We start from the raw sequence: 63,159 nt of genomic DNA, 5'->3' as shown, positions 1-63,159 counted from the left end.
TGTTGGGATCCCCCAAGGCTCTGTCCTCGGGCCCCTTCTCTTCTCCATCTACACCTCCTCCCTTGGCCAACTGATACACTCCCACGCCTTCAACTACCACCTCTATGCCGATGACACGCAAATCTACCTCTCTACCCCTCGCCTCACCCCTTCAGTCTCCGCCCGAATCACCTGCCTACTGAACAACATATCAGACTGGATGTCACTCCACTTCTTCAAATTAAACCTTTCCAAAACCGAGCTCCAAGTTTTTCCCCCAGCCCGTTCCCCCCCCAACCTCTCCATCACGACCAATAACGCCACCATCAGTCCCACCCCGCAAACCAAAGTTCTAGGTGTCACTCTAGACTCCAACCTATCCTTCCAGCTCCATGTCCAATCGCTGGCAAATTCATGCAGGCTCCACCTCCGCAACATCTCCAAAATACATTAGTTCCTAACCCCAGACACTACTAAACAACTCATTCACTCCCTTATTATCTCAGGACTCGGCTACTGCAACTCCCTCCTCACCGGCTTACCTCATCACAGACTCTCCCCGCTTCAGTCTATCCTGAACTCAGCGGCCAGACTCATCCACCTTACCAACCCGCTCCGTATCTGCCACCCCACTCTGTCATTCCCTCCACTGGCTTCCGATTGCCCAACGCATAAAATTCAAACTACGAACATTGATGTACAAAGCTATTCATAATACTGCCCCAAACTACCTCACTGACCTGATATCCAAATACCACCCAACACGTACTCTTTGCTCCTCACAAATCCTCCTACTCTCCAGTTCCCTGGTCTCCTCCTCCCATGCCCAACTCCAGGACTTCTCCAGGTCTTCCCCCATCCTCTGGAACTCACTACCCCAATCCATCAGACTGTCATCTACCCTCCTCACCCTTAGGCGCACCCTGAAAACCCATCTCTTCGGGGAAGCCTACCCCGCCCTCACCTAACAGCCGATTTCCTCCACTCCTCCTACCACTCCATCCCCCACAGCCATTTCCTCCTGTACCACTACCCACTCCCTCCTAGATTGTAAGCTCCAAGGAGCAGGGCCCTCAAACCCCTTGTGTATTGCATTGTTACTGTATTGTCTCATGTTCTGTCCCCCACTATAATGTACAGCACTGAGCAAACTTTTTGGCGCTATATAAATACTGTATAATAATAATAATAATAAAATGGAAATGCAAATATTTTACTAAATATAAACTGCTAAGTATATATTCTCATCAGCAGTTAAAGCAGTCTTGTGACTTCTATCAGTGTCCAGCTGAGCACTAGTTAAAGCTTGTAGGAGGAGTTTTCATTCTCCTCTGACTGCCCTGTGAGGCTGCATAACCCCTGAACCTCTGCCTGAACAGCGCTGATTGGCCCTGTGCTGAACAAATCACCCTCCAATGAAAAATTAAAAAAAAACTCTAGCAGTACACACCAAACTGAGCATGTTCAAAGTGGACCCAAGGCTATTTTCTATCAGGAGATGAAATGGGGAGCATGGAAAAAAGGGAGGATCAGAGAAGACAGGATCACACATCCTTTTTACACATTGCAGAGGATTAACCTCAGAAGTTCCACAGTGAGTATAACAAGCATGATGTACTGCATATACAGACTGATTTTACTGTTGTGGGTTTAGTAACACTTTAATACTCACCATTTATGGTGGCAAGTGTGGTTTCTCCAGCCAATCCGTGTGACTATTTTGTCTTGTAGTGGCATATGGGCTGATGGCATGAACCACAACACCTAGCACGGAATATGCTATCCTACACACCCAGGAGTGTCAGCTAACAGTAGCACCCAGAGCGAAGATTCAACACACTGTCCCCAACAAATTGCAAGCATTTATTTGCTTCTTTGCATTTATTCATTAGCTTTAGTTTGCTTGATTCTGGAAAAGTTAGCAGCACAGATTAAAAATGTAATGCATAATGCCTAGAATACAAACACAAGATGGAGGCCAAAGATTTCTAAGTATATTCCTGAATATATGTACAGTATTTTTATATAGGAATTGTTTCCTTACCGTAGATAAATGAAAGGAGGAAAGACATGCTCAGCATCTCCCAGCGTAACATTTTATTGAATAAGAAGGATCAAAACTGTTTCATAGTACATGGCAGTAATACATTACATCCTCCGGATGTCTTTGTAGTTAGTGTCATTTCTTATTTTCCATGAGGTCATGCACTGAAGCTGCAGGATGGAAGTCTAATGGGAAATGTGAGGAAGTAATACTTTATTAGAAAAAGGACTTGTGTAATTGTCCACCAGATTATAATGAAAAATAGGTGTGTTTGTACTATCCATCATCTAAGAAATGTATAGAAGTTAGAACTATGATTAAGAGGGCTGTGGCACTTCAGACAATAAAACAAGCCATATATAGAGTACATGTGGTACACCTGAATGGCTCCCAATGCTACCCCCTCCTCAATCTGCTGTTATGCTGCTCTGGAGTCCCTTGCAAGCGGTCAGTATAGACAAGCTGCATTTATATTTTTGTTATGTATAATGACTACTAAGCCGCATTCATTGGTATATTTTTTTATGTGTGGCTGGAGTTCAACTCTAAATAATTTATTTTCACTTTATCTGTAGATATAACCATTCCCCTCTTGTACTTCTTGCTACTTAAAAGATCAAGGATCCAGTGGCTGCTGGCCAGTTTCTCATGCTCGCTGGACTGCTTCAGGGATGTTTATCCTGCTGGCTGGGGGCAGTTAATATATGTTACTTATTTGTTTTCTGCCACACTAACATTAATTTATATCTAGCACAAAAGTAAACAAAAAAATAAATAAGTATGTATTGCATGTGACGTTGTGGGTTAAGACTAGATTCACACTTGTGCAGCCTGCAGTCTGCGTGTAGGGGTGGTGTCCCGTACCTGACCGGAGGCTGTAATAGAGAGGGCTCCCCTTACGGCTAAGTGTAGTGCGCCCCTGGAGGTGGAAACAGGAGGTGCAGTGCCCAAAGAAGCACGGGTTGCCAGGGGTGTTGCTGCTTGGAAATACCTAATGAGATGGGTGCTCCAGTTGCAGAATGAGTTTCTCCAGAGAGCACGTGGATCCTGGAGGATGGGTAGAGTAGTCAGTAGCCAGAGCCAGGATCAATATGGAACAGCACACAGGAGCAACTTCAGGATCAAGCCAGGGTCATACACAGAGTAGTAGCAGACAGGAGCAAGGTCAGGATCAAGCCAGGGCCATACACAGAGCAGCAGACAGAAACAAGGTCAGGATCAAGCTGGGGTCATACACAGAGCAGCAGACAGGAACAAGGTCAGGATCAAGCCAGGGTCATACACAGAGTAGTAGCAGACAGGAGCAAGGTCAGGATCAAGCCAGGGCCATACACAGAGCAGCAGCAGACAGGAGCAAGGTCAGGAACAAGCCAGGGCCATACACAGAGCAGCAGCAGACAGGAGCAAGGTCAGGAACAAGCCAGGGTCATACACAGAGCAGCAGCAGACAGGAGCAAAGTCAGGAACAAGCCAGGGGCATACACAGAGCAGCAGACAGGAACAAGGTCAGGATCAAGCCAGGGTCATATACAGAGCAGCAGACAGGAACATGGTTAGGATCAAGCCGGGGTCATACACAGAGCAGCAGACAGGAACAAGGTCAGGATCAAGCAGGGTCGGTCTGACAGCTCATGGGGCCCCCGGGCAATAGGGGATCATGGGGCCCCTGTGTCCTTGCCCACACTCAAAGCACACCCAAAAAAAGCCTATAAAAGGTACCAAGGGCATTTCATGGGGTCCCCTACTGACCCTGGGCCCTCAGGCAATGCCCGAGTGCTCGAATGGTCAGTCCACCCCTGGGACCCCTGGTGTTACTGAAAGGCTCTCTTGGGTGGAGGAAATGATGGGGCAGGGGTATTGTTGGTCACTGTCAGGATCTCTCCATTGGGGGGGAGGGCGTCTGGTGTTGGTCCGTGTAAGGCTCTCTACACCAGATAGGAGGGGTGTCCGATTTTTGTGTTGCCTAGGGCAGCACAAAACCTAAATACACCACTGCGTATATGAAGCCTCACAGAAGTGGGTCTTTATCCGTGGGACCACATACACTCTCCGGCCACTTTATTAGGTACACCTTGATAGTGCCAATAAACTATCCCCCACACCATTACACCACCACCACCACCAGCCTGAGCCATTAATACAAGGCAGGATGGATTTATGCTTTCATGTGATTTACACCAAACTCTGACCCTACCATTGGAATGTTGCAGCAACCAGTGTGCCCATTCTCCTCTGACATCAACAAGGCATTTTTCTCCACAAAATTGATGCTCACTGGATATTTTATCTTTTTCGGACCATTCTCTGTAAACCCTAGAGATGGTTGTGTTTGAAAATCCCAGTAGATCAGCAGTCTTTTAAATACTCAGACCAGCCCGCCTAGCACCAACAACCATACCACATTCAAAGTCACTTAAATTCCATTTCTTCCCCATTCTGATGCTCGGTCTAAACTTCAGCAAGTCATCTTCACGACGTCTAGATGCCTAAATGCATTGCGTTGCTGCCATGTGATTGGCTTATTAGCAATTTGTGTTACCAAGCAATTGAACAGGTGTACCTAATAAAGTGGCCTATGAGTGTATATGTGTACTTGTGTTTGTGTTGGGGGTGCACTGCAGAGCACTCTCCCAGCATAGAAGCTGGGCTCTCACTGAGGTCCCATACTTACCATCAGGAACTAGAAGCCCCGGTTCCCAATCACCTGGTTGCTGTAATAGCTTATGATTGGCTATCACAGTGATCAGTAACTGTACAGCCCACACCTGTTTTTCTTCTCTTGAATGGAGAAAAAGATACATTGTATCTGTTTCTTCGTGATAGAGGAAAAAAGTGTAAATAAAACAGGATGTGTAAAAATAATAATAATAATAAAAAAAAAAAGGTTTGATCTAGGTCAGTGGTGGGCAACCTTTTTTTTCAACTGAGCCAAATCTCGCCAAAACCATGATTGAAATTTATTTTGAGAGCCACATTTTTAAAACTGAAAATACATCTCCCATATAGTAATTCATCCCCCATAGTAATTCATCCCCCATATAGTAATTCATCCCCCATAGTGTAATTCATCCCCCATAGTAATTCATCCCCCATAGTAATTCATCCCCCATATAGTAATTCATCCCCCATATAGTAATTCATCCCCCATATAGTAATTCATCCCCCATAGTAATTCATCCCCCATATAGTAATTCATCCCCCATAGCAATTCATCCCCCGTATAGTATTTCATCCCTCGTATAGTATTTCATCCCCCGTATAGTATTTCATCCCCCGTATAGTATTTCATCCCCCGTATAGTATTTCATCCCTCATATAGTATTTCATCCCTCATATAGTATTTCATCCCCCATATAGTAATTCATCCCTCATATAGTATTTCATCCCTCATATAGTATTTCATCCCCCCATATAGTATTTCATCCCTCATATAGTATTTCATCCCCCCATATAGTATTTCATCCCTCATATAGTATTTCATCCCCCCATATAGTAATTCATCCCTCATATAGTATTTCATCCCCCCATATAGTATTTCATCCCTCATATAGTAATTCATCCCTCATATAGTATTTCATCCCCCCATATAGTATTTCATCCCCCCATATAGTATTTCATCCCCCCATATAGTATTTCATCCCTCATATAGTAATTCATCCCTCATATAGTATTTCATCCCCCCATATAGTATTTCATCCCCCCATATAGTATTTCATCCCCCCATATAGTATTTCATCCCTCATATAGTAATTCATCCCTCATATAGTATTTCATCCCTCATATAGTATTTCATCCCTCATATAGTATTTCATCCCCCATATAGTATTTCATACCCCCATATAGTATTTCATCCCCTCATATAGTATTTCATCCCTCATATAGTAATTCATCCCTCATATAGTATTTCATCCCTCATATAGTATTTCATCCCCCCATATAGTATTTCATCCCTCATAAAGTAATTCATCCCTCATATAGTAATTCATCCCCCATATAGTATTTCATCCCTCATATAGTATTTCATCCCCCCATATAGTATTTCATCCCTCATATAGTAATTCATCCCTCATATAGTATTTCATCCCCCCATATAGTATTTCATCCCCCCATATAGTATTTCATCCCTCATATAGTAATTCATCCCTCATATAGTAATTCATCCCTCATATAGTATTTCATCCCTCATATAGTATTTCATCCCCCCATATAGTATTTCATCCCCCCATATAGTATTTCATCCCTCATAAAGTAATTCATCCCTCATATAGTATTTCATCCCCCACAGTACTATTCCCCCCCCCCCCCTTCTAGTAAGCCAAGTCCCCCGTGTCAATTCACTTACCTTTTGCGTTCCTCTCGCTGTCTTCCCGCGCCGTTCGGGTCTTCAGGGCGGACTGTGAGAGTAGCCTAGCTCCCCTCCCCTCACGTTCGGCACGCTGCCCCGCCTACACACATCCTGACAGCCACATCCGCAGGCCGGATTAAAAGGTCCGCGCAGACTTTTGGGGCTGCCAACCGAGAGGAGGCAGGGGAGCGGCCGACCGAGAGGAGGGAGGGGAGCAGGCGCCCGGCACACAGAAGAGCCACATTAGACTGGGTAAAGAGCCGCATGTGGCTCGCGAGCCGCGGCTTGCCGACCACTGATCTAGGTCAATGTCAGGGTTAGGGTCCAAATCATGGTTAGAGTCAAAGGTCAGGTTTTATGTAGTATAAAAAAGTAGCAAAATGTGCACTATTGTTTCTGGGCCCTACCATAGGTACATACAACAAATAAAATACACATACTGTGTGGTGTCAGGAGCATGAGAATTTACTTTAGGTTGTTTTTTGGTTGTTGGTTATAGTAATAGCAAGAGATATACAGCAAAATTTAAAACATTTTTTTTTTTACAATTTCGTGTCAGTTTTCCTTTGATATTAAAAAAGTCAGACAATATGCATTACCATTTACCCAAAAATTAAAGCCCAATTTGTCCTGAAAAAAAAAACAAGGTGTAACTCAACTGGATACACTAAGTAGTTGCGATGATATCTACAGTTTTACTAACACATGTAAAACCTGCAAAACTGAAGGAGTTAAGCTAGCCATACACAGCTAGATTTCTCTCTTTCAGCTCCATTATGTTTGAACCATGAATGGCTAACAGTAGTGGCCAGTGGAAGTAAAAAATGGCTCAGTGTCTTTGGTCAGAGGAAGGAGGAAAAATGCCACAGCTGATGTCAGTGGAAGGAATAGTGCCCCATCAATGATTGATAGGGAGCCAAGGGTGGATTAAAGGCAAGAAATCCAGCTCACTGGCTGCAGTTTGGAGATCACTGCATTACATTGTTAGGAGTTTATACAGTTGCCTAAAGATCTTTTTTCATTTGAAAAGCATTTAGATTTGTACATACCTCCCAACTTTCTTGGATGGGAAAGAGAGACACCTATTAGCAAAATATAGTCAAAGTTCACACCCCTGCCACATGCTCATTACATGGATAAGTAATGGAAATGATTGGTTAAATCCACAAATGCATTTCCACCACTACTGTTAGTCACTCCTCTCTGCTCTGCCCCTCCAGTGCCCACTGGAGTGCCGGGCTGGAGAGGGGGCAAATGCAGCTGGCTTCAGTTCTCAGTCACATGCTGTGAGCTGGAGCCATCTGTCAATCAGGCAGTTGGGTGGATCCCGACAACATGGTCGGGATCCTTCCAAAGCCTGGAGTGGCTCTGCGACATCAGCCGACAGCAGGCTTTAGCTAACTGGGTCATAGCAGTGCAAAAGTAAGTGCACTCCTACGACCCAGAAGAGAAATATGGCTAAAAAAGCTTTGACCATACTTCTCTTTTCACTGTGTTTGAAATAAGGATTTTGCTACTAAGCATTTTTTTTTGTCTTTCTTTAATCAGTCAGGTATTAGTGATAATGAAATGCCTTCTTTGCAAACTCGAAGACCCATGTCATTTTAATGACCATTCAAAGTGACCCTGTGCCAAATGATAAGCCACAGATTTGGACTTTCTTCCTTTTGATTTCTAATATTTGAATGCCAAAGTAAATGATGAGGCAGAAATTTTAGAGTTCAGCCTTGATTTTGCCAGGAGCATCGCTGATTTTCGAGCTGCCTTTAGGCCTGTTACACAAAGGAGTAAAAAATGCTGAGTTTGTTATTGATCTAAAATGAGGTGCATTGTTGTCTATGGGGCATTGCATGGGACATTGTTGTCTATGGGACATTGCATGGGACATTGTTGTCTATGGGACATTGCACACAGCTGAGTAAAGATCAGTAATACAGGGTTGAGTACAGAGCAATAAAACAAAAATAGCAGTAATTTACTCACATGTTTACTCATTTACTTCTTTACGTGAGTATATCACAATACTGGCAATGAAGAAGAATTTTACTCATCTATGCTCGTCTATACAAGCCAGATGACTAGTTTCTGAGGCACTGTAGATTGCTGGTGGTGGGTACTCATTCTACAAGGCTGCGCCCCCTCTAGAGCTGGCCTTACGCTAATAGAATTTCATTCAAAATTTTTGGTTTTAACCGCTTAAGGACCACCCTATAGCAGATATACTGCTACAGGGCAGCACCTGTAAGCAGAATCACGTATATATACGTCATTTTGCATTTCTGGGTAGAGGGCATGTGCCCTACCTGCACCGCCATTCACGGCCACAGGTGTCAATCAGCGGGTCCCGGACAGTAATTACCCGCCAGCGCCCGGTGATTATCTCCGACAGGGAGGAAGATTGTTTTGTTTACAAACAATCTTCCTCCCTGTCAGCCCTAGCGCACTTCTCGGGATGGCTGTGCACAGTACAGCCATCTGGATCACTCCCAGCACACAGTTAACCCTTTGATGGCCCCTCACATTAACCCCTTCCTGCCCAGTGCCATTAGTACAGTGTCAGTGCTTTTTTTAGCACTGATCACTGTATTGGTGTCACTGGGGTGTCAGTGACACCAAGTTAATTCCCCCCCAGTGTCAGAATATCTGTCACAGTCCCACAGGCCCGCTAAAAGTCGCTGATTGCCACCATTACTAGTAGAAAAAAAAATCCCATTATCTATACCACCATTTGTAAATGCTATAACTTGTACGTAAACCAATTAATTTACATGTTTTAGGATTTTTTTTTGTAGCAAAGACATATCGCAGAATACATTTTGGCCTAACATTATGACAAAATTAGATTTTCTAAATTTTTTTACTGGACATGTTTAATAGCAAAAAGTCCAAAATATAGATTTTTTCTCAAAATTGTCGGTCTTTTTTTGCTTATAGCACAAAAAATAAAAGGCACAGGCAATCAAATACCACCGAAAGAAAGCTTATGGGAAAAAAAAACTACGTAAATTTAATTTGGGTGCAGGATTGCATGACCGCGCAATTGTCAGTTAAAGTAATGCAGTGCCATAAAACAAAAAATGGCCTGGTCATGAAGGGGGGTAAATCCTCAGGAGGGCAACAATTTTCTAATCATTAGTGGGGTTGAATACTATTAATTTCTGACCTCAGAAAATTCAAAGAAGCAGGATGAAAATTTTTTTCTGGAAGGGACACATTTGTAACAGTGAACTGGCAAATACAAATGCTCCTGCACTTGGGGATGGACTCGACGCAGGCTACAACCACATTAAGAATGTCCTGGAACATGCACACCTTGCTGCCCTCAATAGACCGGGGAAATCCAAATATACCGAATGAGGAAAGAACAAACCAAGGGTGCACAGGCCTAGTGCATTACCATAAAAGAAATAAAGTAGGTGTTGTACTCACAAACGACAATATAGTCAAGGCACGTCATAAAAGAACAGCTGGGTCAACACCACGCTGAGTAACAGTCCACAATAGGGAGTGTAGACATCCAATAGGCTGACATATTTCAAGGGCTCTGAGGAAAAGGCAAGTCCTCGAAACGCATCAGCCTTTTGGATGTCTACATTCCCCATTACGGACTGTTACTCAGCGCGGTGTTGACCAAGCTGTTCTTTTATGACGTGCCTTGACTTTATTCTCGTTTGTGAGTACAACACCTACTTTATTTCTTATTAAACATTTTTTATGGTAAAGCACTAGGCCTGTGCGCCTTCTGGTTGTTCTTTCCTCATTCACATTTTTAACAGTGTATGTGGTTTCTGTTGAGGAAAGTCCATACATTCCAAAACTTAATATTAAAATCAAACTAAATTTTGAAGTAAGACATTTGATAAGTCATCGAATGCACTGTGAATTTTTGTACAAATTTACGTAGGAACATTCGCTTGACAATCTGCTAATGTATGGCCAGCTTTAGATGATAGTAGCCATATGAAATACTGCGCAATTGGATCAAGTGACAGATTACCGTATTTTTCGCTCCATAAGACGCACTTTTTTCCCCCCAAAAAAGGGGGGAAAATGTCAGTGCGTCTTATGGAGCGAATATAAAGCGGCCGGTCCGGTATTTCTGCCGCCACCATGTCAGAATACCGGGCCGGCCACTCAGCTGTTCTCTCCTGCAGGGCCTTACCTGTTCCTCGCTCCAGCGCTGCACAGTCTTCCCGCGCTGGCTTCTGTGACCGCCGGGTGCCCACTGCGCATGTGCGATGCCATTCACAAAGCGCAGCGCTTCTCGCGCATGCGCAGTGGGCACCCGGCTGTCACAGAAGCCGGCCCTGGAAGAAGAGGGAAGGACAACTCCGCGGAAGTGGGAGCGGGTACCTGTCAAATTCAGGTACCCGCTCCCCCTCCCTCCCCAAAGGTCAGCAGTCTCTGGTCATTCCCTGCACTGTCTGCAGTCTCTGGTCATTCCCTGCACTGTCTGCAGTCTCTGGTCATTCCCTGCACTGTGTCCGCAGTCTCTGGTCATCTCCTGCACTGTGTCTGCAGTCTCTGGTCATCTCCTGTACTGTGTCCCCAGTCTCTGGTCATCTCCTGTACTGTGTCCCCAGTCTCTGGTCATCTCCTGTACAGTGTCCGCAGTCTCTGGTCATCTCCTGTACTGTGTCCGCAGTCTCTGGTCATCTCCTGTACTGTGTCCGCAGTCTCTGGTCATCTCCTGTACTGTGTCCGCAGTCTCTGGTCATCTCCTGTACTGTGTCCGCAGTCTCTGGTCATCTCCTGTACTGTGCCCGCAGTCTCTGGTCATCTCCTGTACTGTGTCCGCAGTCTCTGGTCATCTCCTGTACTGTGTTCGCAGTCTCTGGTCATCCCCTGTACTGTGTCTGCAGTCTCTGATCATCCCCTGTACTGTGTCTGCAGTCTCTGGTCATCCCCTGTACTGTGTCTGCAGTCCATTGGTTCAGAATATTTTTTTTCTTGTTTTTCGCCTCTAAAACCTAGGTGCGTCTTATGGTCAGGTGCGTCTTATGGAGCGAAAAATACAGTAGGTTATTATGCGTATTAGTTCATAACACATCTTACTGCTACAGGCTTGTTTTAGTGTTTCTTCAATGGAAGTTTCATATTTGGTGAAATATATGGCAGTGGAGCTGTGTTATTTTCCCTACAACATTGGGACAAATCATGTAACTAAAGAAAAGTCAGAACTGCCTATCACTCATTTCATTTTGTTTTAGTAGCTGTAGAGCAAAAGCAGGTTAATATTTCTAAAAAAATTGCTAAAATTCTTGCAAGGTATACAGCAGACCTTCAGCAAAACTAATTTTGTTTTCAGATACTGCCAGTGGAAGCATGATATGCATTAAAAACATGATCGCTCAACTCTCCATGTTGTAACATGGTAATGATTAACCTTATCTGAAATACAGCATACAGATCAGTGATTGATCTTCTTAGGCTGACCTGAACTTTATCCTATACTTATTATTAAAGTCATTGATGGAAGATATCAACATGAACTCAAGGTGACAACTGAAAACCTACAAGAGCATTCAATTGTAATCACTTCATTAGTAAAGTGAAGTCCTATCATAGGTATGTGTTTAGAATGGCTCCTTACAAGTAATATCATTCACATTCAGGATTTAGTGCTTGTCTTCTGTTCAGAGATCCTTGTTAGGTGATATGTCATTTAGAAACGTTCCATTTAAAATGGCAGTTCACATGTGTGTTATATTAGACTTTAATACTCTTATTCCTGAGCTACTGCATATTTCAACAAAGTATTTATCAAAGTACACCTTGCTTCACCTAAGCAAGCTCTATTTCACAAGGAGCTATGCTAAGGTGCGAGGTGCATTCACCCACAAGCACCAGTCTGAAATATTCTAAGTACACCAAACTGAAATCTGATGTTATGGTTTACTGTAGGTTCAGACTTGTGGGTTTCAGTGCGTTTTCCAGTTTGCAGAAATGCACTACAGTCCATTTAACGTGGTTTCCTATGGATCTAGTTCACATCTGTGTGTTTTGAGCCAGTGAGTTTTTTGGAGAGGGTCCAGGATTTTTTTCCCGCAGCAGATTGCATTTTGCGTGTAATAGACATCAATAGACCCGCACCAAGAACACAAGTGTTGCGTTTTAGATGTGTGTGTTGTGTTTTTTTTTTCCATCTGGCAGCCATAAAAAGTACACTACTCAAAAAATTAAAGGAACGCTTTTTAATCGGAGTATAGCATCAAGTCAATTACACTCCTGGGATATTGATCTGGTCAGTTAAGTAGCAGAGGGGGTTGTTAGTCAGTTTCAGCTGCTTTGGTGTTAATGAAATTTACAAAAGGTGCACTAACTGGGCAACAATAAGACGACCCCCAAAACAGGAATGGTTTTACAGGTGGAGGCCAATGACATTTTTTTCTCTACTCATCCTTTTTGACCGTTTTTCACTAGTTTTGCATTTGGCTAGGGTCAGTGTCACTACTGGTAGCATGAGGTGATACCCGGACCCTACAGAGGTTGCACAGACAGTCCAACTCCTCCAGGATGGCACATCAATATGTGTCATTGCCAGAAGGTTTGCTGTGTCTCCCAGCACAGTCTCAAGAGCATGGAGGAGATTCCAAGAGACAGGAAGTACGTAGAAGGTCCTTAATACATCAGCAGGACCAGTATCTGCTCCTCTGTGCAAGGAGCAACAGGATAAGCACTATCAGAGCCCTACAAAATGACCTCCAGCTGGCCAGTGGTGTGAATGTCTCTACCAAACAATGAGAAACAGACTTCATGAGGGTGGGCCTTGTGCTCGCTGCCTGGCACCATAGAGCTTGAATGACATTTGCCATTGAACACCAGAATTGGCAGGTCCACCACTGGTGCCCTGTGCTTTTCACAGATGAGAGCAGATTCACCCTGAGCACATGTGACAGACGTGAAAGGGTCTGGAGAAGCCGCGGAGAACGTTATGCTGCCTGTAACATCATTCAGCATGACCGTTTTGGTGGTGGGCCGGTGATGGTCTGGAGAGGCATATCCATGGAGGGATGCACAGACCTCTACAGGCTAGACAATGGCACCCTGACTGCTAGTAGGTATTGGAGTGAAATCATTGGACCCGTTGTCATACCGTATGCTGGTGCAGTGGCTCCCGGTGCACGACAATACCCGGTCTCATGTGGCGAGAGTATGCAGGCAGTTCCTGGAGGATTAAGGAATTGATACCATTGAATGGCCCCCACGCTCGACTCACCTAAATCCAATAGAACACCTCTGGGATATCATGTTTCGGTCCATCTGACGTCGCCAGGTTGCACCTCAGACTGTCCAGGAGCTCAGTGATGCCCTGATCCAGATCTGGGAGGAAATACCCCAGGAAATTTCAGAAAAATGGACTAGCCTGCTGCATCATTTTTTCACTTTGATTTTAGGGGTGTCTTTGAATTCAGTCCTCTGTAGGTTGATAATTTTCATTTCCATCAAATGATGGGCATCCTTATGTTCCTAACACATTACCCAGTCCATATCAGTATAGATATCCAGCATATTTTTCCCCATTGAGATCTGATGTGCTTTCAAAGTGTTCTTTTAATTTTTTTGAGCAGTGTAGAATCCTGGCATATGTGTGGCTTTCCAAATGCTTCATTAAAGTCACTTAATGTAAAGTATGATTAGACTTCCCTATAATGACAGAGGTGTTTCCCTTAGCATCTGAAATGCAAATCAAGTACCCTATGGCAGATGTCACATGTTTCCACTTCTCCATGCCTGTCTAAGTAGGGACCCCTGCCCTCTTTGCACTACATGATGTAATAAGTGCCTTAGGACATCAATGTTCTATCTCAGAATAAGAGGCAAATACAATACAAAACAGATGTGTCATCTGACTGTTTAAATAAAGATGTACATCACTTTAATAGCAAGATCAATAAAATAGATCCTTACATTGTGCATATGCCATACACAAATAATAAAGCCTTCTTGTCTCTGGACAGAATTTTGTAGACAGCAGACTGCATGCACTAAAAATGTAGACATTTATTGATCCATGTCATCTATCAACCATAGGTTATATTTCTTTTATAGTAGTGTATGTGTAGATGTTTTTGTTGAGATAAAATTTAAAGTTAATGTAAAATGTACATCTCAGCAGCCACTAATATACTAATAATAGTACATGTTCAGTTAAGTACTATGTGCAAGGCTTTCTTTCTCAGAGAATAGGTGCAGGAACTCACCCTTCTGTGTCACCCCTTACAGAGGACTGAATTCAAAGACACCCCGAAAATCAAAGTGAAAAAATGATGCAGCAGGCTAGCCCATTTTGCTGAAAATGGCCCCCACGTGCCTGTATACATGCCTGACAATGTCGGGGCATGCTCCTAATGAGACGACGAATGGTGTTCTGGGGTATTTCCTCCCAGATCTGGACCAGGGCATCATTGAGTTCCTGGTCAGGCTGAGGTGCAACCTGGCAGTGTTGGATGGACCAAAATATGATATCCCAGAGGTGTTCTATTAGATTTAGGTCACATGAGTGTCCATTCAATGGTATCAATTCCTTCATCCTACAGGAACTGCCTGTATACTCTCTTCACATATGACCAGGCATTGTCGTGCAATAGGAGGAACCCAGGACCCACTGCACCAGCGTAGGGTCTGGCAGTGGGTCCAATGATTTCATCCCGATACCTAATGGCAGTCAGGGTGCCATTGTCTAGCATGTAGAGGTTTGTGTGTCCCTCCATGGATATGCCTCCCCAGACCATCACTGACCCACCACCAAAATGGTCATGCTGAACGATGTTACAGGCAACAAAACATTCTCCACGGCTTCTCCACACCCTTTCACGTCTGTCACATGTGCTCAGAGTGAACCTGCTCTCATCTGTGAAAAGCACAGGGTGCCAGTGGCAGTTCTGCCTATTCTGATGTGAAATGCCAGTCGAGCTCTATGATGCTGGGCAGTGAGCACAGGGCCCACTGGAGGACGTCGGGCCCTCAGGCCGCCCTCATGAAATCTGTTTCTGATTGTTTGGTCAGAGACATTCACACCAGTGGCCTGCTGGAGGTCATTTTGTAGGGCTCTGGCAGTGCTCATCCTGTTCCTCCTTGCACAGAGGAGCAGATACCGGTCCTGCTGATGGGTTAAGGACCTTCTATGGCCCTGTCCAGCTCTCCTAGAGTAACTGCCTGTCTCCTGGAATCTCCTCCTTGCTCTTGTGCTGGGAGACACAGCAAACATTCTAGCAATAGCATGTAATGATGTGCCATCCTGGAGGAGTTGGACTGCCTGTGCAACCTCTGCAAAACTTGTGAAAAACAATCAGAAAAGATGAGTAGGGAAAAAAAATGTAATTGGCCTCCACCTGTAAAACCATTCCTGTTTTGGGGGTTGTCTCATTGTTGCCCATCTAGTGCAACTGTTGTTAATTTCATTAACACCAAAGCAGCTGAAACTGATTAACAGCCTCCTCTGCTATGTACAGTAACTGACCAGATCAATATCCCAGGAGTTTAATTGACTTGATGCTATACTCTGATTAAATAGTGTTTCTTTAATTTTTTTGAGCAGTGTATATTAGAGGGCAGTATAAAGTCAACAGCATGAACTGCACTGTAGGTAGGACAGAGAACCTATTTGTTCCTAGTTCTGTATAGTACTTGCATGATAAAGATTCTGAATGACTGTTTGCATGGACAGGCTTTGGGGAAAAATATGACATGAACACATAGTTTTTTCAGAGTGAATTTACAATTCCACTGGTAACATGGTAGAGACTATTTAGGTATCTGCATGCTTGAACTCCTGGTTATAGCATAGACACGGAGTAATATTTGTGAGCCATTTATTCCAAACTGAATGCAGCTGTTTCAGGTTTGTCTGTCTATCAGCCCAGTGGATGGACAACATGGTTACTATTGAGAAGAAAATGGAAAAACTGAAACATTTTTACCAGTCTGGAGTCATGTAAATTGGTGATCGGCCCATCTTTGAGTACCCAATGTCCTGGAGAGCTAAACATACACTCCAGATCAGGGGCGGACTGACCATTCAAGCACTCGGGCACTGCCTGAGGGCCCGTGGTCAATAGGGGGCCCCATGAAATGCCCCTGGTACCTTTTTTATAGGCTTTTTTGAGTGTGAGCAAGGACACAGGGGCCCCATGATTCCCTATTGCCCGGGGGGCCCCATGAGTTATCAGTCCGCCCCTGCTCCAGATACAGATCATGCAGCATTGAATAGGAAACTAAATTAAAAATACATCCCACTGTGTTCCTATCTAAGTGACCATTCTTAGTTATCAAGATCAAACACATTTACAGTGGAGTGCTGTAGGTGCTCCAAATCAACTGCAAGTGCCTTTTTAGAAAAGAAACCAAATAAGCCAGGGAACACTGTCACCTGCATAAACCTGCATGTCACCATCCTACATTCATGATAACCTCTTCATCCGTGATGGTCCCAACCAGATGATCAGCTATTCAGTATTAAGTAGTGTCCAGTACACTTAGATGTCTTCTTCTACTACAGTAGCTTGCAAGCTAAAAATTTTAAATAAACCTCTTTTGCTCTAAAGTGCAAATTGCTATACTCTCACCGGCCACTTTATTAGGTATACCTTGCTTGTACCGGGTTGGACCCGCTTTTGCCTTCAGAACTGCCTTAATTCTTCATGGCATAGATTCAACAAGGTGTTGGAAACATTCCTCAGAGATTTTGGTCCATATTGACATAAGTTACTGTTGCCTTTCTATTATCTCAAACCAGTCAGCCTATTCTCCTCTGACCTCTGGCATCAAAAAGGCAAAGGCATTTTTGTCCACACAACTGCTGCTCGCTGGATATTTTCTCTTTTTCTGACCATTCTCTGTAAACCCTAGAGATGGCTGTGCATGAAAATCCCAGTAGATCAGCAGTTTTTAAAATCCTCAGACCAGCCCATCTGGCACCAACAACCATGCCATTTTCAAAGTCACTCAAATCCCCTTTCTTCCCCATTCTGGGGCAGCACAGTGGCTAAATGGTTAGCACTTTCGCCTGGCAGTACAAGGGTCGTTGGTTTGAATCCCAACCATGACACCACCTGCCTGGAGTTTGCATGTTCTCCCTGTGCCTGCGTGGGTTTCCTCCGGTTTCCTCCCACACTCCAAAGACATGCTGGTAGGTGAATTGGATCCTGTCTAAATTGTCGCTAGTATGTGTATGTATGAATGCTAGTTAGGGACCTTAGATTGTACGCCCCTTGAGGGTTAGGGACTGATGTGAATGTACAATATATATGTAAAGCACTGCGTATATTGATGGTGCTATATAAGTACCTGAAATAAATAAATAATTCTGATGCTCAGCTTGAACTTCAGTAAGTCGTCATCATCACGTCTAGATGCCTAAATGCATTGAGTTGTTGCCATGTGATTGGCTGATTAGCAATTTGTGTTACCAAGCAATTTGTAAAGGTGTACCTAATAAAGTGGCCAGTGAGTGGCATGCACGCGCATGCCACCCTACACGTGCCGCCACTGGGGGCTACAGCTGTCGATCACCAGGTCTCAGCCAGAGATTCCCCGCCAGCACCCGGTAATTCCCCACCAGCACCCAAGGAACACTGACAGGGGAGAGGTCTGTATGTAAACAGCACAGATCTCTCCCCTGTCAGCACCAGCATGCTGCTTTGTATTGCTCTGCATAGCAGAGCAATACAAAGCAGCATACTTACTAATAAAGCAGCACACAGCACAGTGTTAACCCACAGTGTAACCCACAGTATGAAACAGACACAGTACACAGTTAACCCTTTGATCGCCCCAGATGTTAACCCCTTCCTGCCCAGTGTCATTAGTACAGTGTCAGTGCTTTTTATTAGCACTGATAACTGTATTAGTGTCACTGGAGATGTCAGTGGCAGTTAGTCAGTTCCCCCCAGTGTCAGAATGCCCGCCGCAGTCCCGCTATAAGTCGCTGATTGCCACCATTACTAGTATAAAAAAAAAGTAGATGCTATAACTTTCACGTAAACCAATTAATTTACACTTATTGGGATTTTTTTTTTAGCAAAGACATATAGCATAAAACATTTTGGCCTAAATTTATGATGAAATTAGCTTTTTAAAATTTTTTACTGGACATGTTTTATAGCAAAAATTAAAAAAAATATTTTTTCAAAATTGTCCGTTTTTTTTGTTTACAGTGCAAAAAAATTAAAAAACACAAATACCACCAAAAAAACCTCAATTTATGGGAAAAAAGGACATAAATTCTATTTGGGTGCAATGTTGCATGACCGTGCAATTGTCAGTTAAAATAATGCAGCGCTGTATCGCAAAAAATGGTCTGGTCATGAAGGAGGGTAAATCCTCTGCAAGGCAAGTCGTTAAATAACAAAGTGGCGGACCACCCGATGATGTCACCAGATGAATCCGCCTCCCCTTGTGACGTCATCGACCCAGCATGCCCCAGTCAATGACATCACAACAGGTGGAGTCACCCGGCGATGTCATCGGATGGCCACGCCCCTTTGTTATCTAAGAACTGTCAGATGGCGGGAGCCTTCGTCAGGTGTGCAGCTCTTTTTTTTGTTCGAGATGCCGGCCAGCGTTCATCGTCATTGAGGCTGGATCTACTTCGGGGGACATTTATTTATTTATTAATAAAGGACTTTTCAAAAAGTGGTGTTGTATTTTTTCTCATTTTTTAAATTTTTTTGGTGAATGAGTAGAATTACTATACAATCCATACTCATTCACATACGGGGGTGGGCTGGAATATGTTACTATTGGTCTGGGTTACTATTGGTATTCAGAAATTTGGATACATCCGAATATCCGAATAACCAAAAAGTCAGATTCAGACCAAAACGAATAGCACACATCTACTACCAATGATTAACTTCTTTTTTTAAGCTTACTTTTCTACCTATGTTTCTCTAATCACTTTCTGTTTTTAATTTCTATACTGTAGCGCAGTCCTCTGCCGCAAATGTCCTGCTCTCTTCCTTTTCACTTCTTTAAGCAGGCCATACATGGGTTGAATTCCGAACGCTTTTTCAATCGAAAACGTTGCTCATTCTGTCATCCAATGGTGCCACCAATGATTTAAAAAATCGGTCAGTTTTTCACTGATTTTCCAACATGCCCGATAAAAGAAATGGGGAGGAACCACTAAACAGAGCGAAAATCGGTCAATTATTCTTAAGTCCGATCTTTGAACAAAAAATAGTTTGGAAATCGACCCATGTATGGCCAGCCTAACTCTTAGCATTACTTTTGACTGCACCTCCACGCACATCACCTTCTTATCAGATCACATCTGTTACCACTCAACCAGTTGAAGAGCTGTTGGTTGTCTTTTTTCCAGAAGCTCTGGAAACATCGAACTCATTCCAACCTAGTGCATGTGGTGTATACAAGGAACCCACGTCTAAAGTGACAGCTGCCCTAGGCATCCAAATGGAGGCCAGAGATTTAGAAACTAAAACGAACATGCAAGGTAATTGTTTTAAAATACAATTTCTAAGTGAAATTTACAGTAATTTTTTAGCAGGCTGTTAACATAAATATTTATACAGTTATTTCAGTTATATTCTCTGAAATTCAATAACTTGCTGCCACACTAATATATTGTATGTCTAATATATTGTATGTACACTCACAAGCCACTTTATTAGGTACACCTGTTAAATTGCTTGGTAACACAAATTGCTTTTCAGCTAATCACATGGCAGCAACTCAATGTATTTAAGCATCTAGACGTGGTGAAGACAACTTACTGAAGTTCAAGCTGAGCATCAGAATGAGGAAGAAAGGGGATTTAAGTGACTTTGAATGTGGCATGGTTGTTATTGCCAGATGGGCTGATCTGAGTATTTAAAAAACTGCTGATCTACTGCGACATCTCTAGGGTTTACAGAGAATGGTGCAAAAGAGAGAAAATATCCTGTGAGTGGCAGTTGTGTGGACACAAATGCCTTGTTGATGTCAGAGGTGAGAGGAGAATGGGTAGACTGGTTTGAGATGATAGAATGGAAACAGTAACTCATGTCAAAATGGACCAAAATCTCCGAGGAATGTTTCCAACACCTTGTTGAATCTATGCCAAGAAGAATTAGGGCAGTTCTGAAGGCAAAAGGGGGTCCAACCCGATACTAGCAAGGTGTACCCAAAAAAGTGGCTGGTGATTAACAGAATACACAATCTCGATATGACTGAACAAATCAAATGTCCATTATGCTTCTGTTAATGCCAAAGGCATTTCAGGTTAAAATTCAGAAAGATTAACTAGACAAATTGATTTTCAAAATGTTTATTTTTCTGTTTCATGTGTACAGACCTGAAGCGCCAGAGCAAATATTTTTTCTGGCATCATTCTGCTAGATTTATACATATATATATAAGAATTCTGCCATACAACCACCACCCTCAAGCTCGCAGACCGCATCAAGAGACGCACAAGTGGTAGTGTGGCACCATGAGGCTGCTATTGGCCACTTTGTTCCTGGCTCAGTCGCTCCTGTGCTCAGCACATGTAGCCCCTCCTAATAGTCCAGTTTTGAACTGTGATGATGATGAGGCCCATCAGGCAGCTTCAGAAGCAGTTCGTTACACCAATGCACATCACCATCATGGATACTTGTTCACTTTAAACCAGGTTAAAAAAATTACACCTCTTCCTTCGGTAAGTCTTGCATTTAAAGTAGTTGCTTCATTTTGTACATTTCCAGTTTTTTTTTAATATGCAAAGTGTGACTACATTGCACAAGGACAGTAGATTAGGTTCTTTTAGCTCTGTAGTTTTCAAAGAACAGTCTGTGTTGGTGTCAGTGGCGTCCCGAGGCAGGTGCGGGGGGTGCGGTCCGCACCGGGTGACACCGACTGCACGGGGTGACACTGGACCCGCTCCACAAAAAGGTAAGTTGTAAAACAAGCCGACAATCCCCGCAGGATGGATCCAATCCATCCTGCGGGGATCGTCGGCTTTCTTTACAACTTACCTTTTCTTGGAGCGGGTCCGGTGTCACCCCATATAGGTTGCATGCGGACGATCCTGCACTGTGACACCGGTGTATCGGCAAGATGTGTCTCCCATGTAGATATGTCCTCCTGAAGCAACTGCGCATGTCCCGGTTTCAGGCACGATCAATCGATGATAGAACTACTGCTATCATCGATTGATCGTGCCTGAAACCGGGACATGTGCAATTGTCCCGGACCCACTCCAAGAAAAGGTAAGTTGTAAAGAAAGCCGACGATCCCCGTAGGATGGATCGGATCTGCGGATTGAGCATAATGGATCGGAGTCTGATCCATTATGCTCAATCCGCAGATCCGATCCATTCTGCGGGGATCGTTGGAGGGGGTGTCACCAAGTGTTACCACAACGGGTGACATCAACCCTAGGGACGCCTCTGGCTGGTGTAAATCATTTTGTAAATCTTGTTTAAATCACGTTTTAAAAGCAAAAACAATCTGTGCTGTTTAATAAGACCTAGAGCAATGTGCAATGTGTATAACCCATAACACATGATCAACAATTATCTTTAAATTCTCACATTATAGTAAACTGATGAGTTGTAAAACTATATGGGCACTGTTTTTACAAACTTGTAGTAGTTATATATTTCTGATCATTTATATCCACTACTCAGCTGTTTACTGACCCACAACAAGGTGCAAGACAGAAGGTCCAACCACACGTGTTGCATACTTGTTTCTAGTCAGTAAGTCGAACAATCATTCAGTGACCACGAGAATCTAGATTGTCCAATCATGCATTTAAAGTTTAACCTTTTCCAGAAATAGCCTATGCAGTCAGTCGAATAGTAGATATTAAAAATCCATGCAGCTTTGGAAAAGAATCATTCATTTTATTGTTTCACCTGTATGCCATTTTGGGTCCCCTTAGAAACCTGGCTAAAACCTAGTTAGCAACCACCACATTGCAACAAGTCAGAACATGGGGATTGCTAACTAGGAGTTTTATTATAGTGAAAAGTATACTTTATGGCGCCACTCCAAGCTGTGGATGGAAGGAAAAAGATCACCCCACCAGCAAGTGAGAAGAGGGGAGCATGAGTCCGAGCAATCCCAGGGTCAGCCAATACAAGTGAAGGGATGGATGCTTCTCAACCGTCCCCAGGAGTCCAATGTTAAGGAATGGCCTCAGCCACATTTCTGGCCACACCCTCTGATGCGTTTCAACCTCTCAACTGGGGCTTCAACACACCTCTGTGACCAAGCCTCGGTAGGGGGCGAAACGCGTAGGAGTTTTTTCAGCCAGGTTTCTGAGGAAACGCAAATGGCCTACAGGTTAAAAAATTGAATTAATTATCATTTTACAAAGCTGTACAGACTTTTAATATATACTGAGGCCTTTTGACTATATTGGCTATTTTCTGTAAAAGGTGAACCTAGCCAAACAATAGTTATTGGGTTAAAAATCCAAAGCAGTCAGTCACCTTTGAATACCAACCAATCGTTCCTCCCAAGACCTCCTGCTGTCTAGCTCCCTTGTTACTTCCTCCCATGCTCTCCTCCAGGACTTCTCCAGAGTCACTCCCATCCTCTGGAACTACCTTCCCCAATGTGTCAGGCTATCTCCATCTCTGTCTACTTTTAGACGATCCCTGAAAACTCATCTCTTCAGAGAGGCCTATCCTGCCCCACCTAACAACTGTACATGTATTTTTTCCATCAGCCCATCCCCCCACAGTTGTTACCTTTTGTATCTCTCAACCCTCCCTCTTAGATTGTAAGCTCTATTGAGCAGGGCCCTCTGAATCCTCCTGTATTTTCATTTGTATTGTAAATGTACTGTCTGCCCTTATGTTGTAAAGCGCTGCGTAAACTGTTGGCGCTATATAAATCCTGTATACTAACAATAGTAATAATCTGGTTATTAAAGACAGAACAATTATCCCCTGATCCAGACAAAATCAAGGGCAATTATCTAAAGCTGGTGGTCTATGTTATTCCTATTTGTAGGATAAGGCCAGCCATATATGGGTTGATTTTCGTATGATTTTTCATTCGAAAATCAAACCTAAGAATAATCAGCTGATTTTTGCTCTGTTAGTGGGGCAATGGCTTCAGACGATTTTCATGGTTCCTCCCCATTTTGTTTATCGGGCATGCTGGAAAATTAGTGAAAAACGACCGATTTTCGAAATCATTGGTGGCACCGTCGGATTACAGAATGAACAATGTTTTCGATCGAAAAATCATTCGGAATTCGACCCATGGCCTGCTTAAGTCTGTAAACACTTCAAGTGTTATTATAAAAACTGGTCATAGCCATTAGTATATTGATTTAATTTCTGCTTGTTTCTTTTATTGTAACAATGACAAACTTGTGTTTATTTTCTTTACTCTTTTAAGCATGGGACCGAACAAATATATCTTTTTGAGATAGATATGTTGGAGACTGTATGTCCACATGTGAGTTCAACACCAATAGAACAATGTCCTGTGAGACAGAAGATTGAACAGGTATGTTTTCATCAATCTGAAATGGATGCCATGCAGAGCTCCACGGTATTGAGATTATTTTAGAAGCTAAACATGATATCCATCAACACCAATTTATTGGTCTGTTGCTGTAAGCGAGTGAACAATGATCTACGAATTAAAAGCAGAACTCCAATGTTAACTTCAGTCTTGCACATCTACACAGTCTCCTCTCCTGCACTAAAAATGTTTACTTACAGTGAACATCTAGTATGCATTTTCAGAATAAAATTTGGTGACACCCTATTTACTATGCCTACTACTAATGAGGTTAGGACGGGAGAAGTAGCGGACAGGACTAATAACACTGTATCGAATGGTGGACATGGCCAAATTGTTTTTAAAACTGGGAGCTTGAGCCTACATATTGAGTACAGGGGTCAGATGTATGTAATATACATTGTGCAGGTATCAAGAGTATGTAACACAGAGTGTGTGTAATTTATAGTGCAGGGGTCAGGCGTATGTAATGTACACAGGACAGAAGTCAGGATTATGTAACGTACATAGTAAAAGGGTCAGATGTAAGCATTGTAGAGAGTGTAGGGGTTGGGAATGGGTATTACACAGAGTGCAGGGGTCAGGTGTATGTAACATACACAGTGCAGGGGTTCGAAGTATATAGAGCACAGTGCACAGCACCTCCAATGATTTATTTCACAACCACCGCCTCCTGCATAAGACAGTAGTACTTTCTATGCACACACAGTGTATACACATATACACAATGTTTGCATATACCACACTGTATATATTACCCTAGTTATTCATCCTCACCTTTGATTATTCCTTTTTAGTAAATTATTATACTGTATATTAGATATTTCCAGAAGCCAGGAGTTTCCATGTACAGGGCACGATTCTGTGGCAGCCACCATCACACATAACCAGACTGAAAATATTCTGACCAGCACAAAACTCTTTATAGTTTGTGTCCCCTCAGCTAAGTTACAGTCTCCAACTTCTTGAGTGAGCTCTCCTTGTTTGACATAGTGTATGCTAGATGATCTCCCATGCATGTTTATGCGCATCTTCTACCTCTTCTGAGCCCCAGGTTTGGGCTGCATAGTTGGGTTTCAGTGGAAACTGAAATCCAGGTTGTTGCCTTTGTACATATTAGCCAGCAGCTGAGAGAAATTAAAACAGGGAAAACAGCAGAGATTTCAGTTGGGGCGGGGCTTGGATGCAGAATCCTTGGAGATGGCCTCTGCTTTCAGGACCTGGATCACCTGCTGGTGGCACTGTGGTTCCCAGTGCTGAAGGCGTAATTCTGGTGGCTACCAGTGGGTGTCTCCCATTAGGACCTGATGGTGTCTGCAGAGAAGGTATATAACCTCTCCTTTGATTTCAATCTTTGCTTCAGTGGTATGTAAGAGATACCAAGTGCAGGTATTCACCAACAGCAGAGATGACCAGACCGGTGAGCTACTCTCAAAGAAACAGTAATCAGACCAAGCATGATCTACGTAAGATTTATTAATAGTGAAACAAAACCCCATCCAAAAATAGCGAACAATATATAAGGCACATGTGAAAATATAAGTGAACAGTAACCAAGTGACAGAAAACCTAACTAACAAACTTAACTATCATATAATATATACAAACAAAAAGGAATCTCTGAATAACAGGATAAAAATGGAGGTGCAAGAAACAGTCAGGAGAGAGGAACTAGGACTGGGATCAGGAACAAGGGGAGTAAATGAGAGGTTGCAGGGTAGAGGATCCGGGCAGGAATAACGGTCAGGAAAAATCAGCAAACAGGCATCTGGCTAACAGGCAAAACAATGAAGCAATGGTGCAAATGGGGAGGGGTTATATGCATTCCCAGCAGTCAGCATCAGGTGGAGCCTAATTACTGGGATCTGTTAGTTGCTGGAAGACACCTACTGGCCATGGGAACTGTGCCCTTCAGATCAGGAAACCTCAGTGCCACCAGCAGGTGATCCAGGTCCTAACATGTGTGCTGACTCTGTAGGGTCCTAGATGCTAGACAAGAGGAATATAGAGCACAGACAAACAAACACTACAGTTGCAAGGGACTCACTTTAATAAATAGCGACACATTTGGGGAACCTTTTTTCTGGGGAGAGCCTTTTGAAACCAGGGCCTGTCCCTGGAAATCTGGGGTGTCTGGTCAACTTACATTAACTAGATCTCTCATCATTTCTTTGCTGGATGCACAGCCTTATTTAGCCCTTTCCCCCAAAATCTTGGGGACACTCCTTTCACAAGCCTTCCTTGAGCACAGTGTGGGTGACACGTTTGCATGTGTTTACTACTTCTCATTGTCATTTGAATGATATTCATCCACACAGTTCAAGATTTTCACATGGAGATGGGACTTTTCAATATGGACTTTTTTAATGTACTTGTTAATTCATATGTATGATACGTTCACTTTGCAAAGTTTTTAATTGAGTTTATTTATACTTTTTGTGGATACATTCACTTATTTTTGACCTAACAGATGCATTTTTAGTTTGATGGGGTAATACCTGGGTTTGCCCCATAGTTTTATTTTAAGCATTTGATATATTTTAATGTTTGATTAATCCCTGTACTAGGATTTTGTGTTAGCTGCTTAGTCACGTTAGGTTTTGGAACTAGCACACATTTTGTACACATTTTACATATACACATTAGGCAGCAAACTGCTATTTTTCAGGAGGAACTCAAGACAAAAATATATTTTTTCATCAAGATGAATCTTAGGTATAATGAAAATTTCTAGATGTTCCCAATAACATAGCAAATCTTCACTTTTTGAGTTCAGGTGTAATGATGGGCTGAATAACCCCTGTTCGATTTGCAGTTGAACATTCGAACCTAACGAAAGTTCAATCACGAATTTCGAACAGGGACAATTTACTAACACAGGGACACTATTAATCTGAGTATGTGGTAAGATACCACACAGCTACTAAAATACCGCATGAGTTATATCATTAAGTCATGCGGTATTTTAGTAGTGAAAACATTCTGTAATGTTTCAGCTGTCAGAGGGGTACCCTGCTGACAGCTGAATGTAAATAGAATTGGCAGCATTGCCCGGCAATTAAAAAAATGTTTAAAAAAACAGTGTGGGGTTCCCCCTCCCAACCATACCATACTTCAGGTCTAGTATGGATTTTGAGGGTAACCTCCACACCAATATTTTTTAAAGCATGCAGCCCGGCAGGTCAGGAAAGGGGGGGGGTGAGCGAGCCCCCTCCTCCTGAACCATACCAGGCCACAACCCGTCAACATGGGGGGGGGTGCTTTGGGGCACCCTCCCCAAAAATCACTTTTTTTCCTTGTTGATCGGGACAAGGGCCTCTTCTTCACAACAGTGGCCAGTGGTTGTGGGGGTCTTCAGGCAGGGGGCTTATGAGAATCTGGAATCCCCTTTAACAAGGTGGCCCCCAGATCCCAGATCCCAGCCCCCATCTCATTCACAAAAAAAAGGGAAAAAAAAGTGTAGTGTAAAAAATGACAGAAGACAGTCTTTGACAAGTCCTTTATTAAAAACAAAAATAAAAAAACTGTCCCACGAAGTAGATCCAACATCAATCACAATGCCCGCCGCCACCCCAAAAAAAAAAACTGCTCCGTTCTTGATGCTGGCTCCCGCCGTCTGACAGCTGTGCTGGCCTAACAGTTCCTAAATACTGTGATCACGTCACAAGGGAATGGGGTCAACCCGCCCCTTGTGATGTCATCATGCACTGTGATTGGCCAAAGCATTCCACTTGACCTGTGGTCAGGTGCATTGCTTTGGCTAATCACGATGCACTGTCAGGGCACAGTGCATTGTGGGGCACGGCAGGCAAACTGCCTGCCGAACGCCCTTACCATTTGTGTGTTCACCGGACACACAAACGGCCAATGCTTGAGTCGAACTTATGTTTGACTCTAACATCTAACCCAAACCTATTCAGGTGCACATTAATATCAGGGGTGCTGATAAAGAAAAGGAAGTGATTTTAGTGAAGAACAAACTCCCCTCAATTGGTTTATAAACAAATCTGTTTATATTATACAGACAAGAAAATTTGGCAAAGGAAGCATGTAAAAATTTACATCAAGATCTATTTTATTGTAAATATTATTTTATTTCTTATTAATGTAGCACTACCCTTTTAGGAGTCGCTAAAGATTTGGGTCCACCTATTGTCCTGCATAACCAGGCAATATGATTTCCTTCCAGCCTTGCACTTCAGAGACAGTAAACAGTCTTTGAAATAGTTTTTTTGGATTTTATTAAGGGATTTAAGCTTGGATGGGGATGAGGGATACATGGGATTCCCAAGGAACTGTTGAACTGAGGACAACTTCTTAGGACTATGTAGAAGTGCTCGGAAGGGTTTTTTCTTCTTGGAGAACTATCCAGCCTCTTCTGGTACCACCTGAGACTCCAGATTAAATCTCTTCACCTAGCTGCCTAAGGGAATCCCTGGGCAAGAGGACCCAGAATCTACCTCAGCTCAGCAGTCCCAGATGGTAGTCTCAGGTTTCCCATCTTAATGCCCTTTCCTCTTGTCTGGCCCAGGGGCTGTGGGATTACTCACTAAGTCTCTCCTGCAAGTTTGTGGGTTGGTGTCTGCCTTCAGGCCTTATGCTGGGCTGGCTCCTTTCTCTGCTTCCCAGGCTGTCCTCTCTCAGGGGACGATGGGGCAGAGAGATCCTCCTTTCCAGCTCCTCCACCTGTGGGTAGGCACCTCTCCTGGACCCCCTCCCAGGCTCCACACTCCATCCTGCTCACTCCATCTTCCACCCAAACTCTCCTGCTACTGAGCAGACTCAGTCACTCTTAATGGCTGTCCTTATCCCATGCCAAGCCTCCTGCTTGGGGATTGGCCAAGATCCCTTGAGAATGCAGACCAGCTCCTCCTCACCTCTTCCCACTTAATTCTGGAGACTTCACAAAGTCTCTAGATCAGTGGGAGGTTTCAAGGAACTGATCTGCAGAACTCTAACTAAAAAATAATTAACTAGCTCCTCCTAACTTTCCTAAGAGGGTGCTACATTAAAAGAGAAGTATGGTCAAAGCTCTTTTGGCCATACTTCACGTGGGTCACAGGGGTGCACTTAGTTCTGCTCTCCCGTGAATCACAGGACTGCTGCAGATTCTGAAAAGATCCCAACTATAATGTCTGGATCCACAAATGCCTGGACCGGCAGATGCGCCAGCCACTTCTGCCCCCTCTTCTGCCCGGCATTCCAGTGAGTGCTATAGAGACAGAGCACAGAGTGGCGACTGACAGTCACTGCTCTGTACTTATAGCGGATCTGAAAACTGAGTGATCAGCGATCATGTGATCACTCAGTTCTTGGGCTTACAGCTGGCTGGGGGCAGCTTGCAGCATTGGATCAATGCTGCAGCAGGTAAGTATGTATTTTTATTCTTCTTTGTATTCCCACACTTCTCCTTTAAGGTGTGCTTTGCATTTTAAGACTTTCTGACAACTATTCTTCAACTATCTTTTAATTCTCAGGCAGTCGAGGCAGACTGTGAATTCAAAATGAGGAAACATAATAACATTTATGAGGTCCTTCTAGCGAAATGCAAGTCTGAACTAAGTAATTTGTCTTCATTATTACTATTATTATTTGTAGTAATAATAATAAGTTTGTTGTCATGCTATATTACATTAGTAAGATAGTAGAGAGGCGTTGCCAACCGTCAGTGGATTTACAGACAGTTTGTAAAAATCAGTGATTTTTACAACTGTCTGTAAATATCAGGGGCTGATTATTTGTCATGCTGTGTTGACTTTTGTAAGTGTAAATCAGTGAAATTACTTGTTAGGCCCTTTTCACACGGGTGGACCGTTTGTTCATTTTTCATCCATCTGTTGACAGATGAAAAACAGCAATGTATTTTTATGGACCAGGAGATGTGAGTGGATGTGAGCTGATGATCATCCATTTACCATCTGTTATGGCCTGTTTTGGTCTGTACAAGGGTACGTCCAGATCCATTGAAACGGGATAGAATGGATGTAAACTGGTGCCTTACATTTATATCAGTTCCGTTTATGTCTGTTTTTAGACAATCATTTTTTTTAATTAAAATCCTGTCACCTCTGATTGGTCTCTGCAACAACTAAGTAAAAACGTGCAAAAATGTATGTAAACTGAACTGAAATAAACAGAAGTGAAAACTGAAGTAAACTCATATAAACTGAACTGAAAACTGATGTAAAGTGAGCACGTTTTTCCTTTGAAAAAAAAAAAAACGTGACTGATCTGATAATGCCCGTGTGAAAGGGGCCTTATGGTATTGTCAGTTTTTTCCATATTGTGTATTGTGTTTATACTGTTTAAATGTTGATTGTCTTAGTTTTTAATGTTATTTTTCAGGTGTTCAGTAACAAATGTGCTCTGTCAGTAAAGTTTCCATGTTTTGTCAGGAAAAGATGCTGTAGGAGGTTGGCAACACTGTCGTAGATGCGTTGCCTTGCACGTAGATGTTTCCTATTTTCTAAACTGAAGTACAAAAGTTACATTTGCAGAACATTTTTAAGCTTAGCTCTATATTTTAATTAAACACTTGCCCTCTAGAGAATTTATCCCCCTTCCTGACCAGGCCAGTTTGTGCGATACAGCACTGTGTTACTTTAACTGACAATTGCACGGTCATGTAACGCCGTACATAAATTAAATTTGTCCTTTTTTTCCCCACAAACAGAGCTTCCTTTCAGTGGTATTTGATCACCTCTACGTTTTTCATTTTTTGCGCTATAAACAAAAAAAGACTGAAAATTTTGAAAATAAAACAACATTTTTGACTTTTTGCTATAAAACATATCCAATAAAAAATAATTTAAAGTAACATTTCTTCATAAATGTATGCCAGAATATATTTTGCTACATGTCTTTGCTAAAAAAAAAATATGAACAAGTGTATATTAATTGGCTTACATGAAAGGTATAGCATCTACAAATGGCGGTATATATACTGCAATTTTTAGTTATTTATTTTCTTATTTACTCTAGTAATGGTGGCGATCAGCAACTTATAGCGGGACTGCGGCGAGAAATCTGACACTAGGTGGAAACTAATTGCCACTGACATCTCCAGTGACACCAATACAGTGATCAGTGCTAATAAAAAGCAATGACAATGTACTAATGACACTGGGCAGGAAGGGGTTAACATCTGGGGCAATCAAGGGGTTAACTGTGTGTTAGGGAGTGTTTTTATTGTGTGCTGTGTTGTGTTATACTAAGTAGACCTGCTGCTTTCTATCTCTCTGCTGTGCAGAGTGATAGAAAGCAGCATGTTTATGCTGAAAAGAGAGAGATCTGTGTTGTTTACACACAGGTCTCTCCCCCCTCAGCTTTGCCAACAATCACTGAGACCCAGCCAAAAATCGCCATCCGGGACCCGGTGATTGACATCCTCAGGAGCCAATAGCAGTGTGGGTCCCCTACCCAGAACTGCAAAATCACGTATTTTACTGTTACAGGTTTTCAGGCAAGCAGTTAAATATTAACACAAGACTGACTTTGCTTCAATATGAAAATGTATGTTTTTTGGTGATATTAGGTTTATACCAAACATAACAAGTAAGCACCCCTTGAAGGACAACTATCATAGTGAAAAGCACCCAAATGTGATATTTTAGTCATTGGTGGAGCTTGGTCAATCCTTGCTTTTTTAATGTCTTGGATACTCCAACAACATCACCCTGCCATGATTCTTAACTGTTTAGTTGCCCACCTGGGAGTATATCTGCTCACCTGTTTGTGTTTCAGTGTCTCATGTTTTTCATCCTTTTTTCAGTCAAGGCACCTTTTAAAATTTTGCATGATCTCTAGGCACCCTTTAAAATTCTGGATAATCCATTCTAAAATGTAAAGAACTAACTGGATAGTTTTGCATAATACAGCAACATCCACACACATAGCATACCCAACATTGTAGGTGATTTATATTAACAAAGGAATATATCTTTGCACACTGGTACTTACTAGTATCCCAATGTTTCTCTCCATCACTCAGCTAGCATGACCCCAGTGCTGACAGAGATGGACAGGGGAGGGGCAAACAAGGATGCAGTGCAGGTACCCAATGTCCTCCTTACCAACCATTGACATCCTTGGTTGTTAGGATGGCAAAGGCTGGCCTGCACGGTGCCCAAGGCTGTAATGCTGCACAATGAAAACCTATGGTTTTACATAACAAAAAGGATGCTTGATCCACTCGCTGGTTTGCACACAATTTTTGAGCAATTTGAGGCAGTTTTTAGGCACTTTGCCAAGGCACCCCTGAAGAACCTAGCAGGCAACCCAGCATGCCAAGGCACCTTGGTTGAAAAAGGCTGCTCCATAGTATACAAATAATTAAAAATTCAGCAGGAAGAGTCTCTGAGAGACATAAAAAGTGTCATGTAGGTAAACTCTCTAACATCTAACAAAGGCTTTGCTCCAACATTCAAGCCCAACCTATAGTGAAGTAACTCAGTTACGGCTCCAAGGTCCTGTGTAGATGAGCAAATACACCATGTATTCGGCTTGTTTTTGAGTTGCTTCTCAGCAGCTGCAAATGCTAGCTGCCTGGTTGTTATAAGAATCCTCTGGCATTAATAGGCTCTGAATAATTAACCTACAATGCATAGGTAGTAACTGAAGTCAGAACTCCTGTTCTACATACTTGATCTTGGTCAGAGATGTAGGCTAGGTTCACACTTGCCTACATTCTGTGAGCTGGTTTCGGGTGCAGGAATCGCACCTGTTCCCGCATCCACAAACACCTGCAGCCAAATAGCGAGACGCACAGGGCTGCCATTCATTTTGAATGGCATCCCCAAGCATCTCAGCCTCCAGAATCTCAAGGTGAAAAAGACCATGCAGTTTCCCTGCAGCCATGCTTTTTAAAAAGGTGCATGCACCCTTTTCCTGCTGGAAACGTCGGCACAGCAGCCATTTGAATGGGCTGCAGTGCCTGAGTAAGCGTAAGTCACAAGGCCCCCATTAATGTGAACCCAGGCTTCTAACCCATACAGTATATGTCAGACAATCATGTTTATAGGTATCTCAAATTTTCAGAAAGTCAGCAGTGATAGCCTATATATTTACCTTGTTTGTTGTTTGTTTTCATTCATATCGTATGAACTGAATTATTTTATTTTCCTCAATATTTTTTTGGAAATAATATATTTATTATTTAAGAGAAGATTTGGAATGTATTTCTGTCTGTCCCTGAAACGCTCACTACATCTGCGATACAATATTTTAATCTACAATATTATTCTTCATTGCTTTCTTTCAGAATCAGCGGAGAAGTTACTTCGGCTGTGCCCAAACTGCCCCCGTATTGCACCTATGAATGACACACGCGTTGTGCATGCAGTTGATCTTGCACTTCATAAATTCAACAGTGGAAACAATACAAACTTTTATAACCTCCAAGAGATTGGCCGTGGGAGGATTCAGGTATTGCCTTTTAGGGTCCATGCACGCTAGGGGCAGGAAAAAATGCCAGAATCTCTGGCAGAAAAAAAACAGCAGAAAAATTTATCTTAAGCACTTGCCCTCCAGATTATTTACCCCCCTTCCTGACCGGGCCATTTTTACAGCTGCATTACTTTAACTGACAATTGCGTGGTCATGCAATGCTGCACCCAAATTAAATTTATGTCCTTTTTCCCTCAAATAGAGCTATCTTTCAGTGGTATTTGATCTCCTCTTATTTTTTGTGCTATAAAAAAAAAAAAGACCGCCAATTTTGAGAAACACTTTTGACTTTTTGCTTTTAAACATGTCCAGTAAAAAAATTTTAAAAATCTAATTTCGTCATAAAGTTAGGCCAAAATGTATTCTGCTACATGTCTTTGCTACAAAAAAATCCCAATAAATGTAGATTAATTGGTTTATGTGAAAGTTATAGCATTTACAAATGGCTGTATAGATACTGGAATTTTTTTTTTATAATATTAGTAATGGCGACAATCAGTGACTTATAGCAGGACTGCGGGACTTTGGCGGGCATTCTGACACTGGGGGGAGGGGGGACTGATTAACTGTCACTGACATCCCCAGTGACACCAATACAGCGATCTGTGCTAATAAAAATCACTGACACTGTACTAATGACACTGAACAGGAAGGGGTTAACATCTGGGGAGATCAAAGGGTTAACTGTGTGCTGTTTTACTGTGTGCTGTGTGTGTGCTTTACACTGTAAGCACACTGCTTTGTATGGCTCTGCTATGCAGAGCCATACAAAGTAGTGTGCAGGAGCTGACAAGGGAGAGATCTATATTGTTTACATACAGGTCTCTTTTTTTTTCAAATTTTTTGCACACTTTTTGTTTATAGCGCAAAAAGTAAAGCACCCAGTGGCGATTAAATACCACCAAAAGAAAGCTCTATTTGTGAGAAAAAAAATATTCATATGGGTATAATCTTGCATGACTGCGCAATTGTCAATCAAAATGCGACAGTCCTCAAAGCTGAAAATTGGCCTGGTAAGGAAGGGGGTATAAGTTCCCGGTAGGCAAGCGGTTAAATGCCACCAAAAGAAAGCTCTGTTTATCTAAAAAAAAAAGATAAAAATGTAGTTTGTGTACAGTGTTGCATGACCGTGCAATTGTCATTCAAAGTATGAGAACGCTGAAAGCAGATAATTGGTCTGGGCAGAAATGGGGTAAAAGTCCTGGTAGGCAAGTAGTTAATGCTAGTGACAAACTGCACAGACAGTATACAGTATATCATTTTGATTTTGCACAGTTCCACTTTAAATAAATATAATTTTAAAAATGCTAGGAAGGGCCCAGAAACACCCAATTTACTAGGAACACTTGACATGTTATTATGCAAATATCTACAACTATCTATAGATTGATTTTAATGAAGAACAAACATTTGTATTCACAGCAAGGCATAAGCGATACAACCATTGTTGAGTTTATTGCAGCAGCAACTAACTGCACTAAAGAAGATGCAGCAGCTGGTTTGAATGAGTGCGTGAAAGAACATGGTCCAAAGGCTGTAAGTATCATGAAAAATAAGTAGAGATGCCATTTAATCTAACTGTTGTAGAATTATTTCGGATGCAGATATGTGCATGAAAAAACAAATTCCTTTTGATTCAGATTCATTCATTAAGGTAATAATTTTGTTTCGTCATATTTTTTATGTTAGAATATGTTCAGAACTCTTTCAAACATTCAAATTTGTTTTTGAATATTTTGATTCGTTTCATCTATTTGGATTCTTTTTGAATATTTGGATTCATTTTGTATGTTTCGGAACATTGCTTATATTTGCTTTAATGTATTAATTTGGTATTTCAGGAGATTACTTAAAGAGGAGCTCCAGTCTCCTCCCAAAAAATTAACAGTCAGCAGCTACAAATACTGACACTTACTGTACCTGTCCAGGGATCCAGGACACTTACCTGTTCAGGGATACAGTGATGTACTCACCCGTGCCAATGCTTCAATCCGTTTTGGGTGCAGGCACCTGTATCTTAGGTAAGGCAAACCAGTATTGAAGCCCTTTGGCTTCACATCCTGTTTCCTACTGCGCATGCATGAACTGCGCTGCACTTTGTAAATGGTCTCGTAATCTTCTGGGACCTGTGTGTGTTTCAGAAGGCTGCAGGGGAAAGGAGGGGGGCCAAACTTGATCACAAATCCTAGCAGTGATCTGACCTGAAAGTGGAAGCAAGTACCTGTCAAAATCAAATCCCCCCAAAAAAGTGCCAAATGTGACAGTAAAGGGGGGAGGATGCAAACAAGCGAAACTTCCCCTTTTCTGAGAAGTTCCACTTTAAGCACTCGGAGTCATCCCTGCTAGTCCAACCCACAAAGAGAAATGGAATGAGTTGATTTTTTTAATCATGAAAAATGTTAATGCAAAATAAAAATGAAATGGACTCGAAAGAACAAATGGAACTAAATTAATTTTGGATTCATTCATTATGTTATGATTCAGAGATTCTCAGGGAGCTACCTCCATCCAACCCAAACACAATAAGTAGGGATCATCATCATATTTCACTTTTATACCTTACTGTATTTATTGTTAATGCAAAATAAAAACAAAACAAAATGGATCCGAAAGACTGAATGGAATGAGATTTATTTTGGATTCATTTGTTATGTTGTTACATCATTTCAGATGCTTTAAACATTAACAAAAGGTCCAAACTATCACATCATGTCATCCGAATAAAACAAATGAATATGAATGAATTTGTTGTTTCACTATAATTTATTTTGGATTCATTGAAATTTGTTACTATTGTAACCCGGAGATTCTTATACAACCGAATCTCCAAATAAGGAACATTGCATCCAAATTTTGATAATGAAACAAATTGCACGCATCTGTTTTGGAGTTCGAAGCACAAAATCTGCACTAATGCCTCTCAGAAATGTTTAAGACACCACTAATATTAATCAAACTTGAATAGTTTTCAACATTCTCTTCCATTTTCCAGGTTTCATAGCAATCAATATGACTAAGCTAACAGAATAGATGATTGGCCAAATTATCATACAAGAAGTAACTATAACTTACAGTTTAATGAACAAGAGTATATTTTCAAGTAATAATGCAGAACAGGTTCAGAATGGCAAAAAAATGCATACACTGCAGAATAATGAAAAACAGGCTATGAAAGCTGCACCAGCCTGGACTCTTCACTGTCTCTGTGAGCTCAGAAGGGGTAAAACGTGCTAGCATTTGGTCTACAATGACAGAGTCAAGCTAAAAATCACTACTTCAGTAAAACAATACAGAACACAAACACCTGCTTGGTTTTATTCCCATAAACAGCATCTTTCTCAGTGAAGTGTAGGGTAGTTCTGGTAACACAGGCAAACAGCTGGAGGGATTCCAGGCCTGAGGACACAAGGAACCACCCCAATGCAATTGCATTATTCTGATATTAGTTATGGAGGTCCTCCCACAGTAGTAGGGTCTTCTGGGGGAAGCTTAATACTTATCCAGGTACCCACATACTGGTTCTGACAGTGAAGGGCCCCAGATCACTTGCCCAGCTACCTCTGTCCTATCTGGTTTGGCTTCTCTGAGGGAGGAAAGCAGAGGGATTAATACTCCTGGCAATTACCAGGAAGCCACTGAGTTCTGGGAAATGGAGTTACAGGGGCCCAAGTCTGCATTTGAGCATGGTGTGTAGATGGGCACTCCTCAACAGTAATTCCTAAAGCTGAAATCTGGGATAAGCAGATATTGTCCTTATAAAAGTGTCATGTGTATTCTTGAATTATGTCATGCTTTCTATATTTCTTCCAGAGCCATGCAGTAATCCAACATTAGACTTTGCCTTGGTGTAGAAGCTTCCTAAAATGAAAAAGCAGTCACTGCTGTTCTTATGACTTGTGCAAGTTGACTGGTCTTGTAGTTTTCGGCAGGCAGTCTGTAAAGGGTGGTCCTGCAAGGTTCCTTTCAAAGTTTTGCCCTCTGCACAGGCTATGTATAGCACAATAATGATGTCACAAGGTAATAACTGGGTTTCAAAGGCATTTGTTGCCCACAACCTAGATTTATATCATTTGAGTCTATTAAGCCCTATATTTAAATTAACGTTTTTGTACCTTCAGTTCAGCTTTAAAAAAAACAATGTCCCCCAGGCAGTTGGAACACTTTTGCACATCAGAACACAAGATAATAGTAAACCAGGTATGAATATTTTTGTGTATTAAACTGGCATTCATTTTGTTGTGTTTGCATTGTGCTTTATTTTGACAGCACTATGCCACTTGTTTCGGGGAATTGGTGAAACTCCCTGGAGCAGCTGATGAAGATGTTACTGTGAAATGTACAATTCATGAAGCCAAGGTAATAGAAATAGCAACTAAAAAAGTAAAAAGATAAATTACATAAATATGTTTTAGGAACTAGCACACTACAAAGCCAAACTCCTGGCAGAATTTGTTATTTTGATTTGAATAGTGCAGGGAAGTATTAGAGAGCATATACTAGGTTTTTAGAGCCCTTTGAGTCCCTATTGGAGAGGACGGGACTGGATGAAAAAAAATCTCTCCAACATAGGAATAGACAAAGACAAAAACACATTTCAAAGTTCTTGTAATGTTTTATTACTGTTCATACCTTCCTGTCCTGGTGAAGACTGCTCACGCTCTTCTCTACTCAAAAATCTAAAAAATAAATGTTAGGGGTTAGGTTTAAATTCCAGACTTTTGTCTGTTTATTTATCATAAGTGTTTCTGTATAAAGCTGCATTGGGGTTGATTTACTGAAGGAACATAGACTGTGAACTTTGCAAGTGCAGTTGCACTCTTTTATCTTAGTAAATGATTGTATTTTGTATAGCTTGCTAGTCATATGCACATAGTATGTAGTCCCCACTTTTCATTATTGTAAATAGAGATGAGCGAATCGAACATGGTGAAGTGGAATTCGTTTCGAAGATCAGGAAAAATTCGATTCGCGCCGAATCCGAAAATTAGCAAACTTCGGATGCACGAATCGAATTTTCCCAAAAATGGCGGCGACATGTGTGGCGACGGAGCAGGGATCTCTGGGAAGGCGCGCAGACAAGGCGCGCTGACCCATAATGCATTCATTCATGACATGTGATCGCATTAGCCAATCAGCAGCCAGCCAGCCAGCACTGTGTAATGGTGGAGCTATAAATTGCGGCCATCTTACAATTCTCCATTAGCCTCCGGTCATTCAAGAGAGACAGACCTCTGTGTATTAGGGACAGAGTTAGGGCCACAGAGACTTTAGGGCCACAGAATCGTTACTTAGGGACACAGAATCGTTACTTAGGGACACAGAATCGTTACTCAGGGACACAGAATTGTTACTCAGGGACACAGAATTGTTACTCAGGGACAGACACAGAATTGTTACTCAGGGACACAGAATTGTTACTGAGGGACACAGAATCGTTACTCAGGGACACAGAATTGTTACTCAGGGACACAGAATCGTTACTCAGGGACACAGAATTGTTACTCAGGGACACAGAATTGTTACTCAGGGACAGACACAGAATTGTTACTCAGGGACACAGAATTGTTACTCACGGACACAGAATTGTTACTGAGGGACACAGAATCGTTACTCAGGGACACAGAATTGTTACTCAGGGACACAGAATTGTTACTCAGGGACAGACACAGAATTGTTACTCAGGGACACAGAATTGTTACTCAGGGACACAGAATTGTTACTGAGGGACACAGAATTGTTACTCAGGGACACAGAATTGTTACTCAGGGACACAGAATTGTTACTGAGGGACACAGAATCGTTACTCAGGGACACAGAATCGTTACTCAGGGACACAGAATTGTTACTCAGGGACACAGAATTGTTACTGAGGGACACAGAATCGTTACTCAGGGACACAGAATCGTTACTGAGGGACACAGAATCGTTACTCAGGGACACAGAATCGTTACTCAGGGACACAGAATTGTTACTCAGGGACACAGAATTGTAACTCAGGGACACAGAATCGTTACTCAGGGACACAGAATTGTTACTCAGGGACACAGAATCGTTACTCAGGGACACAGAATTGTTACTCAGGGACACAGAATCGTTACTCAGGGACACAGAATCGTTACTGAGGGACACAGAATCGTTACTCAGGGACACAGAATCGTTACTCAGGGACACAGAATCGTTACTCAGGGACACAGAATCGTTACTGAGGGACACAGAATCGTTACTCAGGGACACAGAATCGTTACTCAGGGACACAGAATCGTTACTCAGGGACACAGAATCGTTACTGAGGGACACAGAATTGTTACTCAGGGACACAGAATCGTTACTCAGGGACACAGAATCGTTACTCAGGGACACAGAATTGTTACTCAGGGACACAGAATGGTTACTCAGGGACACAGAATCGTTACTCAGGGACACAGAATCGTTGAATTAAAGAGTATGTCAGACAACACGCAGAGGAGTGGCAGAGGAGGCAATGTTTCAGGAGCGAGCAGACGTGGCAGCAGAGGAAGGGGTCGAGGCAGCACTAGTCGCAGCCAGAGGCCAGTGCTCCCGGTGTCATCCAGCGGTCGTGTCTCCACAGACAACCCTGCCGTCATCAATTGGTTGGCTCGGTCGTCTTCCTCTTCCCAGGTCACCTCTGACACCTACAGCCAACGGTCGGTGGGTACGTCAGACACAACCGTTAGTTGGCATGGCCCGGGAGCAAGCCCACTCAAATCACGTGTCCTCTACCTGCCCCTGTCCTTTGGTGTTCCCTCACCAAGCGAAGTATCGCATGCTGTGGGCTCAGCCCCACTGTACAGTGAGGAAGAGCTAACAGAGGGCGGTCAGGAACGGGGGGAGACATCCGCCTCTTCAGCAGCCAGGCGAAGAAGTACTGGCGAGGAGAGTGGCTCGGTAGCCGGTCTAGAGACAGGTCTGTCTCCTGACCCACACGCAGCCGAGGGGGCTAGTAGTGAGGCGGAGACCCTAATTGATGATGATGAGGCTGATCGCACTTGGCAGCCTCGTCGTCATCAGGCTATTGCTTCCGCATCATCAGGAGAAGAGGGTGCCAGCTTGGCAGCGAGCAAAACAGTCGGTGGGTTGCCCAGGAGGCAGCAGGGTCGCAGCAGTGTCAGTGGAGGCAAACGGCCACGGAGTAGAGCACCATCTGCACTGCAGCCTACCACCACGGCCAGTAGTGGTGCCGGTGTGCACGGAGGAAGTAGCAGTCAGCCAGTGAGGAGTAGCGGGGGCAAAGTTTCCTACTCGGCGGTGTGGCAATTTTTCGTCAAGCCGCCCGAGGAAGTAAACGTAGCCGTATGTCGACTATGTGGCCAGAAAGTCAAGCGTGGCCAGGGGGCCCATGTTGGGACTACAGCGTTGCGTCAGCATATGCAGCGTCGCCATTCGGTGGCCTGGGAAAACCGTGATAAAGATACGGCGGTTCTGCCTGCCCCAGCCCCCGCTCCATCACCCGCTCCGTTACTTGCTCCGTCACCCGACGTCAATCGCCCTCTATCAGCCAGTCAAGGCTCCAACACCTCTGCTGAGGGGAGTTGTCGCTCGTTGGCATCTTCCGCTCGTTCAGATGCTCCTTCTCCTGCTTCTCCTCTTCACGGATTCCGTCAGCAGTCTTTCTTGGAATCCGTTTCCAAGAGACAACAGTTTGCGAGCACGCACCCGACGGTGCAGAAGCTGAACGTCCTCCTGTCCAAGTTGCTGGTGCTGCAGTCCCTCCCTTTCCAAGTGGTGGACTCAGCACCTTTCCGAGAAATGATGGCTTGTGCCGCGCCGCGGTGGAGAGTGCCAAGCCGGCATTTCTTTGCCAAAAAGGCAGTGCCAGCCCTGCATTCACATGTAGAAGAGATGGTGGGCCAGTCTTTGAGCATGTCGGTCTCTGCCAAAGTGCACGGCAGCGCCGACGTGTGGAGCTGTAACTACGGTCAGGGACAGTACATGTCATTTACGGCCCACTGGGTGAACGTGGTGCCGGCACAGCCGCACCAGCAACTTGGACAGGTCACGCCGCTTTTGCCTCCACGTTTGCACGTCCTTGGTCCAGCAAAGATGTCCGCCTCTACCACCTCTTCTTCCGCCGTGTCCTCAGCCGCCACCCCCGTGCCAAGTCCCATTACCCGACCGGCATATCACATGTGCAGGGCGCAACAGTGTCACGCTGTGCTGCACCTGGTATGCCTTGGCGAACGTAGTCACACAGGGGAGGAACTTCTGAGTGTAATGAACAGAGAAATCGACAGATGGCTGTCTCCGCGCAAACTGAAAATCGGAACCATGTTGACCGACAACGGAAAGAACATGGTGTCTGCTCTGCGTCAAGGAAGGTTGTGCCATGCGCCATGCATGGCTCACGTGTTCAATCTGGTTGTCAAGTGGTTCCTAAAATCCACCATCCCACTGCAAGACATCCTTAAAATGTCACGTAAACTTTGCATGCATTTCAGCCATTCCTACACCGCAAAGCACACCCTCCTTGAGCTGCAGCGGCAGAACGGAATTCCACAGCATCGCCTGATCTGCGACGTTGCAACAAGGTGGAATTCAACCCTACATATGTTAGACCGCCTTTACGAACAGCGAAAGGCCATCACCGATTTCCTGATGTTACAAGCGGATAAAGGTACTCCCCTGTGTAACTTAGATGTCAGCCATTGGCAGCTCATGCGTGACACCTGCCGCTTGCTCAGGCCCTTTGAGGAGGCCACGCTATTCGTGAGTCGGCAGGACTATGGGATGAACGACGTCATTCCTCTGTTGCACGTCCTGGAACAAATGCTGTTAACAATGGCTGGTCAGGGTGCGGTAGACGTGGCGCACAGATCTCAACGCCACATGACCCCTGTGGGGGCAGGACAGGAAGAAGAGGAGGAGGTAGAGGAGGACATTGGTGCTCAGGAATTATTGAGTGAAATGGGTGGTTTTTCCACTCAGCGGACAGGAGTGGAGGAGCAGGAGCATCTGGTAGAGGAGGAGGAGGAGACAGAGGACCCAGACGCACCGTGGCAGTATGCTGTGGAGATGGAGGCAGGGAGTCCCTCGCATTCCTTGGCACAAATGGCCCATAGCATGCTCGGTTGCTTGCGTAGCGACAGCCGAATAATAACCATCAGACAGAGGGATGACTTTTGGCTGTCCACCTTGTTGGACCCTCGCTACCGTTCAAAAATGGTGGCCTTTTTCACACCTGCTGAGAGGGAGGCCAAAATAACGTACTATAAAAACCACCTATGTAGTCAGTTGGTCTCTGCCTTTCTGCGCCAACGTCCATCCTCAGACACTGTGGGCCCTGTGCGCTCGCGTTCCGCTGCCATGGCAGCAGGGGAGGGGTGGGGTGGTAGGAGCAGTGGCAGCTCCACCAGCAGCGGCTGCCTCAGTCTGCAGTCGATGATGAGTAGCTTTCTTCACCAGCGCAGTGAGGAAACTACTAACCAGCCGCAGCAGCAGCAGCATCAGGTGGACCTGAAGCAGGACCTCAAACAACAGGCTTGGGCCTACTTGGACAGCACCCTGCCAACCGAGGTAGACAATCCCCTTGACTACTGGGCAACGAAACTTGACCTTTGGCCCCAACTAGCTGAATTTGCCCTTGAAAGGCTGTCATGCCCGGCCAGTAGCGTGGCATCGGAGCGCGTGTTTAGTGCGGCAGGAGGTATTGTAACTCCGCGGAGGACACGACTGTCCACCCAAAGTGTGAAGAGACTCACGTTTGTGAAAATGAATCAGGCGTGGATTAGTCTGGATTTCAAACCACCAGTTCCTGACACAACTGACTAAATCCGCCATGAATCATGCCCCAAACATGTTATTATTTTTAACATAGGCCTCTGTATGGCCTTCAATTTAAGCTGCTTACGCTTCGCCACTCTGCCATGGGCCCCTGTACCGCCTCCTCTTGCTGCTGCCAGGTCCAGAGTGTGTCATGGGTCCCTGTACGGCCTCCCATTGCTGCTGTCTCCATCGCCACACTCTGCCATGTGCCACTTTCAGGTCTCCTCACACTGCTGGTGGGTTCCATTTTGTCATAGGGTGCTGGCAGATTACGGGCCTCCCATTGCTGCTGCCAGGCCCGTAATCTGCCATGGGCCCCCGTACCGACTCCTCATGCTGCTGCCAGGCCCGTAATCTGTCATGGGCCCCTGTACCGCCTCCTCATGCTGCTGCCAGGTCCAGAGTGTGTCATGGGTCCCTGTACGGCCTCCCATTGCTGCTGTCTCCATCGCCACACTCTGCCATGTGCCACTTTCAGGTCTCCCCACACTGCTGGTGGGTTCCATTTTGTCATAGGGTGCTGGCAGATTACGGGCCTCCCATTGCTGCTGCCAGGCCCGTAATCTGCCATGGGCCCCCGTACCGACTCCTCATGTTGCTGCCAGGCCCGTAATCTGTCATGGGCCCCTGTACCGCCTCCTCATGCTGCTGCCAGGTCCAGAGTGTGTCATGGGTCCCTGTACGGCCTCCCATTGCTGCTGTCTCCATCGCCACACTCTGCCATGTGCCACTTTCAGGTCTCCTCACACTGCTGGTGGGTTCCATTTTGTCATAGGGTGCTGGCAGATTACGGGCCTCCCATTGCTGCTGCCAGGCCCGTAATCTGCCATGGGCCCCCGTACCGACTCCTCATGCTGCTGCCAGGCCCGTAATCTGTCATGGGCCCCTGTACCGCCTCCTCATGCTGCTGCCAGGTCCAGAGTGTGTCATGGGTCCCTGTACGGCCTCCCATTGCTGCTGTCTCCATCGCCACACTCTGCCATGTGCCACTTTCAGGTCTCCTCACACTGCTGGTGGGTTCCATTTTGTCATAGGGTGCTGGCAGATTACGGGCCTCCCATTGCTGCTGCCAGGCCCGTAATCTGTCATGGGCCCCTGTACCGCCTCCTCATGCTGCTGCCAGGTCCAGAGTGTGTCATGGGTCCCTGTACGGCCTCCCATTGCTGCTGTCTCCATCGCCACACTCTGCCATGTGCCACTTTCAGGTCTCCTCACACTGCTGGTGGGTTCCATTTTGTCATAGGGTGCTGGCAGATTACGGGCCTCCCATTGCTGCTGCCAGGCCCGTAATCTGCCATGGGCCCCCGTACCGACTCCTCATGCTGCTGCCAGGCCCGTAATCTGTCATGGGCCCCTGTACCGCCTCCTCATGCTGCTGCCAGGTCCAGAGTGTGTCATGGGTCCCTGTACGGCCTCCCATTGCTGCTGTCTCCATCGCCACACTCTGCCATGTGCCACTTTCAGGTCTCCTCACACTGCTGGTGGGTTCCATTTTGTCATAGGGTGCTGGCAGATTACGGGCCTCCCATTGCTGCTGCCAGGCCCGTAATCTGCCATGGGCCCCCGTACCGACTCCTCATGCTGCTGCCAGGCCCGTAATCTGTCATGGGCCCCTGTACCGCCTCCTCATGCTGCTGCCAGGTCCAGAGTGTGTCATGGGTCCCTGTACGGCCTCCCATTGCTGCTGCCAGGCCCGTAATCTGCCATGGGCCTCCGTACCGACTCCTCATGCTGCTGCCAGGCCCGTAATCTGTCATGGGCCCCTGTACCGCCTCCTCATGCTGCTGCCAGGTCCAGAGTGTGTCATGGGTCCCTGTACGGCCTCCCATTGCTGCTGTCTCCATCGCCACACTCTGCCATGTGCCACTTTCAGGTCTCCTCACACTGCTGGTGGGTTCCATTTTGTCATAGGGTGCTGTATGGCCTCCCATTGCTGCTGCCAGGCCCGTAATCTGCCATGGGCCCCCGTACCGACTCCTCATGCTGCTGCCAGGCCCGTAATCTGTCATGGGCCCCTGTACCGCCTCCTCATGCTGCTGCCAGGTCCAGAGTGTGTCATGGGTCCCTGTACGGCCTCCCATTGCTGCTGTCTCCATCGCCACACTCTGCCATGTGCCACTTTCAGGTCTCCTCACACTGCTGGTGGGTTCCATTTTGTCATAGGGTGCTGGCAGATTACGGGCCTCCCATTGCTGCTGCCAGGCCCGTAATCTGCCATGGGCCCCCGTACCGACTCCTCATGCTGCTGCCAGGCCCGTAATCTGTCATGGGCCCCTGTACCGCCTCCTCATGCTGCTGCCAGGTCCAGAGTGTGTCATGGGTCCCTGTACGGCCTCCCATTGCTGCTGTCTCCATCGCCACACTCTGCCATGTGCCACTTTCAGGTCTCCTCACACTGCTGGTGTGTTCCATTTTGTCATAGGGTGCTGTATGGCCTCCCATTGCTGCTGCCTCCACCGCCACACTGTGGCTCCACACTCTGGTTTTGGCCCCGTGACTGCCCAAATGAGTGAAGTGTGCGGTGATTCTAAGATCGACGGCACTCATCTGCATGTCATACTGACTGACAGTATTATTTCTCTTCCCCAGCAGACTCCAAGGGCATTAAAATTAAAGGTACAGTGTTCTGCACTAATATAAAGGCTCTCTGAAGCCTAGAAACACCCTTTTTATAAGTTAAATTCGCAGCGAATATATTCGACTCGAAACAAATTTATTCCGCGAATTCGCCGAATCAGCCGAATCGAATTTTTGAATAATTCGCTCATCTCTAATTGTAAACTCCACAGCCAGAACCCCCTTTCGGTGTTATTTTAGCAAACCAAACTATGTTCTTCTACAGAAAGGCTGCCAAACTGGTGACCCATGGGACTTTCTCCCAGCTACATAGTAAACACAGCACAGAATTCATATGAGGTGCCCTGTGCGGAAATGCTCTCTGCATTCCAGCATTCCTGTTACAGTATGTGGGGCAGAGTAATACCCTGCCCTTAAGGCATTGTATATAAGTAATCAGGGAGGGAGAAAGCAGCATGGGAACCATGGAACATCAATTAAGGGGTTTATTTTTGCCCCCCATGAACAACAATGAAGGGGGTGGGTGCTGTCAATGACACCAAGGGAGGGTTATTATTGCTTTCACAGTCACTAATACCAAGATTAGTCATTTATTCCTGACTCTGCCATTGGCACCACATGGGAAGGATGTGTTATTTTTGCTGATACCAATGAAGAGGGGGTTGGTTTTGCTATCACTGACACCAATGCTGAGGATTTTTGTTACTGCCACTCACACCAGTGCTGAGCGATATCAGATTTTCCCTCAATCTCCATATAGCCCCATGCAACTGTATTAGAAAGCACTACTAGAAGAGAACTAACATATTTGATTTAGTAACAGGTTTAATTTTAGTTGCCCATACTTTCCTATTTCCAGAGGATAACATAGCACTGTTTATTCTATAAAATAACTTTTTTAAAATTAAAACCAGGAAGGCTTGGATCGTGGAGTTTCATAGGTCACTATGCAGTTTAAAGTGTTAAGCTGCATGAAGATAAATGCAAGACCTGTAAGCATGAACGTCTAAATCAGTGGCCAAGCCTGTGCTAAGTCTATACCACTAGATTACATTAGCCTGTAGTATGCCTTGTTCTAAAGAATGATATCAGAAAATGTTGTTTTAATAAATGACTGCAGCTAAATAAATGACAATTTTAAAGTGGTTGGAGTTTGTGCTACCGACTTTCCAATACCTACCCATCAGACTCTATTTTGAACTCTGTCCTTTTATTTTTCCAAAGTGTGACTTTGTCATTTGGTTGAACGATCAGTAAAATTGCCTACAACGTTAGACTGCAGGTCTACCTAAATAACCAGCAATTTTTTGTGGTTTTCTTTTTCAGCCCCAAAAGGAGGCTCAAGCTCCACTGCCTGGTCCAGTGGCACCTGTCCCACCTCATTTTAAACCCTCACATTTCCACCATAACCTTTACTTTAATAACTTGAGCCCACACTCATCCGAATCCAACTCTGGAGAACAACATCTTCTGGCTGCCCATGCTCACAAGGCTGTCAAGAGGTCATTGACTGGACAACCTGTACATACCAATGTGAGAAGGCTTCCTTTGTGCCCTGGGACAAAAAAACACTTTTAAACTTTCAATCGACTTGCTTTTGATCATATATTCCTCATTGATCACTAAGATGTCATGTTTTCCAGGCTGTCACTCAGTAGCAACTGGTAATTAAAAGCACTTGATCTGCAACACAGAGTCTGAAGAGAACTAGAAAACATGTCCTTTTAGTGATTCCTGAGGGTTAGTTTGGGATTGCATTGTGAGAAACCTCTCTCAATTCATCTAATTCCTTGGAGCAAATTTGCTTGTTGCAACAAATATGTTTAAATTAATTTCTCCCCACCATAAGGATTTTCTGATTCAATATTTTGAGAACACCAAATGCAATTACAAAGACATATCTACACAATTCAAAGATTTTACTTTGTATTTTATATGTCCTTCACTTAGCCAGGATAGTTTAATCTTTACTGTTTACTATACCATGAGGGGCTGAAGCAGTTAATATAGTGAAAGCTAAATGCATCAAGGGGTGCCATAGGACACAAATAAATAATTCAATAGTGTAGATAAACCACAGAGGATGAAGTATGATTTCTTGTACCTACCTTGTACCATTACAGCAAACCTTAATGATCTGAACTTTTGGTACTCAGCTACCCCAAAGTTGCACTGTTCACGTGACAAGAAGGAAATTGTTATATTGTAAGAACTGCTTATATTTGTGTTGTCCAACCATTTGTTACTTATGTGGCTTCCAGGCCTCTGCAGTCAGTAATCAGGGTTCTCCCAGCTTAGGTACTTGCTCAGATATGATCAGCGTATGATCTGCAATATAATGAGGAGAAATGTACCAGAACTGTTACTATGCATCATGCAATGAATGGAAAACCTGGGAACAATTCTCCACAGTATCAGGACAGGTTCATCTAGTTCCCAGGGAAAGGATGAGGAATTGCACCCCCTTCCCCACTGTCAATGTATGCCATAGAATGGGTTTACTGCCCTTTGTTCATTCTCTGCCCTCTTGCTCCTCTGTGCCCAGGGCTGCTGCCCCTCCCGCCCTCCCCTTGTCTCAGCCTTGACTTTCTTCAGTCGATTCTGGTATCCATGCTAATGATCAGAGAAAGCTATCTCTGTAGTATCATATGTGTGCAATAAGAACCGATGACTGCAGCAGCTGTGCTACTAGATGCTGCACCATATGGCATGGCCCAAAAACCCTTACCTTGTCCACAGCCTCTTACCTTGTCCTGCATTACAACGATAGTCTCCACTTTCACCTGTACCATGTCCCTAGTCTCTACATCCAGTCTCCACTTACAACTGCAGCATGTCAACAATCCCTGACAGTCTTCTCCAAAATTACATATACTGAATATTATGTATAGTCCTTTGGTGATGTCAGGGGCTACACTTGAGGTCCCCTAAAACCAATTAATAGACCACTGCTGGCTTATGTACTACTCCTCAGAAAATGGTGCTCAACAGAGTCACTCTGTTATAAAATAGTGTGTGAAAAATATTAAACACCTGTGCTGTATTTGGTCTTATAAAATGTGTTTTACAAATGGTAAAGAAGATGTTATTTTGAATGTATCTGCCATAGGTTGGTAAATGCTATAAAGAACCCAAAGTTTGTATTGTAAATACTATACTGTTCAATTTACTTCTAGTTTACAGCTACACTGAAAGGTGAAACAACTAGGGTGAAATCTGTGGACTGCCTATGTGCATCCAAATGTAATAAATACAATAGACTAATTCAAATGAATGCACATTTAAGAGAACTATCATTGTCATGAACGAATTAGTGTCAAACAGCCATGTATGTGGTGCATACGTGTACGCACACTCGCACACATACACTCACACACTATTTTTACGCTTCTAAAGCAAGAGGTGCTGTTTTATTATATACTTGATACTATAATGCATATTCTTTTCATTTGTAAACCGAGGAAAGAGGTTTATTGCACATTTCACATGAACGTGCTCTAACTGCTTCATGGACCTCCTAGACTAATGAGAGTTGGAAACAACTCACTGGTGCTAATTTCCTTGCTAATAAAGTTTAATACTACAGTGTTCCTGTTTTTTTTACTAGTCTTTTGGTTATTAATAGATCTTTTATTGGTGAAAATAAAAAAAATCTTCTAACTATTTTTAATTAGGTATGTCGGCTGGTAGGTACTCACTCAGTCCCTGTAAATGGCTCCTTGAGTCCAGAGAGCATGAGTCTTGCTGCAGTAAAGGCTGATTCTGACTAAGCCTAGCTGGACTTATGGGAGTGAAGTCCTGGAGAATTTTTCTGTCTTTCCTTCTTTCCCAGCACAGGGGGTCCCTCCAGACGACAGGACCCCAGATTCTGCTCCGCCAGACTGCCAGGCTTCCGAGTATTTATGGGCTGTAACCACCCTTTCTGGATCCTGCCTGCCCAGAGATTGGTAGGAACTCCATGAATAGTCAGGCTTCAGCCTTGGCCCCTCCACCCACTAGATTCTAGAACTATCCAGCAAGTTCTAGAAGACAGGGAGAGGTAATAAGACCACATCCTGTGATGCTCTGCAAAGCTTCCCTAATCAATCAACCCCTGCTTCTCTGGCTACAGAGAAGCTAAACTAAATTTACCTACTCTAGCAACCCAGGAGGGTGCAACATTTAAGAAATTATGCCTGCACCTTGCCAAAAATAGAAATGGCAGTAAAAGTTTCTGAATTTAAACTATTTCTAGAAGTTCCATACATTAATTATTATTTACTGATTGGGTATAAATTGCAGCTATTTCCTTCACTGCTGTTTTTTGCCAATTGTACAGAGGATAAGACAGTCTCGGTTTGCCCTCTGCCCAGTTTTGCTTCTAGGAGAAACTTGAAATCATGGACAGTACTCAAATATTTTTTTTAAAGAGAAACTGAGCTCCAGAAGCTGTTGCCAAAAAAAACCCAAAAACAAAAAACAGTCTCTCTCTGGAGTAGGTCGTCTTGGTAGAGCATAGTTGCCAGCAATTAAAAAATTACCAGGGACTACCTTCTTTTGTTGTGTGTCCAAAAGCCATAGTATGCAGAGAATGTACATTAATTAATGGCAGGGAATTCATTAAATTAGGTGTGGTTCTACAAGAGACATATTGTTATCCTAATCCTATGCTTTGCAGCATGAACCTTCCTACCTGCACCTTATGTTTTTCACCTGCATAAGATTTGCATTGACCATGCAGTTTCATGGTGTAATGTGTTGTCCAGCTATAGTAGAGTAAATCTTCTCATTCCTGTGTCAGTTGTTTCTGTTTGTGTTCAAACATGAGATGTGGCCTTTCACCGCACAGGTAATGCATGACCTCTGTCTGTAATCTGAGAACTGACACTTCCTTTAAAGAAACTATATGTCCCACAATTCCTGGGTCTCTCAGCCTAATGATCTTCAGGTGCAGTAATTAGATCTAACAAACACAAGCAGGCAGAACATTCACAAACATACAGAGATCTTATCAAGGTGTTATTTAATACTTTAGCATTCCCACTTTTATGATGCAACATAGAGAGGATGGGAAGGCATGGATTGGACACACTGCATGAACTGGAACAGGATGTTGCCATGTCCCTGTGGTGAACAGGGACAGGCTAGCTTCACCCCTTCATGCTGACATAACACAAATATGTGGCCTCACAGAACTGGGCTTTTTTTTCATATTTGCGTACCTGTCTTTGTGCAGGGAGTGCTCCACATGGCGCACTCCCAGCACAAGGACCACGTGTCACTGAAAGCACTGGGTCCTGTTCTAGCAATCCCGATTCCAGGTCACATGATCGCTGTGATAGCCTCTGATTGGCTATCACAGTGATTAGTCACTGTACAGCCCAGCCCCCTTGTTTTTTTTTCTCTCTAGGAATGGAGGAGAGAGATACATTGTATCTCTCTAACTCCTAGCATAGAGGGGAAAAAAATGTTTGTAAAAAAAAAAAAGATAAATTAATAATTATTAAAAAATAAAATTAAAAATTAAGAAAAAATAACTAGATCAAGGTTTGATCTAGTTCAGTGCCAGGGTTAGTGTTTGGATAAAGGTTCAAGGTCAAAAGGTCAGGGTCAAAGGTCAGGATTTAAAAAAAATTGGTGTCAGTGTGTTTTAGGTAAAAAAAGACAAAAACAAAATGTGCACTATTGTTTCTGGTGTGTACTGTGGGTACAAACAACAAATAACATACACATATATGGTATCACTGCGATCGTCAAGAGCTGGATAATTTATTTTGGGTTGTTCTTTGGTGGTAGGTTATGGTAGTAACAAGAAACACACAGCTAAATGAAAAAATTTTTTTTTAACTATTTTGGGCCATTTTTCCTTTGATAATAAAAAAAATCAGGAGATATCCATTACCATTTACCACCAAATGAAATCCTAATTTGTCCTGAAAAAAACATGGTATAATTCACCTGGATGTACAAAGTAGTTGTGATGATATGTACGCTTTTACTAACATGGCAACATTGCAAAATTGTGCTAAGGCATTTAGATTTGTTTTACCCTTAGACGTGAAGGGGTTAAGAAAGGAAATGTGTTGCTGGCCAGATTGCCTATTGAAAATAAAGGTAAACAATGCCAGAAAACGAATGCAGCCACCAAATAAGAACTAGTAAGCTGCAATATATTACAGTTTTGATTTGAGGTTTTACATACGCTTTAAGCTATTGGATCAGCATCACAGCTAAGAAAACAGTCTCCATACTTTCACAGTGGAGGTTTTTTTTAGATTTGTTTTACCCTTAGGCATGAAGGGGTTAATCAAATCATGGACATGGTGGAATAAATCAACTATGACACTGTAAACTGCAGCCACAACATATGAGTCCATCAATAGACAAGGCAAACAAACAGCACAGGGAATATAACTACACTAATACCAAGTTAAAACAACAAAAACATTTCAAAGTGTACAATGCCGTTAATTAAACATATTAGGAAACCAAATCAGTGGTAGTAAACATGTACAACTTGACCTCAAACAAAGCAGACAAAGAAATAAAGTAACAAAGCTGCTTCATGCATATAATATACCCCCTGTAGTAATGTTTGTTCAGGTCTAGACAGCAGTATTTCTAGGGGCACTCTGTGGTAAAAAATGATAGGGGGCACTGTGGCAAATGGTGGGTGTAGCCACACTGAGCTTGCAGTGGGAGGGGCTTAAAGAGACATTGTTAAATACATTTTGAGCCTAATCACTGTATGTTTACATAGTTAGTTTGGTAAAAAAAAGACAGGTCCATCCATTTGAACTCTCAGAGAAAAAAAAAACTCAGTACACATACAGTATGTCACAATCCTTATAACCTGTTGAGACAATGAACCCTTGGTCAGGAGAATGTATTTACAATATAGCATATAGAGTGCAGAAATCGGGAATATATAATGTATGGTGTGAAGGAAAAATTATATTGGTGTTGTTCTGTGTATATGTATATGTTTAAAGCGAATACTGTATCATATAAGCCTTAACAAGGCTTAGAAAAATATTCTGTATTTTGTATTGATTTAAATCTGAGTAAGAAATAATTTTATAACATGTATATTTTATGTACTGTATGTAAATAGCCACATGAAAAGTCCCAAAGCTAAAAGAGGATTTGTGGATATTAATAATCTTGTGAGGCCAGTTCCATTGTTTGCTTTATGTGCATACAGCCTGCCAAGCAAATCTCTATTCTGATAGGTTGTCTGAAATAATGAGTTATATGATGTTCCACATAGCTGGAAAGTTTAAACTGTAGTACCCAGTTGGGAACCTACCCCTTAAAGTAAACCTGTGGGCTCACCTTACTTTGTACAGTGGATTTAGATGTTCCAGTGCTGCTCACATCCTGAGATAATGATTTGAAAATCTTGGGATCCCAAATCTGGGGTTCTCTGTTATGGAAATTTCAACCATAGTTACCATGGTTAAATTTTTCAATTGCCTTCTTCTTACCCATTCACTTCTCTGTTGGCTAAAGAGGCTGCCCAGTGCTTTTGTTGATCAACAGGGGTCAGATGACGTAGGCCAGAGTTCAGCTATGGAAGCTGTGGTTGATATTAACATAATACAGCCTTGGTTTTGAAAATCTCTGTGTGCTCTGAAGATGTCTCAAGAATGTGACTAGCCTGGAGGTGCCTGCTCTATGAACCCTGGACCACAAATTTATTCTAGCCTGTCCCTAAGATTTATATTATGGTTCTCTTCTTGCAGTTAATGGTAAGAGGAATTGCAGATACTGCTCCTGAAAATGATTATGGAAATCCTTTGAGAGCATTATAATTATTATTATACAGGATTTATATAGCGCCAACAGTTTGCTCAGCACTTTACAATATAAAGGGAGACAATACAGCAACAATACAGTTCAATACAAGAGGGAAAGGAGGGCCCTGCTCCTTGGAGATCATTTATATTCATGCATTTTCTAAGATGTAAATATGCATCTAGATGCCCCTCCTGTCAGGAAAATGTGTTTGTCAGTTTTCTGCTAGTATACATACAGTTGTGTTCAAAATAATAGCAGTGTGTTGAAAAAAGTGACTAAAGCTCAAAATCCTTCTAATAGCTTTTATTTCCATACACACAAATGCATTAGGAACACTACACATTCTATTCCAAATCAAAACATGAAGAAAAATATATCAAATTTGTGTTGTTCCTCTAAAAACATTGAAGAAAAGTGAATATTAGATTGTTCAAAAAAATAGCAGTGTTTGTATTCTTCTTTACAAACTCAAACATTCACTATATAAACTGAAAAATGTTTGGAGATTTTGCTTTCCTTTGAATCACTTAATGAATATTTAGTTGTATAAGCACTGTTTCTGAGAACTGCTGTACATCTGTGTTGCATGGAGTCAACCAACTTCTGGCACCTGTGAACAGGTATTCCAGCCCAGGATGATTGGACTACATTCCACAGTTCTTCTCTATTTCTTGGTTTTGCCTCAGAAATTGCATTTTGGATGTCACCCCACAAGTTTTCTATTGCATTAAGATCCGGGGATTGGGCTGGCCACTCCATAATGTCAATCTTGTTGGTCTGGAACAAAGATGTTGCACGTTTACTGGTGTGTTTGGGGTCGTTGTCTTGTTGGAACACCCATTTCAAGGGCATTTCCTCTTCAGCATAAGGCAGCATGACCTCTTCAAGTATTCTGATGTATTCAAACTGATCCATGATCCCTGGTATGCGATAAATAGGCCCAACACCATAGTATGAGAAACATCCCCATATCATGATGCTTGCGCAACCATGCTTCACTGTCTTCACAGTGTACTGTGGCTTGAATTCAGTGTTTGGGGGTCGTCTGACAAACTGTCCCTGGCCACTAGACCCAAAAAGAACAATCTTACTTTCATCAGTCCACAAAATGTTGCGCCATTTCTCTTTAGGCCAGTCAATGTGCTCTTTGGCAAATTGTAACCTCTTCAGCATGTCTTTTTTTCAACAGTGGGACTTTGCGGGGGCTTCTTGCAGATAGCTTGGCTTCACATAGGCATCTTCTAATTGTAACAGTACTCACAGGTAACTTTAGACCTTCTTTGATCTTCCTGGAGCTGATTGTTGGCGGAGTCCTTGCCATTTTGGCTATTCTTCTATCCATTCAAATGGTAGTTTTTTGCTTTCTTCCACATCTTTCAGGTTTTGGTTGCCATTTTAAAACATTTGCGATCATTTTAGCTGAGCAGCCTATCATTTTGTGCACTTCTTTATATGTTTTCCCCTCTCCAATCAACTTTTTAATCAAGATACGCTGTTCTTCTGAACAATGTCTGGAACAACCCATTTTCCTCAGAATTTCAGAGAGAAATGCACTGTAACCAGCATGTACAACATTTGCTGCCTTCCTTCCTTAAATAAGGGCAATAATTGCCACCTGTTTTTCAAAGAATGAATGACCTCACTAAAAGAACTCCACACTGCTATTATTTTGAACATGCCCCTTTCAATTAGTGATTCAATTACACAGAATCAGCAGCATGCATGTCATGACTGTTGGGTCTGTTGGATTTCTATTACTCTACTACACCTGCTAGTAAATTATTTGCCATGTAGAAATATCATTTCTACCAAAAACAGTGATTGATCAGGTTAGTGATGTCTGACTGCTATTATTTTGAACATAACTGTATGTATTGTGATGTATAACCACCTACAAAGATGTGTATTCCTATGTGCTGCCTGCAAAGAACAAGTGTATTATGAAGCACTCTTTGCCCTAGACATGTGCCTAGATCTTGTCCACCTTCCAAGGCACAGGTGCCAAACTGGCGGCACTCAAGTTGTTGCTGAAGGACCATCAGTTTGACACCCCTGTTCCAAGGCAAGTACTAATATTTTCAGTTTGAAAACACAATGTATCAAAACACACACAACAATCGTCTTTTAGTTCCAGTTTTTTTTATAAACCAGTTCCACAGAATCACATCCCAAAAAGTAAGCGACACTAGATTTAGTATACCCTGCAACAACTAAGCTTTATGTTCATGTTTTCTTAGAACATTCAGTTAATAGATAACTTTTAGGCAAGTTTGAAAAAGCAGAAAGGTCAGATAACCATGTACACATCTGCTTGTTGTGTTTGATGTTTGTTAAATTATTACAGTATTTTCTGCGGTTAAAGTTTTATAAGATCACAGTCAGGATGGTTGTCTAGCTAAAGCACACAAAAGATATTATTATTGGTTTAGCAATACCTTTAATGGGGGCAGCCAATAACCCTGTTCAGGGTAGAACTGAACCTGTGCCAACTATATTATGACATAGCCAAGCATTACACCTGTTGAGATCAAATACATACCAATGTCTATATAGCATCTTCTGGATGTTTTATCAATTATCATTAAATATATATATATATATATATATATATATATATATATATATATAAAATTAAAGGAACACTTTGAAAACAAATTAGATCTCAATGGGTAAAAATATCATGATGGATATCTATACTGATATGGACTGGGTAATGTGTTAGCAATGTAAGGATACTCCATTGTTTGATGGAAATGAAAACTATCAACCTACAGAGGACTGAATTCAAAGACACCCTGAAAATAAAAGTGAAAAAATGATGCAGCAGGCTAGTCCGTTTTTCTGAAATTTAATTGCAGCAACTCAAAATGGTATTCAGTAGTTTGTATGGCCCCCACGTGCTTGTATGCATGCCTGGCAATGTCGCGGCATGCTCCTAATGAGGCGATAGATGGTGACCTGGGGTATTTCCTCCCAGATCTGGACCAGGGCATCACTGAGCTCCTAGATAGTCTAAGGTGCAACCTGGCAGCGTTGGATTGACCAAACATGATATTCCAGAGGTGTTCTATTGGATTTAGGTCAGGCGAGCGTGGGGGCCATTCCTTCATACTCCAGGAACTGCTTGCATACTCTCGCCACATGAGACCGGGCATTATCGTGCACCAGGAGGAACCCCGGACCCACTGCACGAGCGTAGGATCTGACAGTGGATTCAAGAATTTCATCCCAATACCTAAAGGCAGTCAGCCTGTGGAGGTCTGTGCGTTTCACTATGGATATGCCTCCCCAGACCATCACTGACCCACCACAAAAACAGTCATGCTGAATGATGTTGCAGGCAGCATAATGTTCTTCAGGACTTCTCCAGACCCTTTCACATCTGTCACATGGGCTCAGGGTGGACCTGCTCTCATCTGTGAAAAGCACAGGGTGCCAGTAGCAGACCTGCCAATTTTGGTGTTCAATGGCTAATGCCATTTAAGCTCTATGGTGCCAGGCAGCGAGCCCAGGGCCCACTTGAGGATGTCGGACCCTCAGGCCACCCTCATGAAGTCTGTTTCTCATTGTTTGGTCAGAGACATTCACACCAGTGACCTGCTGGAGCTAATTTTGTAGAGCTCTAGCAGTGCTCATCCTGTTCCTCCTTGAACAAAGGAGCAGATACCGGTCCTGCTGATGGGTTAAGAACCTTCTACGGCCCTGTCCAGCTCTCCTAGAGTAACTGCCTGTCTCCTGGAATCTCTTCCATGCTCTTGAGACTGTGCTGGGAGACACAGCAAACCTTCTGATAATGGCAAATATTGATGTGCCATCCTGGAGGAGTTGGACTGCCTGTGCAATCTCTGTAGGATCCAGGTATCGTCTCATGCTACCAGTAGTGACACTGACCCTAGCCAAATGCAAGACTAGTTGAAACCAGTCAGAAAAGATGAGTAGGGAAAAAAATGTTATTGGACTCCACCTGTAAAACCATTCCTGTTTTGGGGGTCATCTCATTGTAGCCCATTTAGTGCGCCTGTTGTTAATTTCATTAACACCAAAGCAGCTGAAACTGATTAACAACCCCCTCTGCTACTTAACTGACCAGATCAATATCCCAGGAGTTTATTTGACTTGATGCTATACTCTGATTAAAAAGTGTTCACAAGGGAATGACCCAAATAAAAACTAGACAGGAATCTTTCCTTATAAGGAGATACGGACTCCAGGTTTTCATGTCAGATCTATAATGCTGATGGGCACTAGCCAAACAGTATTTTATGTACATAATGCATATGTCACAAAAAAGATGCCCCATCTAGCCTTAGCAACGGAAAGAACAGATAATATATAATACAAAAAATCTCATAAAAAGTAAAATAAAATAAGTAAAATATAATAAATAAGAATAAATTACTCGATGAATAGAATATGATAAAACATAATAAATACATCAAATTTTATGTAAGAAAATGTCATGGTGATAAAAACAAAACATAAAAGCCTAGTAATGACAGAAAAGGAAATGTGCATTATAAACATGATAGAAACACACATAGATAGATTAAAGAGATCCCAACCGTAAGGATCCCAAAAACAGCTAATGGTGTCTAAACGAATATTATTGACCTGAACAAAGAATGGGTGAGAGAAGAGCATTACATGAAATAAGATGAAGGCGGGGGGAGGGGACAACAAAGATGGGTACCCTATCGGACGTCTAGGGGGACCCTACATGGTGGGAAACCTGGGGCAGAATGGATCTGCATGCTTCAGACTACAAGCTACTCCTAGATTAAGTTGAGAATTTTGGGGTCTTCATTAAGGCCTATCAGGGCCATACTGCCCAGAACAAAAATCCAGTAGGCTTCTCTCCTACACAGCCTCTGGTGCCTCCTTCTTGTTTCCTGCTCTACCCCTATGGTCGCAATTCCAAAGACCTTAAGGCCCGATGGATCCCCATCATGTTTCTCCTTAAAATGAAACGGGACCAAGTATTTTCCTTTTCCAGTGGAAATGCTAGATTTGCCAACTCTAAGTCTTAGGGGGCCGGAAGTGCGTTCTACATACAGGTGGCCACATAGGCAAATGATTCCATAGACCACATAAGTGGTACCACAATTGATGAATTGTCTCATTTTCTGTGATCTACCATCTGCCCCTGTGACTTCTTGTTTCCAATGGCACATGCACTGGCAAGTGCCACAGTTCCTGCTACTTCATCTGAAGTTTCTCTTTTGGTCAAACCAGAGTGACCATTTTTTGGCCCTACTTGGAGCGATGATTCCTCACAGGTCTTATGGCTTCCTATAGATGAATAGAGGCTTGTCCAGGAGATTCTCACCCAGAACATTTTCCCGTTTAAGGATTTTCCATTTTTTTTAAAAATATTTGTTGTATTTCAAATGTCTTATGGGAAAAGCAAGAACTAAAGTGCATGAAGGGTATAGTGCGAGTTGCATATTTTGCCTGCGACCCATTGGGTCCCTTAGAGTTTTCATAGAGGGCTCTGTACTTTGCATAGGCTCCTGCAATTTGGCCCTCTTCATAACCCTTTTATTTAAATTTCTTTTTGAGGACCTGATTCTGCTCATCATAATCTTCCCTGTGGGTACAGGTATGTCTGAGCCTGCAAAACTGGCCAAAGGGAATATTGTGGATCCAGGTGGGATGGTGATTGTTGCTGGCATGTAAATAGGAACTGCCTGTAGTTGGTTTAAAGCGTGTTTTGGAATATATGTTTCCGAATGGATCTGCTCTTAGCTCTAAATCCACGATGTGGGTAAAACGTATGTCAAAGGTGTTTTGTGCACAATGGTCCAAGAACCCCTTGAGCTCACCATCAGTATCATCTCAGACTCTGGGGCTCCCCTGGAAGGTGACACTGAGGGGTTTATTTACTAAAGCCTGAGAGTGCAAAATCAGACTTACTTCTGCATACAAACCAATCAGCTTCTAACCTCAGCTTGTTCAATTAAGCTTTGACAATAAAACCTGGAAGCTGATTGGTTACTATGCAGAAGTGAGCCTGACTTTGCACTCTCCAGCTTTAGTAAATAAACCCCTGAGAATCAAGGCTGGATGTTTAGGAAGTCATCTTTCCCTTTTGTAAATTGTGGATAGACACGTAGTGCGGATTGGACAGAACTGTTCTTTTATGATGTGCCTTTAACATTATTGTCGTTTGTGACTACAATACCTACTCTTATCGCTTTAATAAATGTTTTTTAAGGTAATGCACTAGGCCGGTACGCCCTCTGTTTGTTTTCTTTCTATCCAGTACATTTGGACTTCCCCAGTCCTCTGAGGGCAGCAAGGAGTGCACATTCCAGGACATCTGCGATGTGGTCATAATCTTTATTGAGTCCAACACCAAGCGCCAGAGTATTTGGGTCTACCATCTCAACTATACCTGGCAAAAAGCACCAGGCCCCCCCAAAAAAAATTGTTCTTCCATATAAATTGATTTTCTCAAATTCTCAAAGGCCCATAAAAAGGTTGTCATAGCTTAGGGAGAACCTAGCTCCCATTGACATTCTCATTTACCATATATATCCCTTTTCTGTTTTTGGTATGCATAATAGAGTGGTGGCACCACATCCTATGGTGCACAAGTAACTGCTCCCCACCACACAGTGGGAGGCTCCAGATCTAGTGATCTCTGTGTGACTTTCCTCATAGCAGTTGACCTGGAAGTGACGACGAAGGGATCCTACATAACCTGTGTCCCCTTTAAATTTCTCAGATAATACTGTAAGTAAACATGACATTAATACTCTACTGTACAGCAACTGGTTGGAAGCGGGTAGAAACCCATATTATTAGTAAAGTAAATTCAAACATTATTTCATTGAAGTACATAGTTACAAAATAACTCTCTTACAGCCCAACTCAATTTTTGGTCAACAACCCCCATTCCTTCCTGCTGCTTAAAATAAAAAATATTTTCCTGCACTCTTCAGGCTATCCAGGGATGTCATTGGTCCTTACTTTTCTCTGGTGGCTGCACTGGTAGCTTTGGGTGCTGCTTAATACTAGACAATGCAGTACTCATGTAATGATGTGTGGGCACTGTTTTGTTTTGTAGTACTGTGAGTCCTAGCCGGCATGATAATGCACATCCAGGTCTCCATGATGGCCAAGGTTTATAGGAAGTGGGCTGTATCATGCTGGATGTCATTCAGTCTTGAAGAGTGTGGTAGCTGAGACCAGAGTATTTGAGTCAGCGTTGCTTTTATGATTTAAAGAAAGTGAATTTTTAACATGGCGGAGTTAGGCTTTAAATCATATTTAGGAGACTCTAACTAGATTACCCACTTAAATCCTGGGAACCATTTTAAAATGACACAAGAGCAGTGGCTAATTGACATCACGGCATGTCCTTTCAGTATGGAGGCTCAAGCAGAGTACATGCAGCTCTGTCCAGCCTCTCACTGCAGCAGCAGACCACTGCTATAGTGATCTATTGCTGACTAATTGCAGCTAGCAATAGATCACTATTAAACCCCATTCACACTTGAGCGTTTTTCAGCTCAATGCTCAGAAACTCAGCAAGTAAAATTATTTCCAAAAGCCTGTCACTCAATAAAGTACTTGCGCTACTTTTCAGGCAGATCTAAGCGTTTTGTCTCCATAGACTTGGATCGAAAATGGCTGAACAGTGGGAAGGAGCAGTTATTCAAGCATTTTTCAAGCTTTTTTTCAGGTATTTTCAGCTCAAACAGCAGCTTTTTCTATTTCTATAGGCGACAGCTAAAACGCCTAAATGAAAATGCCTGAAAAAACACTAATAATATTTGCAAATCTGCTACAGAAAAAGGTGGAAAAAATGCCTGAAAAACACTCAGCTCAGTGTGAACGTAGCTTAGTGATCTGCTGCTGCACAGCTGCATGGAGGTCTAATCTTCAATGACCAGATCCAGACCCCCATGAAGAAAAGAATGTGTACAATTTAATAAGTACACACAGTGTGTAAAATTATTTTTATATATACTGTATAAGTGGAAGCAGGGCTTTTTTTCAGCTGGAATGCAGGGGAATGCAATTCCTGCACCACCAGCACTGAATGTATGTAAAGGCAAGGGGTGCTAGGGTGTGCTGGAGGGCCTATTGATGCTGGTTGCTTGCGGATCTATTGTCACTGGAGAGGATCTATTTTTGCATGGTGATCTACTGTTACAGGGAGGTCAATTATTGCTGGGAGAGATCTGCTTTTGAGGGAGGCATCTATTGTTATTTGCTGATGGGAGATCTGTTTTTGCTGCCTGGTGGGGTCTACTGTTGCTGGGGTGCTATTTTGTTGCAGGGGTCCTTGTTGCTGGGGGAAACTTTTGTTGCTGGGGGGACTATTTTTGCTAGCTCTATTCTAGGGATCTATTTTACTGTTTTTATCTTATCATTATCAAATTCCATACAAAATTATACTTTGTATCTGTATTCTCCATAAAGAACGCTACTAGGAGGTGAGTAGACTGTGGAACTGAGGGACGGTGCTCAGAGGTGGGTATGGGATGGAAACAAGGGGTGACTCAGAAGAGGGGAGTTCCTGCACCTATTATCTGAGAAAAAAAGCCCTGAATTGCAATCTTATCTTAATGTTACACTAATGTGGTCAGGCTTACTGATTATATTTTGTAGTAAATATATGAAGGTGTGCAAATTACATAAATGCTATATTTTAAAAAATAACAGGAAAATGCATTTTTCTTTTTTTTTAATATTTATCCTGGATGAAAACCAAGGAAATAAAAATATATGTACTGTGCCTAAATATGATGTGTAATACATTAAGGGTAGACTGCAAGGGTAGATGTGGGAAACCAAGACATAGAAAAAATATTCTGGGACTCAAGAATATTTAGGGAAAAAAGACTGAGAACGTAAGTTATTAAGGTCCTAGGAACCAATTTGTGCTGTCAGAACCTTAGTCGATCAACCCTAAATGATATAGGATGCAGGATCCTATTTTTGACTGTAGATGGTGCTATTAGTTATAGATTATGTTACTTCTCTGATAAACAGCTAAGGTCTGTTTAGTTTATACAGGTGAAAAGAACAACATTGAAAGTTACTCATAATGAGTGTTCCCCTATGTCCCAAAAATAAAAGCATTTTTATTTTTGTTGCTGAGATTTTCCCCATATTTTCTGTTTGATTAAACTGTTGTCACCAGCACAGGAAGAAGTACAACAGGACTGAGCGCATAACAACATGGGTTTAGCCTTTGCAAGTCTACATGTTCATGTAAAAGTCAATCAGCAAAATAATTGGCACTACAATCTTCCAAACTAACTCATCTATGGACACTGATTTTGAACAACCTGGTCCAGGTTTACCCCACTCTCCACTTATATGTGCCCCTTCTTTGCAAACTTCTTCACTTCTCTATTCCCACTCTGCTATAATTTCTGCAGGACAAGAATAAAAAAAAAGATCTGTTGTATTTAAAAATTTTTTTTAATTATTTTATTATAAAAAGTGAAAAAAATATTCTGCAATTTATTCGCTCAGCAGGGTTCTGGTAAAAATCATTTTAAAGTCCTTTTACTAATTAAATTGCTGTTTCTAAAGACGAGTCATTTTGGGGGTATTTGTACCTGGCATTTTATGGCCTCAAGAAATGAGATAAGTAATCAGAACATAAGTGTCAATAAATTTAAAGTACAAATACCATAGTTTGCAGACTCTATAACTTTAACACAATTCCACTATATACTTATTTGTTTTTTTGCTTGTTTTTTTTTTTTTTTACCAAAGAACT

At 43.0% G+C, this 63,159-nt stretch overlaps 1 protein-coding gene across 1 annotated transcript; it reads left to right on the top strand.

The window, feature by feature from the left end:
• Positions 1-20,758: 20,758 nt before the first annotated feature.
• On the top strand, positions 20,759-49,226 carry AHSG (alpha 2-HS glycoprotein). The gene is made up of 7 exons (XM_089675598.1): positions 20,759-21,009; positions 23,709-23,819; positions 29,315-29,399; positions 33,097-33,260; positions 34,704-34,817; positions 37,548-37,637; positions 46,965-49,226. The coding sequence occupies exons 1-7, from the start codon at positions 20,803-20,805 to the stop codon at positions 47,214-47,216; spliced, it is 1,023 nt and encodes a 340-aa protein (XP_089531724.1). The 5' UTR covers positions 20,759-20,802; the 3' UTR covers positions 47,217-49,226.
• The last annotated feature ends 13,933 nt before the right edge of the window (positions 49,227-63,159 follow it).

The sequence above is a fragment of the Staurois parvus genome, unplaced genomic scaffold (genome assembly GCF_062004578.1).
Source record: "Staurois parvus isolate SC_StPar_1 unplaced genomic scaffold, SC_StPar_1.0 ptg000155l, whole genome shotgun sequence".
Classification (NCBI taxonomy): Eukaryota; Metazoa; Chordata; class Amphibia; order Anura; family Ranidae; genus Staurois; species Staurois parvus.
Note: the sequence above shows the minus strand (reverse complement) of the source record. Positions and strands in the feature narration are given on the sequence as shown.

What these genes read in the sequence shown, in the direction of transcription:
- AHSG (XM_089675598.1), top strand. Translation starts at nt 20,803, where the DNA reads ATGAGGCTGCTATTGGCCACTTTGTTCCTGGCTCAGTCGCTCCTGTGC. An exon ending in AAGAACATGGTCCAAAGGCT is followed by an intron (nt 34,818 to 37,547) that starts GTAAGTATCATG and finishes TTATTTTGACAG; the next exon opens with CACTATGCCACTTGTTTCGG. An exon ending in GTACAATTCATGAAGCCAAG is followed by an intron (nt 37,638 to 46,964) that starts GTAATAGAAATA and finishes TTTCTTTTTCAG; the next exon opens with CCCCAAAAGGAGGCTCAAGC.